At 39.3% G+C, this 72,089-nt stretch overlaps 1 long non-coding RNA gene across 1 annotated transcript; it reads right to left on the bottom strand.

The window, feature by feature from the left end:
* Positions 1–22,173: 22,173 nt before the first annotated feature.
* Positions 22,174–63,744, bottom strand: LOC128626070 (uncharacterized). The gene is made up of 3 exons (XR_008389957.1): positions 63,632–63,744; positions 41,518–41,669; positions 22,174–22,287 (listed from the first exon to the last, which is right to left on the bottom strand). It is a non-coding gene; the product is annotated as an uncharacterized LOC128626070 (long non-coding RNA).
* Positions 63,745–72,089: the final 8,345 nt, after the last annotated feature.

Raw genomic sequence — 72,089 nt, 5'->3', positions numbered from 1 at the left:
TTCTTCTTTTTTAAAAAAGATTTTATTTATTTATTTTTAGAGAGAGAAGAGAGGGAGAGAAACATCAACAGTGTTGTTGCCTCTCACACGCCCCCTACTGGAGATGTGGCCTGTGCCAGGCATGTGCCCTGACTGGGAATAGAACCTGCGACCCTTTGGTTTGCAGGATGGCACTCAATCTACTGAGCCACACCAACCAGGGCCCCCTCATTTCTTTTCTGAATTTCACTTTTAATTTTCTTCCTCAAATTAATTGAGATTGGACAGAAACACTCTAAATAAACTGCACTGAAAGTTTTATATTTAGCCTGCCCCAACCATGGCTAATTTGTTAACAACAATAACAACAACAACACGCGCGCACACACACACACACACACACACACACACACACACACACACACAGCATTTATTTTAAACTAGAAAAGAGGTTTATTCAGTTTCTTCCTTTTGTTTTTCCATGCATTGTTTTCCAGGGAGAGCTCAATGGCCCACCGCACAGCCACGGGCCGCATTTCCCTGTTCCCCGTTTCTGCTCAGCCCTTCTAAGAATTACTCCGCCTGAGAACACTGAGAACACTGGGGCACGTCCCAGTCCCGCGGAGTTAACCCTCCATGCACAGAAGGCTCTCCTGGCTCCGCAGCAGTGGCTTTGCTGGGAGCTGCCGTGCTCCATAGGCCCCTGTGTCTGCTGAGAGGATGTGACTTAGGGGTTAAATGCAGTTTGCAATTTTAAAAAATGCCTGATTTGTTGAAAGAGGCTCCTGAAGAAGGACATGGGAGTCTGAAACGGTCTGCAACATCTGAGAAGGTGGGAGTGCACGCTCAGAGGCCCTCGAAAAATCGGACTGGGGCCCGGAGTCAGGAAAAAGACTCTATTGCGGTTTCTACGACTCTCATCAACTTATATGCCTTCCTGTTGAAATCCCTGACAGTACCTTTGACAGCATGTTATTATCTTACAATAAAATCTGTCCCCAACCCCCTAGTCCTGCTGCTCCCCCAGTTTCTAAGAAGGTGTTGAACAGTTAACGGGGTGGGGGGTTGGATGGAGAGCTCAAAAGCAGATTCTCGAAGTTCCTGGTTACTTGACTCTTTCAGGGAGTAGGTGGGGATCAAACTCTCTAATTTTATTTTTTCATTTTCACTGGAATTGAATTAACAACAGCAAGAGAATGCCTCTAGGTTTACAGTTGTATGCCTTATTGCATATATATCCTATAAAACAGAAAACCATATGGAGAATTCCGCTTTCTTGGCTTTTTGTGTGTGTACCAGGAAGTAGTAAAATGTTTTGAGGTACTATTAAGTCTTTAAGTTACAAAATCAGGATTCCACCTTAAAATTTTTCCATACTGTACGTTGTTGCATAGCCTGGGGTGCTGACTCCCTGCCAAATATCTATCAGAGAGTGATTTATGATATATGATACGCTCCCCAGCCCGAGTGGAGACTGTGTCGTTGAAACATGAGAAAGGGGAGGCCTTGCTCTCTCGAAACCATGAGGACTGGTTTCTGTTTGGCTTTTCCGAGAGAACATACAGTACAAAATGTGCCCAATTTTACAGCACCAAAACTTATGTAAGAAACAAAGCACAGTTAGGTTCAAGAACTTAATTTCTCCTTACTGTTTGGTAGCGCCTGTTCTTTTTATTTCCATTCTTTCCCTCCCGCCCCTCCCCAACCTCCTCATTGTTGCTGTTCTACGGAGCTTGGAAATAAAATCAAACGGCTCTGTACTGGCAATGAAAACATTTTAAAATGAAGTCTCAACTCCGTGTTTTAAATATTTCATGTGCTTTTCATTCTGCTATGACTAAGACTATATTGTGATTTCTGGTGTTTTCTGTTCTGCAAATGTTTCCCTAGCAGCTGTGAGATGTACATCTCCCTTAAGGCTTTGAGGGCACTTTGCTTAGATAAAGCAGCTTGGATTTCCCCCGCCCCCCGAAAACAAAAAGGAAAAGCAAAAGAAAGCAGCCATTTTTCCTTTATATCAAAATCTTGTGACTTGTAAGTGGATATTCTAATTAACTACAGGTTAAAGGACAGTTGATTGTTTGACTTTCAAAAATACTGTTAGTAGCGATATTGCTACAGGTTGTTTTACTAGTCTGTCTGTAACTGCTGAGGATTTTTGTCAGCATTGCTGTGAACTGCCTGTTTTCTAAACACAGAGGAAAGCTGTGGTCACAGCAGAAAATTTGGTAAATACAGAAAGGTATAGTCAAGACAATGCACTGTAACCCACTTCATTTTGCAAATCATTGTTATTTTTCAGTATCATTATACGTATTTGAAAACGTGATTTCTAATGGATCCATGACTTATGATAATAGCATGCTATACTTAACTGTTTCCTTCATATAGGACATTTATGGTAGTTCCATTTTTAATGACAACGTTCTTGTAAATAACAATGTGATGTGATGGACAACTGACTGTGGAACTCTGGTCACATTTCTGTTTACTTCCTTAGGACACTTGTCCTGTAATTGGCACTAATAAGTCAAAATTTATAAATGTATTTAATCAACTTGCTGCATATTTTCATATTGGTTTAGGAAGTCTGCGCCACATATTACTCTTTCTACTGTGCACTGGGCTTGTGCCAATTTCATCCTTACATTTTGCAGTACTCTGGCAGTTGGTGGGTTTTTTTTTAAACCTTTGTCAATTTAGTATGTATAAAATGATAAAATTAATTGCAATCAGCATTATTTTAATTACTAAGGCAACACAGCATATTTTTATTGTCTATAGTCTGCTAATCTTGAGCATATAGTGACTTGGTTTAGTAAGCTTTGTCCCAAAACCCTGCATGTCTATGTATCAAAGATTTCTTTTGAAAACTCTCACATTATTTATTTCCTCATAATAACCTGGAAATTAATTTTCTATTAGAGCAGCTGAATAATGTATGCCAGAACTTGAATACTTGGTTTCAAAACATTTGATATCTTAAACTCCCAAGGCTTTGTAACTCACGACCTCTCCTAGGTATACCCGGTACCAGCTTCTCTTCTGTAGGGATATGAAAGTCCTGCTTTCTAGTAACATTCTTTGGCAGGTAATGCCAATCTGTTAATGTTCTAGAAAGCAACTGGGGCATATAGCTTTTTGTTCTCGATTCTGCTCATGAATTTGTAATCCATTTGACAAAAGATTCTTGAATTCAGGATGCTTTAGATAATGCATTTTTGGACCGTCTTAATCTGCCTCATCTCAAGACTGTCCCCTCCCACTGAGGGCCTCTGTGACTTTTTTTCATATACCAGGATTCCTGCTGAGTTATTCCCAGTACTTCCGTGAGGGTAGAAGTGGCTGGCAGTTGGAGCCACGTTAAAGCCCGTCCTGGGAATGCCTCTAGAATTCCCCCTACTTTTCTGTCTTGTAAGTTTCTATTTATTGAGCACCAACTGCATGCCAGGAACCTTTTATACTTGATCTCACTGAACCTTTACTACCATCTAATGGAGTTTTTATAATGGTCTGTTTTCATAGGCAAACACTACCTCTGAGAAGTGATGTCACTTCCCCAGAGAGACAAAGATTTTAAGTGGCAGCTGGTAAATACAGAGAGGTTCAAAAGTTCTGTTCAGCAAATTATATAGAAGCTGTAGGAATAAACATGCTACAGTCTCTCAGGTAAATCATTGAGCATCTCAGGGAGACGAATAGGGGATCTTTTAATTCATAAAATGCAAGAGATCTCTCTTACCTGCTCCCCCTGAAAAATATATATCATAGTGTTTTAATTGCTCCATATGTAATCGTTTAGACTTTCAAACATTTTGGAGAACATATACAAATTCTGGAAGGATTGGAGAAATTCATCCCGTGACCTCAGGCTATGGGATTTATCCCATAACTTTGGATGAGTGCCTTGTATTTCTATGCATATGTGTCTTAGAAATTCTTTTGCTTGGCTTAGTGGCGTGGCATTTACCCTCTGAGCAGTGCACTCTGCCCATGAAAACAGGGGTTGATCATTTATGGAAGTTGACAGGAAATACACTAAAGGTGCTGTAAGGACAGGCTTTTGGTGTCCATTCTCGGAAAACTGTATTGCAACTTCCAGAGCCTCAGGATTTTAAAGATCAGGCTTCCTAACCTCTTCAGCTTCTGCACCCTGAGATAACCTGTTGCTATTTTTGAATATAAATAGACCTTCTTAGGCATAAAAAGAACAGCCCAAGGGTTTTTCCCCCCTTTCTCATTTCGGTGTTTGGATTGTTAGCGGAAGTCTTGAGCTTTGAAACTTGGGAGGCAGTGCCTGCAAACAAACATCCTGTGGACAAAATTGTTGGCCTAGCACTCGGTGTTCCAGGATGATTGACAGGAAGCAGGGTGTGTGGTGAGAAGGGAAGATGGGCGCTCTAAGCCTGGTGGCTTCCAGTTCCCCCAAACAATGGCCAGTCTCCCAGGGAGTCTCACACATTCTTTTTCCCACTTGCTGGCTGGAAGTTTGAATGGTTGTTTGTGGTGGGAGTCATGGGCTGGACAAGGAGGTGAAAAGGACCCTGGTACTCAACCCAGCAATTACAAGCAGAAAATCCAAACTTTTGATAGTGCTTTTGTGTGAGGGATAGGGACGTATAGGTACCTAGAGATCTGAGACGATGACTTGAATCAGACAGTGGGAAAAAAGGAGCCACCCAAAGACGCGAAGACCAGTCAAAGCCAACAAACAGTGGAGCTGGGCTGCAGTCAGGTGGTGGCCAGCAGAGATCAGGGACCGTTAAAGGAAGGGGAATGGGACTCACGAGGAAAAGAAAACATTTTTCCAAGCCAAGCTATGTGCTGGATTTGTACATGTTTTTGCATTTGATTCTATTTGCATGCTTTTGAAGCATGTATTACATTAACTTTTTCAGATGATGAAACTGAGGCTTACAGATCGAAGTTATCTAATGTGACAAAATTAGACCCTGGAACTGACATTTAAGCTTCTGGGCATTGTCCTCTACCACATTTCCTCGCTAAACTTGTCCAGGTCCTGCCTTCTTCTTTCTCTGCTTCAGTCCTGATGGGAAATATGTAGACAGTGGTCTCTAGTTCAATCTCCTACACTTTCCAATGTGTAACTTCTTTCCAGGCTTCTTAAGCCTTTCCCCATTTTCTGAATCATCGGGCCCTTTCATATCTCTAGGTTTTTACTGTATCGTTACCTCTGCTACAATGATTTTCCTTTCCTTCTCCCAACACAATCTATGGCTCGCCCTCAAAGTCCAGTTCAAATACCAGCTTCCTCCAAGAGCTCCTGCATCAGGTTTTCCCTCACTCCCCCTGTGGGATCAGTACCAGCTTCCCATCCACAGGATCTATCCCTACCTCTGTTATCACATTGTTTCAGATTTAAAGATCCCTAGTTCTTACTAATCCATGAGTAACACACACATAAAAAACACCTTAAGATTTAGCCCTGTCTTTTGATAGCTTAATGATGTACCATTTAGTAAATATTAAGCTTTGCTTCTCCTTTCCAGATCTGTTCATCCCTCTATCTCTGAGATTCCCCAATAGATCCTAGTTTATTTATAGTCAGTAGTTGTCCTTGTGGATTTCATGAGTTTATCTAAGATAGAAAAGTGGGCAGAAATGTTAAAGGATGAGTTGGGAAAGGAGTTTCTAACTTGGTTTCCCTTCTTCCCTCCCTTCCTTCCTTCCTTCCTTCCTTCCTTCCTTCCTTCCTTCCTTCCTTCCTTCCTTCCTTCCTTCCTTCCTCCCTCCCTCCCTCCCTTCCTTCCTTCCTTCCTTCCTTCCTTCCTTCCCTAATGTACAGTTTTGAAGAAATTCAGAGACCAAATTGGAGAAGCTATATTATATTTTATTTGGGTTTGAAATGGTTGATACATCTAGATTTGTAAAGGGTTATAATCTCGATATTTCTGTTCAGAGAGCAAGGTCAAAATTTCATTCCTTGGCATTCAAAACTTCATATACCTTATTCTTCAAACTATCCTGTTAGCCTTACCTAATCGATTCCCCTGCTCCAGGCAAACTGGTCAGTTACTGTTTTTGGAATAATCCTGTTCCCTTTGTTCTTACATCTTTCTTACCAGAGCTGATTAACCGCCCCTCCCCCAGGCTCCAAATTCTTTGCCCAGCACTAATTTGCCCATCCTAAAGGACCCTCCCCAAGTCCCACCACCTCCAGCCTAATGATTCCCCTCTTCCCTGAACTCACAGCACTTTTCACTTATTTGTCAATTAATCCTGTGTGGGTTTGTGAAAGAGCTTGTTTCGTTTGTCTTGTTGTGGAACTTATATAATTATTTTATTTTTCTACTTTGTGTTTTCCAGTGTTTTTATCTGCAAAAGAGCCTGGGACATTGTCTTTTATATTTTTGTCACTCTAGCTTCTCGAAACTTTGTATTATCTGAGCAAATCATATGCCTTTAGTACATCACTTCTTTATTTATTGAAGAGATAATTTTTATTATTTAAACCACCAAATGAGGGATCAAGGAGAAGAAAACTGATATCTATTGATAAAAGTATTTTTCAGGCACAAGGCTAAAAGTTTTATGATACAACCTTATTTAATCCTTCTCCAGACCTGGTAAATCAATTATTTTTAATATCCATTTTACAGATAAGGACAATTCACTTAGAAGTTCTGAGCTGTTTGCTTAGGATCATGCAGAGTGTGTGTCAATGTTTGGCTATTGTTTCTCCCACAGAAATGTATTCATTGAAACACTCAAGAAACAAATGTTCCTTGACTACCTTCCTGATTCAGTCAGAAGAGAAACAAAGATGAACAGACATCTACCAAGACCTTACTTTTATGATACTTGGATGAGTTGAAAAATACATGCAAATAATAATCTAAATAAATGTAAAACTGAAATTGTGTTAAATTCCAGGATAGAGAGATCCATAGTACTGAGAGAGAATATCATAGAATGTTTGGCCTGCTCTGGGAAGGAGGGAAAGGTCTTCTTACTGAATCAGTACCTGGGCTGCATATGTAAAATGAGTAAGAGTTAGCCGAGCGAAGAGGGAAGGCAAGACATAGCCACAGAGGAACCAGCAAGCGGGAAGGCCTTTGGCACAGAGGAGTGTGGCAAGCAAGAAAGATGGGAAGATTCCAGTGTGGCTGTAGTGTGTGTGTGAGTGTGATGAGGTGTGAAATTAGAGAGATAAGCCTTTTCATTTGTTTCCATCTTCATCCAACGAACAGTAGATCCATTCAAGACTTCAGCATGTGTGCGATATGATAATTACTCTGGTTGCAATGTGGACTGCGGACAGGAGAAAGAAGGGTGACAGCAGAAGATAACCCAGGCAGGAGACTATTGGATTAGCCTAGTGACAGACTGAATCGTCAGCCTACTGCAGATAATGATGGTGAGAAAAGGGGGTGGGTTAGAAAGCTATTTAGGTGGTTCAATGGAAAGGTCTTGTTGATGGATTGGATATGGGGGTGAGGAAGAGGAAGATGACACAAACAGTTCTAGAAATTTTGCCACCAAGGCTTGCTGGGTGGTAGAGCTGTGAAAGGTGATTGATCAGATTTGAGGTGGACATTGATGACATTGGCATTGGATGTATTGTAAGATATCTGTTAGACATCTACAAATGAGAGGCTAATTGGCACACATGTGCCTGGAGTGTAAATGAGAGTTCTGTCCTGGAGATACAAAGTTGTGAGAATCCGTGTAGAGCTGGAGAGGAGAGCCTGGCGACGGTTTCTCAGGGCTGCTGGCAGGTACTGTTGGAGGCACTGAGGACAGGGAAAAGTGCTACTCAGGCCCTGGATTTAAAGGATTGTCAGTTTAGTGGTCCGCACTGATTTGTGAGATTCCAAATTTACAGTTTTAGTGACATCATCTCTGAGGAAGCAAAGGCTAAAGTGAGAGGGAGTCAATGCTGTAATTCTTGACCTTTAAGTTTTTGTTTTGTTTTTTTAGCTTTGTTTTCTAAGACATGTGGTTTCCTGCCACTGTTTTGGCACATTTGTTGTTGATATTGAGAAATAGTGTGTATCATATTTGGCAATTATGCTCATTACTTTACAGTGTTTGTGCGAGCTTAGGAGGTGCAAACTTTTTACTTGCAAACAGGAAACCAGAGGCCTGGGCTGGGTCAGGAGAGTTTTGACTGCGATCACCAGCGTTTCTGAAATGAAGACTAGAATCCACGACATCTCCACTGCCAATGCCATTTCCATGTTTGTGAGGTATGCTGTGTGATGGGCTTGTGTTTTGATTTTTCCCCTCATAAGACGAGGCAGAGGGACTAGAAAAGAAGGGCATTGCTGCCCCAGAGGGACTCCTGTCCTGTCCTGTGTGCTCTTGGCTCGGTCCTGACCATCAAGGTTATTATTAGTAGCAGAAACATCAGGGTCAACATTACATTTGCAAACTAAACATAGTGAAGGTGAAAAGAATACATCACTTCCATTCCAATAACACGTAGTTCATGGTAATAGAAATAAGCTGCAACAGGACTAGTTTTATAAAAATTGAGAGGATCAATTTGCAAAAGTAAATATTGACCTAAAGAACTTCACAGGAATTAGTGACTCTCCAAAATAATTTGTATTCACAGGAGATGTGAGTTTTTAGTTATTAATTCAAAGAAGTAGTATTTCCTTTTGGTAAAATATTCAAACAGTGCGGGAGGGTACATGGTGCAAGGTCTCTGTTATAATACTCCTCCCCAGACAGCAAATTCTCTCCCCCGAGGTTGTCACCAGTATTTTTATTTATTTCTCCAGAGCTATTCCATTTATAGCTATTTTTTAAATTTTATTTATTTATTTAATTTAATTTTTTTTATTGATTATGCCATTGCAGTTGTTCTATTCCCCCCTTCATTCCCCTCCACCCTGCCCCCCCGTCCCCACCATTAGCCCCCTTTAGTTTATGACCATGTGTCTCAAGTTCTTTAGATTCTATTTTTCCCATACTATTCTTGCCCCCCCCCCCCATCTATTTTCTATCTTTTTTATATACCAAGGTGGCTTGTGACTCAGAGTGCTTTGTTTCTTCACCAGGGTAGTATTAATCCATATCCATTCCTATAGCTCTGCCTTGTTCTCTTCAATGACTGCAAGTATCTTATGACTTCTCTTCCCTTTTCCCTCCTTCCTCTGACCTGCCATTGTGTCTTTCCATGGCACATGGGAAACATTTTGCTCGACTAACTACTTTGACATGATGATCAACGTGTGGAGGCATTCCAGTGCCCTTCCAGATTGTTTGTAGTTTCCCTTCCCGGTCCCATCCCTGCCGGGGGCCAGAGGCAGCCGAGTTCTTCAGCAGTCTAGGCTGCATTTGGGGGAGGGCCAGCATCTGTGTAGGCTCTCAAGCCCTCAGACCTATCAGAGGGCTTCGTGCTTATCTCCTCTTCCAAGATTCAGCCTAGAGTTTGGTAGGGGCAGCCTAGCCACCTACACCAGCATGGAATGCACGACCTCACCTCTGCTGTTCCTCCCTTTTCTCTAATCTGGGTTTCCTTCTTCATACCAGCATACCTTGGGCAGTTTAGTAGTTTCTCTCATGGTATACTCGTCTGTATGAGCAGGTATGCAGAAGAATTTAGAGCAATTTGAGTATATGTGCAAAAATAGAAGGAGAAATGCTATTTCAAAGTCTAGACAAAAAAAAAAAAGGTAACTTTGGCATAACACAATTATGACATGAGTTCTTGGTCTCTGGAAGGTTAGAATTTGCTGAGTAATTTACAAATGGAACTCGAGTCTCACTCCTAAATACCTGCGTCTCCTCCAGTGTTTCCGGCAGCATTGTTACCACCTTTCTCCCAATTGCTGAGGCCAAAAATCTAGGTTTTATTCCTATATTTTCTCTGCCCCTCATTAAAAAAATAGACTTCATTTCTTTTTGCAGTTTTAGGTTCACAGAAAAATTGAGCAGATAGTACAGACATTTCTTGTATATTCAATTTCTCCCCCATTATCAACCCACTCACCAGAATGGTACATGCATTTTTATTGATGAACCTACATTGATAATATTATTATCAACCAGAGCCCATTGTTTCTATTAGAGTTCATAGAATTTCGTACATTCAGTGGGTTTTGATAACTTTACGATGATATGTATCCATCGTTATAGAGTCATAGAGAGTAGATTAAAGTCCTTAAACTCTGCTGCTACCTGACTATTCATCCCTCTATCCTCACTAACCCCAGGAAAATGCTGATCTTTTTTTTGTCTTCATAGTTTTACTTTTTGTAGAATGTCATACAGTTGGAATCATTATAGTATGTATGTTTTTTTCAGATTGGTCTCTCTTACTTGGTAATATGTATTTTAGGTTTCTTCATGTGTATTCATGGCATGATAGCTCATTCCTTTTCAGTGCTAAATAATATTCCATTGTCTGGATGTACCACAGTTTAGTTATCTGTTTACCTACTGAAGGGCATCTTGGTTGCTTCCAAGTTTTGACAATTATGAATAAAGGTACTACAAACATTTCTGTGCAAGTTTTCGTGTGGATGTAAGTTTGAACTCCTTTGGGTGAACACTGATGAGCACAATTGCTAGAATGTATGATAAGTGTATTGTTAGTTTAATAAGAAACTTCCAAACTGTTTCCAAGGTGGCTGCACCATTTGCCTTTCCCCCAGCGATGACTGAGAGAGAGTTCTTGTGGCTCCACATTCTTGCCATCATTTGGAATTGTTAGTGTTCTGGATTTGGGTCATTCTAATAGATGTATAATAATATCTGATTATTGATTTAACTTGCATTTCCCTGAGGACATATGATATGCAGTATGTTTTCATATGCTAATTTGCCATATGTATCTATTCTTTGGTGACATGTGTATTAAGGTGTTTGGCCCATTTAAAAAATCTGGTTGTTCATTTTTTTATTGTTGGGTATTAAGAGTTCTTTGTATGTTGCAGATAATAATCTTTTTATTCAGATGTGTCTTTTGCAAAGATTTTTCTCCCTGTCTCTGGCTTGTTTCACAGTCTCTTACCTGGAGAATAAAATTTTAATTTTAAGTGAAGTCTCTTAACAGTTATTTGTTTTGTGGATTTTGCCATTTGTGTTTTATGTTTAGGTCTGTGAGTCATTTTTTTGTATATTTCATTGTTATGCTATTATTGTTATCCCATTTTTTTCTCCCCTTTATCCACCTCTGCTCTATAGCATTCACCATCACTGAGTTCATGTCCAAGGGTTGTACATGTAAGTTTTTTGACTTCTCCATTTCCTGTACTATTCTTAACTACCTCCTGTCTATTTTGTACCTGACTTTTACGCTTCTTATTCCCTGTACCTTTTCCCCCTTCCCCCTCCTCACTGATAACCCTTCATGTGATCTCCATTTCTGTGATTTTGTTTCTGTTCCAGGTGTTTGCTTAGTTTCTGTTTTTTTAGATTCAGTTGTGGATAGTTGTGAGTTTGTTGTCATTTTACTGTTCATATTTTTTATCTTTTTCTTGTATAAGTCCCTTTAACATTTCATATAATAAGGGCTTGGTGATGATGAACTCCTTTAAAGTGACCTTATTTGGGAAGCACTTTATCTGCCCTTCCATTCTAACTGATAGCTTTGCTGGATAGAGCAATCTTGGATGTAGGTCTTAGATTTCACGACTTGGAATACTTCTTTCCAGCCCCTTCTTGCCTGTAAGGTGTCTTTTGAGAAATCCACTGACAGTCTGATGGGAACTCCTTTGTAGGTGACTGTCCCCTTCTCTCTTGCTGCTTCTAGGATTCTCTCCTTCATTTTAATCTTGGCTAATGTAATGATGATGTGCCTTGGTGTGTTCCTTCTTGGGTCCAACTTCTTTGGGACTCTCTGAGCTTCCTGGATTTCCTGGAAGTCTATTTCCTTTGCCAGATTGGGGAAGTTCTCCTTTATTATTTGTTCAAATAAGTTTTCCACTGGTGGCTGTTCCTCTCCCCCTTCTGGTAGCCCTATAATTCGGATGTTGGAACGTTTAAAGATGTCCTGGAGGTTCCTAAGCCTCTCTTCATTTTTTTGAATTCTTGTTTCTTCATCCTTTTCTGTTTGGTCATTTTTTTCCTCTTTCTGGTCCACTCCTTTGATTTGAGTCCCAGTTTTCTTTCCATTAGTATTGGTTTCCTGTGCATTACCATTCATTTCAATTAGTTTAGCCTTCATATATTCCTCTAATTTGTGACTAAAATCAACCAGTTCTGTGAGCATCCTGATCACCAGTGTTTTGAACTGTGCATCTGAAAGTTTGGCTATTTCTTCATTGCTTAGATTTATGGGCTCTGGGGCTCTGAGTTGTTCTTGAGCCATGTTTTGATCTGTTCTTTCTTGTTACGTATGAGGAGGTGTTCACCAGGGCGGGGCCACCCAGGTCGCTGGTTTGTGACGCCTTATGTGGGCGCGGGGTCAGAGAGAGACGATGGTGGTTCCCTCTGCCACTTTCTGCCACTGGGGTCTGCACGGTTTGTCTCACCACTCGCTCCTTCACCAGTTTATCTGCGCGCAAATGTGTGACCGTGGTCAGCCCTCAGTGAGTCCACCACCTTGGGCCCTCAATGGGTCCTCCTGCTACTCCACACCTGGGATCTGCCCACAGCTGCCTGCGTGACTGGGTTGCGTACCTGGGTTGCGTGCCTGGGTCATGCGCCTGGGTCGGCCCAGTGGATTTTTCCTGCCCGACCCCGCTCTGCTGCTGGCTCTCCCCTTCTTACCGGTTTGGCTGAAGGGTTCGTTGTTGTCAGACTTCCATATAGTTCAATTTTCTGTGGTTTGGCTGCGTTTTTGTTGCTAAAACTTTGTTGTTTTTAAACTTGGTTGTGTGAGAAGGTGCAGTGCTTCCACCTACGCCTCCATCTTGGCGGAAGTCCCATTATTTTTCAAATAAGTTTTCAATTTCTTGCTCTTCCTCTTTTCCTTCTGGCACCCCTATGATTCAGATGTTGGAATATTTAAAGTTATCCCAGAGGTTCCTCACTCTCTTCTTATTTTTTCGAATTCTTGTTTCTTCATTCTGGTCTGGTTCAATTTTTTAAAAAAGATTTTATTTATTTATCTTTAGAGAGGAAGGGAAGGAGAGAAATATCAATGTATGGTTGCCTCTCGTGAGTCCCCTGCTGGGAACTGGCCTGCAACCCAGGCATGTGCCCTGACTGGGAATCAAACTGGGATCATGTGTTTTGTAGGCCCGCACTCAATCCACTGAGCTACACCAGCCAGGGCTTGGTTCAGTGTTTATTTCTTCCTTCTGGTCCAAGTTGTTGATTTGAGTACCAGTTTCCTTCCCTTCACTATTGGTTCCCTATATATTTTCCTTTATCTCACTTTGTATCTCACTTTATCTCACTCATTTCTTTTATTTTTTGACCATGCTCAATAATTTCTGTGAGCATCTTGATTACTTGCATCTAGATTCTGCATCTGATAGGTTTGCTATCTCCTTGTTGCTTAGTTCTTTTTCTGGAGTTTTGATCTGTTCTTTCATTTGGGCCATATTTCTTTGTCTCAGCACACCCATTACATAGTAAGGGGCAGAGCCCCAGGGCAGGGCAACCCACTTAGATGCATTTAGCGCTACATGGAAAGGAGGGGTCAGAGAGAGAAAATGCTGCTTGCTTGCTCAGCTCTCTCCCAACTTTCTATCACCTTCCTTGGTTCCCTTAAGTGGATTGTGCCCTTTCAGGTGCTGATTCCTGGATCAGTGGGTTTGTGTGCATTCTAGGACCCTGTGGGTCTCTCTAACAGACTCCCAGTCTAACAAACTCCATGAGACTGGGAGTTTCTCCCACCACCACAGCTCCCACAGGTTTTTACAACCAGAGGTTTTGAGGTTTTAGTTCCCCACACTGGAACCCTGGGTTGATCAGTCTGTCTCACCCCCCAATTGCTCCTCCATGCCTAATCAAATGTGGGACTGCCTTGTCTGGTCCACCAGCAGCCACCTTGCTGTGTATTCTCTCCACCCAAGCTTCCCATGTCTGCCCTTCCATCTAGACTGCCATTCCAGTCTAGATGAATTTTTCTTCTTTAACTTCTTGGTTGTTGGATTTCTATACAGTTTGCTTTTCTGGCAGTTCTGGTTGTCTTTTATTTTTAAATTGTTGTTATCCTTCTTTTGGTTGTGTATCTATCTCTGCCTCTCTCTGGCTGGAAATTCTCTGTGATCCATTTTAAGTTAATTTTTGTGAAGAGTATAAGGCCTGTGTCTGGATTCTTTTATATATATATATATATATATATATATATATATATATATATATATATATATGATGTCCAGTTGTTCTACCACTGATTTTTTTTACATTTGGATGTCTAGTTGTTCTACCATCATTTTTGGAAAAGACGATCTTTTCTCTACTGGCCTTTGCTTCTTTATTCAAGATCACTTGACTATATTTGTGTCAATATATTTCTATACCCTCTGATCTGTTCCATTGATCTACTTGTTTGTTTTTTCTCCAATATATACTGTGTTGAATACTGTAGCTTAAAGAAAATCTTGAAGTTGGATAGTGTCAGTCCTCAATCTTTGCTCTTCTTCAATATTGTTTTGGTTATTCTTGGTCTTTTGCCTCTCTTTATAAACTTTGGAATTAATTTGTTGATACTTACAAAATAAGTTGGCGGGGTTTTTATTTGGATTGCACTAAATCTGTTGATCAAGTTGGGAAGAACTGACATGTTGAAAATATTGAGTTTTCCCATTTATGAACATGGAATATTTCTCCATATGTTTAGTTCTTCCTTGATTTAGTTCAGAGTTTTGGTCATATATTTGATCAGAGTTTTGTAGTTTTCCTCCTATAGTTATCATACATATTTTGTCAGACTTATACAGAAGTTTATATTTTTATGCTAATGTAAATGGTATTGTGTTTTTAAATTCAAATTCCACTTGTTAATTGCTGGCATATAGGAAAGCAGACTTTTGTACCTTTTATCCTATAAACTTGCTATAATTACTTATTAGTTCCAGGATTTTTTTCTTGGTTCTGTCAAATTTTCTACAAAGATGTTTGTGCTATCTGTGAAGAAAGGCAATTTTAATTCTTTCTTCCCAATCTATATACTTCTTATCACATTTTTTAGTTTTATTACATTACCTACAGCTTCCAAAAAAATGTTGAAAAGCAATGGTGAGAGGGAACATTTTTCTTTTATTTCTGATTTTACTGGGAAAGCTCTGAGTTTCTCACAATTAAGTATGATGTCAGCTTGTAGGGTTTTTGTTGAATATTTTTTATCAAGTTTGGGAAGTCTTCATCTATTTCTATTTTTCTGAGAATTTTTATTGAAAATAATTGATTTTGTTGTTTGATTTTGTTGTGATTTTTCTGTATTTATTTATATGATTATGTGCTTTTCTTCTTTAACCTATTGATGTGAGGGACTATATTGCTTGATTTCTGAATGTTGGACCAGTCTCGTACACCTGGGATAAATATCCCTAACTCTGCATCAATCAGCCAGTATAATTCCACCTCCAACACATGCCTTGAATCCAAACACTTATGTCTCTCTTCAAATGTATAACTTTTTTTTCTTTTGTCTGCTATGGACTTTCCAGGATATTTTTTTAAAATTACAGTTTACTTTCAAACTTATTTTTTTGTATTGGTTTCAGGTGTAGAGTATAGTGGTTACACAATCATATACTTCATAAAGTATTTTCCCCAATATTTGTAGTACCCATCTTGAACCATATATACAGAGTTATTGCAATATTACTGGCTATATTTTCTATGCTGTACTTTACATCCCCATGACTATTTTGTAACTACCAATTTGTACTTCTTAACCCTTCACCTTTTTCACCCATTTCCCCCAATCCTTCTCCCCTCTGGTAGCCACCAGTTTTTTCTCTCTGTCTATGAGTCCATTTTAGTTTTGTTTGTTTGTTTATACTGGTCTTTTGATTGCTCACATAAGAGAAATCACATGATATTTGTTTTTCTTTGACTAACTTATTTTATTTAGCATAATATACCTTCTGTGTCTATTCATACTATTGCAAATAGTAAGATTTTGTTCTTCTTTATGACTGAATAATATTCCATTATATATATGTACTACAACATTTTTCTCTGCTCATCTATTGATAGATATTTGGTTTGCTTTCACATGTTGGCTATTGTAAATAGTGCTGCAATGAACATGGGGATACACATATTCTTTCCAATAGGTGTTTTGGGTTTCTTCAGATTTATTCCCAAATGTGGGATCACTGGGTCAAAAGGCAGTTTCTCCCATCCAAGTACTAACCAGGCCTGACCCTGCTTAGCTTCGGAGATCAGATGAGATTGGGCGTGTTCAGGGTGGTATGGCTGTAGACTCAAAAGGCAGTTTCTTTTTTTAATTTTAGAATTTGACAATTTCTCAGTAACTTTTTTAGACTATTCTTGCTACATTCCTATATCCATAACCCAGAGAGTGGACACAATCCTTTAAACATGTACATCAAATCATATCACTCCTCTGCTTACATGTTCCAAAGGCTCACCATTGCCAGAAGGATAAAATTCAAATTATCCACATGGCTTACATGATACAGCTCCATGACCTTTTCCATCACTTTTAAACTCAAATGTTGGAACCTTTTGTTCTGGGGAGTATAACGAGCTCTTCACTGTTGCATGAATTTTCCATCCATGATTTTTATCTACACTATAATGTTTTCCTACTGTATTTCTCCTTTCAGTCTTGGCTGCCACACAGAGAAACAGAAAATGTGAGAATGCTCTTTTCTTGTGTGTGTAGTGGAAACATTAACAGGAGGCAGTAACTGCTCCAGGTCTGTCAAATAGACGTAGTTGCATCCATTTTTTTCACCATGATCCACTTTCATAGTCCTTTTTTATTCCATGAACTTGTTAAACACATCCTTAATTAAAGTGTCTGCACATGGACTATTTTGTTACCTGATCTTTGCATAGTTGGCCTTTACTCAGCATTTAGATTCAAGAGCTGCTTCCTCCAGGAGCCTTTTCTGGCCACCCCATTGTCATAGTTGTATGTTAGTGTTTCAGCTGCTATTGTACTGTCTCTACTGTGTCTTCTGTCACACCCTCCTTTTATAAATATTTATCGAATGCCTGTATGTGTCACATACTGTTGTGGGCAGAGAACAAGAAGACAAGACAAATCTACATGTGTTTCTGTCTCCTGTCTCATGGAACTTACATTTTAGTTAAGGAGATATAGAATGGACAGACACATACTAAATACCTAGTCTATTAGGTAGTGCTAAGTATGGTGGAGAAAAACAATGCAGAGAACAGAAAGTGCTGGGATTGTGGTGAGAGAGTATAATTTAAAATTGTGTGGATAGGAAGGCTTTACTGAGCAAAGACCTAAAGCAGGTGAGAGAGAGGCTGCTCTCTGGAGATGAGCCGCAGCCTACCTTGTGTGTTTGAACAAAAGACAGGAACCTTGTGTGCTTGTAGTGGAGTGACAAAAGGCAAGGGTCATAGAAGACGACTTCAGCCAGGCAAAGGGGATGGCAGTGGGTGAGCCCCCGCAGGTTATCCAAGGACCTTTAGCTTTTCTCAAAACAAATTGAGAAAACTTTAGAAGATTTTGAGAGAAATGATCTTAGAGACACAATTTTTTTAAATAAATTTTTAAATTTAATATTTATTATACTTTTCCCCCATTACTATCTTGTCCCCTTATACCTCCCTCCCCCAGCAATCACCTCACTGTTGTCCATGTTCACGGGTCTATGGCCATATTACCCTGAACGTGCCCAGTATCATCTGGTCTTGGAGTCTAAGCAGGTCAAGCCTGGTTAGTATTTGGATGGGAAAAGAGACATGATCTTATTGTTATCTCCTGCTGGTATGACAATAGACTGTAACAGAGAAAGGTCAGATGAAAGGAGACCAATCAGGAAGTTATTACAATACTTACAATACTGTAAGTTAGAGATGCAGGATGAGGCAGTGGGGGCAATGTGGTCATTTCATGGGGGATTTGGATGTGAAGTGTGAGTGAAGAGATGCGTCAAGAATGATGCTACTGGATGATGAAATGTCCCTATTGAGTCATGGAGGACAGTAGGTGGGTCAATTTGGGGAGCATGATGGGAAGGATCAGGATTTTGATTTTGCATACATTATGGTTAAAACTGATGTTAGGTAGGCAGCTGGTTATATAAATGAGTTCAGCATGGATGTGCGTGTTTATGTGTGAAAGCATGAATTTGAATATGCATATGGTTTTAAATTGCCTTGGAATAATTTAGGAAATATATTTAAAAATAAATTTGAATCTTATTTTTGCAGAATCCCTGAAGTATAATTGTAGAACTTGTGTGGAGCTCAGGTTTACAAGTCAGTATACTGTGGATGTAAAAAGTACAACTTGATACAACCATCACAACCTGTTTTTTGGTGTCTGGTGTGTTAAGAAGAAACTATAGAATTTACCATCTATACCTTTATGGGGCTTATCTAAATGATATTTCTGTTGTTTGATGTTGGATCTGTTTCTCATAGAATTACCTGTATTTTTCTTATATTGTTGAATATATGCTGATATGAACCATCAACTGCTGACAGGTGCTCTTGATACACTCCTTTTTTAGGGTCATATTGGCCCTAAAGGGATTTTGTGTGATGTGCAAGTTGTCATGATGTGCTGTTTAAAAATAGTGTCACTGACACATATCTACTAAAATAAATTAACCTTCCTATCTTGACTGACTCTCATTGTAGAAACAGCAGCTTCACACGCCCGTGGTGATATGAGCAGCGGGGTGGGTAGGGGTGAGAAAGCAGGACCCCAGTAAGATGATGGCAGTATGATAGGACTTTACTGGGTTAAGCAGAGCAGTGCAGAGGCAATGAGCATAAACTTAAATTTATACCAGCCTGGGTTGTAATCCAAACTTCATTGCTTTGTAAGTGGGCAGGATTCAACTTCTTCAAACTCAAGTATTAAGAAATAAGATACAAGAGAAAATAATATAACTCCCTGGAACAAATGAGCTAATGTTTACTTAGAATAGCCCTTTTGCATAATGGTTATTATTATCAATGACTCTTTCATTTAAACCTCAGGAGTTTGGTCTTTTGCAATTTCTGAAGAGGGTAATGGGGAGACTTGGTGATCGCTCATCTTTTGTATCCAATTCTTTTATTTTTTAAAATCATTTAAATAGCATGCTATTTTCCTCCAGAGACTAGTTTCAGAGTGTGGTTTTATAAGATGTGGGCTAGACTCAGCAGATCCAAGGAAGAGTCCCTATGAAACTGAGCCCAAGTTTAGGCGCAGGGACATGCTTTTGAACATACATGGCTTTAGATTGTTCTCTCTTAATTGGTGAGTAGGACCCCCACCCCAGCCTCAGATTTAGCTGGGACAAACAGCCCTAGTAAAGTGAGCCCCCAGATCACCAAATCTTGTGGTTGAAACCCTTGCAGTACACACTGGAGCACTTAAACCTTTGACACACACATTTCACATTTCTTGGTTGTTATTTGGACTTATTAAGCATTTCTCTAACACTTTCCCCTCCTAACTTGGCTGCTTTTTAATAGTGCTTCCTCACATCACCCTATGTGAAAGGTGAACACAACAATCCATATTTTATAGGCAAGGAAATCGAGGTCCAAGGAAGCCTAGTGTGGCTGGGTCAAGGACACCAGCAAATCAGACCCAGTAGTAACTGAACCGAGAGTGCCTCACTGTTGAGTCATGGTTTTCTTTTTCAAGAAATGGAGACTGTTCTCCATAGATGACTCAACGCATTCAAATAAAACATAAAATGATGCCCTCATTTCTCCCTATTAACAAAAAATACTTCAGGATTTCATACAGTCATCATATTATAGCCAGAGTAATCATTCTAAAGTCAAGTCTGATCAAGTCCCCTGTCTATGTAAGGCCAGGTTCCTATTCTCTATTGCTCCAGGATAAAGTCCATGTCCTTCATGACACATGTGGTCTTCTCTGTGATCTTCTGCATCCCCACTTCCAGCCTTGTCCTTCATCCTTCCATCTTCATTATAGTCACACCAGAGATTTTCAGTTCTCTTAATGTACCCTATACATAAAACCTCAAAGAGAACCTTCTTCTCATTTCCTCTCCTTTAGTTACATGTCACATTTTCCAAGAAGTTTCTCTACATTTCTTAAGGCTCGACTAGTTTGCCTTCTGTTCACTCCTATAGTACATGATGTTATACCACTTATATTACTACAATTATAGCTTAAATCAGTCTTTCCCATGAAACTGCAATCTTCTTGAAGGCAGTGATTTACCTGCTTTGCAGTAGACACCCCAGTTCCTACCATAGTGCCTGCAAACGAGGGATACAATAAATATGTTCAAATCATGTGAATGATAAGGCAGCTTCTGATTTGACATTATCCATCTCACAAAATAGGAGATTACTACCCTTTGTGCCAGACTCTGTGATAGATGCTAGAGATACAATATATTATGGTTTGAAGCTTTAACAGTGCAGTTCCTGTCAAGTGCCAGGAAGGAGCTGAGGTGTGCTATGAAGATTACCAGTGTAGATGTTTTGGCTTAAGATATGCTCATCTTGGTCCCTTGTTGTTTTATAAGTATAATCAAGGTGACCATATAGTTAGTTATCCAAACTGGTACAACTTTGTGAGTAGAAGTGGACACTGTTGGTAATTATACTTCGATCATCAGGACAGATGATGACTGTCTCAGGCAAATCGAGTGTGTGGTCCCCAGGTATATGGATTATCCTAATATACTATTTGTCCTGAGCTAAGTTCCTGGTTTAACTGATCCGTCTAAAGGGCTCAAAGCTGCTTCTGGGTGAGAAATTGAACATTCACAGTAACTGAAACAGCTAAGGGACATGTAGCAGTCACTTTGTGGCATATGGCTTGACAATCTTTTTCCTCAAGTAGCTCTAAACATAGTAGTAGTTCTATCTCAGTGACAGTAGCAGGTGAAAGAGGCAGTTAAACAGTAGTTCTATCGCTCAGTAAAAGTTTTGGCACCTGGATTTGGACATGAAGAATGCTAACCAGGGAGCTGAAAGATTTCCAGATAGATGGAATCGCTCAAAGCTGCCAAGTTGGCCTGAGAACTTGTCTTTGTGAGTGAGATATGAATGATAGCTGAGACCACTCCTTAGCTGGAAAATGCAACTGAAGCATATGTTTAAAGCAGCAATGATTAAAATATTACGTTTTCAGAGTCCTTCAGTGCTTCTGAATCCACGGCTGTGCCAAATACTTAACTGTGCAAATGGTGATTATCTTTTGAGACAGGAGAGTAGCTTCCCAATTGCTGCAGCTAGGTCCCAGTGCTGGCAAGAGTTTAAGAGGTGAAAGGGGAGGACTTGCACATTAGTAATAAAGGTGAAAATCCCTAACACCTAGAAGGTGTTGAAATTCTGGTTAGCTTGCTTATCTTATTTCGGCAAATGTCCTGTATCAAATGGAAGATGGCACGTTCCCATTACTAAATTTCTCCTTTCTTTCCTGATGGAATTTCTCCAAATTTATATCCATTAACTATGACTGGAAAATATAATAACTTGTAATTATGAATATTAATTTCCACTGAAATGACTTTAGGTCAAAATTAGGGGTCCTTTTGTATAACAAAAGATTAGAAAATGGATCATCACTTAAATATACCACACAAACACATATACATGGAGAGAGTAAAGCAAACAGAAAACCCTAACAAAACCAGACTAAAAAAACTCCATGAAACTGGTGGAAATCAATCAAATCCTGAAATTTCAGCATTGTATTTTCTTATTCTTTTACTGGTTTTGTATCAGTGTCTTTTTTTAAATGAAGTTCTGGGTTAACACCAGGTAACATTTGTAAATGATATTCTTAATTCCCTAATTCAGATTTCTAGGTCAGCAGTATAGTAATGCTTTAGGACTGGGTTCCTCCCAGAGATATAAAAATCAACAACAAAACAAAATAAAGCACATGAAATGAATTACCAGACCAGTCAATTATACCATCTATATGCCATGCACATGTGGTAAAATGTACTGCATGTAAAAAAAAAGTAACTCACTGCTTAGTGTAAAGAACTATAGATACACGTGAGTATAACATAACCAGGAAGCAAATTGTGTCTTGTACTCGTTATGACTCTCCTTGGCCAAGCAATAGCAGGTCTTTCACACATCCAGAAGGACTGAGGGGTTTAGTACAGGATTTGGGTAAAACAAAGTCTCCCTTCCAATGACATGGACAAGGACAGCTCTGGTTATGACTGTGTTTCCAGAATAAAACAGCCTGTGTTCATATCACAGCTTCATCCCTTAGTTGTACGGCCTTGGGTAAGGTATTCACCCTCTTAGCTTCAGTTTTCCCATCTGTAAAACAGGAATAGTAGAAGTATTAAATGAAAATGCATGTATAAGCATAAAAACACTAAAGTATTTGACAAATAGTAAGCTCAATAAATATTAATTTTAATTGTTCAATACCATTTATTTGACATTACGGCTACTATGCCTATTTCAGGTTGTGCTTGAGTATTGAGTATTGTGCTTGAGTTAACAACCATGAATGTTTGCATTTCAGTTTCATGGTTCACTAAGAACATGCAGGCCTCCAACACTGCACTGCTCCTGGGCAAGGGAGCTCCTGAGACGAGGTATATCTAGACAGCCCCACTTTCCCAAAGTGCTTCGGTGACCCCCAGTTCGCCTTTCCAACTCAGGCCTGCCACAGCTTGCTCAGGGGCGCAGATGGAATTGCAGCACCAGGCGGGGGCAAGAGGCCAAAGGTGATTATATTTCTCAGGAATGCCTTGAAATCTTGTATATGCTCTGTTGCTATGTTATTTTGTTTTTGAATTTTTTGTATTTTTATTCTAACACAAAAATCAGTAAAGAGGCTGGGTTAAATGTCACAAGATGTGGGTATTAAGTTTCTTTAAGAAACCATATATTTGGATGGCGATTTGGCACCGAGACATCTCCCCAGACGCTAAGAACATCTCGTCCTCCCTTTCCATCTCAGTCTTCTCTTCTCCGTCCAATAACTGAAACCACAATAATACTCATCACTTTCTACTTCTGTTGCTCCTCTATTTTGCTTCTCCAGCCCTTCCAGCTTGTTTGTAGCCAATTCCTTATATTACGTTTCTTCTCTTTGAAATGCAACAAGTGATATGCCAGAGTAAGAGGTAAGGAAATTTGTACAAAAATCTTGAGTTCCCTTGATTTGCTGTTATCTTGGTCGCTGTAGAAAGAAGCTTACCTTACTTGTTTCACAAGATTGTTATGAGGTCAAAAATAAAATATTAGGTGTACAAATGCTTTTCAGATGCTCTTACTATTTTTGGGGATACTGTTTCTCATTAAATGTATTTATATAATATTTCATCTTGTTGCAAAAATTAAATAAATTTAAGGCAAATTTGAAATTATATTTCCTTGTGAAATATGCTCAAACTGACCCAGTTTTTCTTCTTTTAAGTTTTGAAATGACTGTGTTTTTAGAACAGCTTTAATTCACAGAAAAAAATTAACAGAGGTTCAGAGCCTCATCTTTATTTTTAATATTAAAGTAAAACATGATATGATGAAAGTTTTCTCATGTATCAGTCCTTAAAAAAAGAATGTGTTTACTTTGCTAGCCTAGATTTTTATTGTTTGTTTGTTTATTTTGGTCTATTTGCTTTGTGTAAGTGTAAAAGTAAAAACCTGGCCTAGCAGCCTCAGCAATCCAGGTCCTCTATTAAAGGGTGCTTAAGTGTTATTTTCAAGGCTGCTGCCCTGGCCTGTTTTCAACCTCTACAACATTTTTGATGACCATGACGGAATATTATTTATCATATGTAGTAAAGAGCTGGTATAGACGTTGTTCAAGAAATGTGAATCTGTTCACATGAGAGTAGGGTCATAGTGAAGGCTATTTGTCATTGGAGCGAATAATCACTAAGTGACTGGAGTATTCTTTTCTTTCTCCTCCGTCCTCTTAAACGGGGCTTCTTCAGTAGCATCCTGATATAAAAACCATTGAAATAATTAGAGAGTGCCTTAAAAAGCCAACAATAGGCACAGTAGAACTCTTTATTGTGAGTCAGGAACTGTATTGTTGCTTTACTGTTGCTAACACATTTAAATTTCTTAGAAACACTATGAGGTAGATCTTCTGAGTCCCGCTTTATTGACCAGGAAACAAAGGCAGAGAGGTTAAGCCATTTCTCAACAGAGTGAAGCTTTCTGGTTTGAACAACTAGTATTCTTTTCATATTTGTTAACTAGTCCTGACAAAATCAAGTACACAATCTTTTCTACTCATAGTACAATGAGATATTTTAGTATTATATACATGAATGTCATGCATTCTATCACAAATAGAGAATTCCTAGGCAAATATTCCCCCTCATCAATAATTATAGTAATAATGTTCTTATGCCTGTGCTAAATACTTCCTACATCTTATCACTTTTAAGCCTTGTAATAATTAACTGAATTAGGAACATTAGCCCCACTTTACAGGTGAGAATTCTGAGACTCAGTGAGGTGAATTGCTTCCCCGATTCAAATAAATGTCTCTGTGACTCTACCTAGACTGTGGCCTTTTCTCTATATCATAGTGAGGTTAAACTATGATATAGTTTATAGTCTTATCCTTGAAGGAGTAGTCTCTTCAGGAATGTAAATCGTTGGTGCCTCAAGCAATATGGAGCTACCGCGCAGCATCCTTTTACCTCTGATCTTTCCAAGGTGGGGGTACTGGTGGATGTTGAAAACTCGCTGTTGGGATGACACTCTTGTCTTTCAGCCATGTTGGAGATATTTTTGAAAGACTCAGGACCATATCTTACCTTTCCTTCTAACATGTTGTCCTTTACTTCTGATTCATGCCACAGAAACAGAGAATTTCTAAATAAACAAGCAGAAAGTACCTTGGAATGACTTCATGCCCAGGTTTCTGATTGCTCGCACAGATGACATCCCAGCTGTGCCTTACCGCACGTTCTTTTTTGAATCGTTTTCTCTAACCAAAGTATCTCTGGTAACCAAATTTTAGAAACCTCCCCAAGGCAACCTGAGGTTTGGAAACTAAGTGGGCAGTTCCAAATTCTTAGCAGACCGTTTTAAGGCGTGCAACCCCAGAGCTAAGGTCAGACCTCATTAGAATGGGGGTAGGGAGAGAAGTTTAGTGGAGAGAGGTTCACGTCTTTCCATTGTACTGGAATTTAACTGGAATGAGTGAAGGCAATTTTATTTTAAAATCTTTCCCCCTGTCACCTCATTAACACCTCCAATGAGAGGCAGCTGTGAGACTGTTAACTCTTTGCTTGCACATTCTTGAAAGTGCTATTGGCTGGGATCTCTTGTCCTTGTGAGAAGATACCCTGCTGTCACCAATCTGGGTATCTGTAACATTGAAATGAGGGTTTTTCCAAGACTCATATTTATACCCCAATAGTGTGCCATTCCAGAGAGTGAGACATGCATTTCTGCCAGGTTTTGCATATTTTGAGCTACTACTCCATAAGCTACAGTATGTTAGATTTGGGGAACTTGGCTGCCTCAAATTTTCTCTGGAAAAAAATGAGAGTGTATATGAACATTCATTAAGTTATTAACTCATTCATTTACTCACACTTTTAATAAATCGCACTGGATGAGTGCCTTTTATATGTCAGGCAACATGTCAGCATTAGGAGAATAAGACATAATCCCTGCCCTGGAGGTAGTTCCTATATAATGTGGGTTTAAATCATTCCTATATAATATGACAAAATGATAATAAACATTATAGGATGGGAGCAAAAAAGGGAGAGGCAGTAAAACAGAATATACTAAGGGAGGTCAGGGAAGACAAAAGAGAACTGCTTGAGCTACTTTGAAGGTTAAATTAACTACAAGGAGAAAACCCAAGATGGGAAAGCAACATGAGCAGTCAGGAGAGAATGGTTTGGGCATGGTGTTAGAGACCAGCATGACCACAGTGTAGTGAATATTGTTATGGTGGGTGCTATGCGGTACATTCCAGAGCCCCCTTTAGGATTGAAAAGAACACATTATCCCAGCTGCTGGGAGTGTAGATGGCTATAAGATCTCAGCCAAACCCCTTTTGGGAATTGTCCTCAACCTAAAGGAGCCACCTTGTCCTTTCATGCCTTTTTCCATGGGATAATATGCATCCAGGACACAGAGGTATAAAGGCCAGTTTCCTTTACTTCCAGGTAGACAGTTCTGAATATCCAGCCCATTTCAAGAGCTCCCAGTAAAACCTTCTGAAGTTTCTGCTGAAACGGTACCACAGTTCAACTTCTCCCTCTGTCTATTCTTGCTTACCACAATCTCAAAGCTGGTGTTTGCTGGTAAATTATATAAAAAGGGATCAAAAGCTCAAAGGGGTGGGTATACCCAACTGGGCAACAAGCTAGCTGAATATGTACATGGGGCCTGGTGGATACCCTATTTATATAAGTGATCAGGAATATGCTGGTGAAACAGGCTCTGGCATCAATGAGAAACTCAGTGGTGGCAGATTGTAGGGGATACTCTTAGAAAGATGGATTTACTGATAATAATGAGGATTGTAAAATTCCAAGTAATAGAGGCCAGGTGGTGACACTTGAACAAGCAATTTTCTAGAATGAATGGCAAGATTAGAATGTCAGCTTGGTGGAGAAGTTATGGAGATGGTTAATAGAATACAGTGGCCCTAGGGGCAAAATAGATGGAGGGCCAACAAGAATATTGTTCAATCTACACAGTCAAAAAAATTAAGAATAGCCAATCAGGAGGCTGAACATAGCCAACTAACTCCCTTGCACACTCTCCAAACCTGAGACAGATTTTGGACCTGGAGCCCTGAAATAAATGACGGGTATATAAGGGAAACTGAAAGAGGAAGAAGAGATAAATGGTGGTTCATGTATGGATCATCTCAAAATGTGAGTACAAGTTAAAAATGGACTGTGGCTGCATTATAATCCCATTCAAGGAGGAAGTTAGTGGAGCCATAGTGAGAAGAAACTCTTCCTATGAGCAGAGCTTCTAACGGTGTACCTGCCCATCTATTTTGTTTGGGAACAAAAGTGGTATAAGATAATATGTATACACATATGTACATATTTTATGTACACATATTCACACATATACACAAACTCATGGGTAGTGGTAAATGGATTGGTTGGTTGATCAGGAGCCTGGAAAGGAGATGTAGGTAGTACAAAATCATTTGGTGGAGAGGCATATGTTTCAACATAAGAATGGAGTCAAAGAGAAATTCTCCTCTATCAATTGTTAAAGTAACCACAAGGAAGAAGGAATAAAGAACTAAGTAAACAAAAGGACTTTACCAGTTGACACAAGCCAGCACTCTCATCAATGTAATGCATACCTAAGTGGATCCATGAATACTAGCACAGAAGAGGCTCTTGATGGATTCCCCGTTACCAAGACTGACCTGTCTTCTGGCTGACTGACATCCAATATGTCAGCAGCATAGATCAACACTCAGTTTCTGAAATAGCACATTTTTGAGGAAATTGTTGGCAATATGATTACATTAGAACCCTACTACAATGGAAAAGACATATTTTTAAATTTATATATTTTCTTTTTCAATTATAGTTAAAATACAATGTTATATTCATTTCAAGTACACACCCCAGTGATTAGACATTATATAACTTACTAAGTGATCATTCCACTAAATCTCATACCCATCTGACACAATAATAATAGGTAGTATTAATTAATTCTGATAATATGTAGTTATTAGAATGCTATGAACTGTAGTCCCTATGCTGTATTTTAAGTCCCCATGAGTATTCTGTAACTACCAATTTGTAGTTCTTGATCCATTCACCTTTTTCAGCCATCTCCTGGACCCGCCTCCCATCCGGCAACCATTAAAATCTTCTCTGTATTTATGAGTCTGTTTTCGTACTACTTGTTTGTTTATTTTGTTTTTTAGATTCAATTACTGATAGATATGTATTTACTGCCATTTCATTGTTCATATTTTTAATCTTCTTTTTACTTCTTCTTCAAGACTCTTTAACAGTTTATGTAACACTGGCTTGGTGGTGATGAACTCCTTTAGCTTTTCCTTGTCTGGGAAGCTTTTTATCTTACTTTGATTCTAATTGCTAGCTTTGCTAGGTAGAGTAATCTTGATCATATATCCTTGCGTTTTATCACTTTGAATATTTCTTGCCACTCACTTCTGGCCTGTAAAGTTTCTTTTGAGAAATCTGCTGACAGTCTAATGGGAGCTCCCTGGTAGATAACTAACTGTTTTTCTCTTGCTGCTTTAAAAAATTCCCCTTTTCTTTAACCTTTTTTTTTTAAGATTTTATTTATTTACCTTTAGAGGGGAAGGGAAGGAGAGAGGGAGAGAAATATCAATGTATGGTTGCCCCTTGTGAGTCCCCTGATGGGAACTAGCCTGCAACCCAGGCATGTGCCCTGACTGGGAATCGAACCGTGGTTGCTTGGTTCCCAGGACCGTGCTCAATCCACTGAGCTACACCAGCCAGGGCTAACCTTTTACATTTTAATTAGGATGTGTCTTGGCGTGGGCCTCTTTGGGTTCATCTTGTTTTGGATTGTCTGTGCTTTCTGGACTTGTATGTCGATTTCCTTCACCAGGTTTGGGAAGTTTTCTGTCATTATTTTTTCAAAAGGTTTTCAATTTCTTGCTCTCTCTCTTCCCCTTTCAGCACCCCCGTGAAGTTGTCCCAAAGGTTCCTTACACTATCTTCATTTTCTTTATTCTTTTTATTTGCTGTCCTGATTGGGTGTTTTTGCTCCCTTGTATTCCAAATTGCTTATTTGATTCTTATCTTCATCTTCTCTACTATTGATTTCTCATAAATTGTTCTTCATTTCAGTTGTAGTAGCCTACATTTCTGAGTGTTTTTTAATGATTTCTATGTCCTTTTTCATGTTTTTGAAGTTCTCACTAAGTTCCATGAACATTCTTTTAACCATTGTTTTGAACTCTGTATCTGGTAGTTTGCTTGTCTCCATTTCATTTAGTTCTTTTTTTTTTTTAGATTTCTTCTGTTCTTTCATTTGGGATCTGTTCCTTTTTGTCTCCTCAATTTGGCTGCTTCTGTACATTTGTTTCTATGTATCACATTAGAGCAGCTATGTCTCCTGAACTTGGTAGAGCAGCTATGTCTCCTGAACTTGGTAGAGCAGCTATGTCTCCTGAACTTGGTAGAGCAGCTATGTCTCCTGAACTTTGTGTAGTAGATGTCTTACAGTGCCAGGTGGCCTGCCTCCCCAGTCACCTGAACTGGGTGTTCCAGGCATACCCTTCAGTGGACTGTGTGCATTGTCTTGTTGTAATTGAACCTTGGTTGCTGTTACTGTCACAGGAAAGGATTAACCCTTAGGCCAACTGGCCAGGGGGACCAGCTGTGACTATAGCAGAAGAGCTGCTACACTGGAGTTGACCTTTTGGAGCAGAAATTACTTGCTTCAGTGGGGTTTTGATGCTTACCAAATCTACCCCTCTAATGTGTAGCTCATGGTGATGGTAGAGTTGTAGCTTGGCACGGTCTCAAGCTCTCTACCTGAGAGCACTGGCTCTGGGCCTCCCAGGGGGTGCAAGGTCAGCTATCACCTGCCCTTCCTGGGGCCACCTGGCATGAGCTATCAAGCAATTTGCAGAATGCTGCTACTTGTGCTGAGCTTTGAGGTGCCCAGGAGAAGCCAAACTACAAACCAGGACTGGCTGCTGCTCGTGCCAGGCCTGTGCTTAATTAGCAAGAGGTACAGGTTATACAGAGAACAGCTACTGCTTGTTTGAGAGATTTTTAGGAAAGTCCCTGGGAGATTTTAGGAAAGTCTGAAGCTTGAGCCAAGACAGGCCATTTGTATGGAAAAGCCACTGGGCTCTACCTGTGGGGGCAACCTTGCATTAAAGTTCCCCCATGTGCCACAGATAAAAGTAAACACTACCAAGACATGATCTGCATGGGGAGGAAAGGTGGATGATACCTCAAAGGGGAAGGGCCAAGAGCCCCATGCTCAAGGGGCTTTTATTGGGTTCATTCGCACAAGAATACAGGTAAGGATCAAACAATAGATAGCATTCAAAGAACTATGAGGGCTTATTTTCAGTCAGGGTCAGATAGCTAAGGAGCCATAAAACTTTGAGGAACCAACATCTTGCTTGGACCTTTATTATTTATTTATTTATAAGATTTTATTCATCCATCTTTAGAGGGGAAGGGAAGGAGAGAGGGAGAGAAACAATGTATGGTTGCCTCTTGTGTGTTCCCCGTTGGAAACTGGCCTGCAACCTAGGCATGTGCCCTGACTGGGAATTGAGACCTTTATCATTTAAATGAGAGCATTCTAAACAAAGCAGGTTTCACAGGATTTTTACATATTCTTTCTTAGGCCTGATTTACCCTGATACCTGCCCTTTCCAGCACAGGGATGCACTGCCTTGCCCATCTTAGATTTTTAGGCTTAATGGATTAGAGTCAGGAAGTGCTTCTCCCAGATGGAAATGGGGACTCGGGCTATGTCACAATAGCTGGGGACAAGGGTCCATTGCTCCCTCTTTGTTGCAGCCCCCCAGGTCCTTCGATGATGGCCTCCCAAGTGATTGTGTCTGGCCTAGGTTGCCCCTCTCTCAGGGGTTGTACTCGCCATGGACATCGACCATGCTTTGGGGGCAGGGGAAGAAGCGGAAGCAGCACTTGCTGCCAGAGACAAGCTTTGTCTCCTGTGGCCCACATTCTGGAGGTCACTCACTTAGCCATGGGAGGTAGTTACAATTCCTGAAACCAGGCAGGGTGGTTCCCAACACCTACCCAGGGTGGCTCAGTTGGTTGGAGCTTCATCTTGTAGATGGAAAGGTTGCAGGTTTGATTTCCAGTCAGGACACATACTTAGGTTATGGATTTGATCCCAGGTTGGGAAGTATATGAGAAGGCAACCAACTGACATTTTCTCAGATTGATGTCTTTCTCACCCTCCCTCCTTCTCCCCTCATTCCTCTTTCTCTAAAAGCTATGAAAAATATCTTTGGGAAAGATAAAAGGTAAAAAAAAAAATGGAAACAGCTTGGGTGAGCCCACAAGTTTGGTGGGAAGGGTCTCAGGTTGATGGAGACTCAAGTATGGCACCCAACTGCTGGCTCTGTTGGGGAAGGCTCATCAAAGAAACAGTGGCCTCTGCCAGCACTTCTATCTGGGAGAAATCTGCCTCTACTCAGCTCTCACTGATGTTAGATGATTTAGTTTCTCCCCATATGTCCCTGGTGCCTTTCAAGCTGCTGTCCCAACACTGGAGCTTAGAGGAAGTGAATCAGAGTTAGTCTGTGTGCCTGGGACTCCAGAAGCCCTCTGCCTCAGTCTCAGTTCCCACTGGTTTTTATAGCCAGAAGGTATGGGGACTTCTCTTCTCAGCACCAGAACTCTGAGCTTGGGGGCCTGGAGGAGGGTTGAGATCCCTTGCTTCTTAGGTGGGACTTCCACAGCCAAAATATCTTTCCCAATTTTCATCCAATACTCATAGGTGTGGGACCAGCCCATTCCATGTCTCCACCCCTCCTCCCAGTTTTGATGTATCTTCTTTAATTCCCTAGTTGCGGGACTGCCATTTAGCCAGATTCCAGGTGGTTCTGAGTGATGACTGTTCTGTGCTTTAGTTACAGTTTTGATTTAGTAGTGGAAGGATGCAAGTACTATAATTATCTATGCTGACATCTTGGCCACAGGTAAGGACACTATTCATCTTGACTAGAAATGTCACATATACAGGTATGAATTTGACTTAGCCATCATCACAGTGTATAGTACACCAACAAAGAATCCTGTAAAATATATCAGACCAAGGAACACTTTTGGTAAAGGAAGTGATGTAGTTGGATGTGACCATGGAAAACATCGGTTCTGTCACTTACCATATCCAGAAGCTGCCAAAATGATAGACATACAGATTGGCCTGGTGCAAATGGAACACATGTTCAGAGATGATAACAAGTAGAATATAGCACTCTCCTCTAGGACGCACTATCTACTCTACATCAAAGATGATTAAATGCTCTTTGTTTACAATAGGAAGACTACATGAGTCCAGGGATATATGAGTAGAAGCAGAAGTAGATTCTCTTATTGTCACTCTCAGTGATCCCCTCGGGAAAATCAGGTGGAGGTAAGGATGCTGGGAATTCAGAGAAATGTATATTTTGTGGCCAAGTGATCTGTGGAGAATCTCTTGGTACTCTCTGGCCCAGGGGACAAGTGGTACAGGAAAAGTCTGAGGAGAGTCTGGAAACCAGGGACTCTGACCTTTTAGCAATGAGGTTCTAAGTCATATTGCTATGTAAGCCATCTAGACAAGGGGAGGTGTAAGCTGAGAATGATGATAATGTAGAAAACTTGATAGAGGGGGGCAAGATGAGAATCAGTTGCTACTTTGAGACCAGCTGCAGAGGTTCGGGCTGAAGTTTCTTAACTTTCTATAAGTTTCCTTAAGGAAAGAGTTGGGGCAGAATCTAGGATTTGCTGTTCTAAGAACTTATTATTTGAAGCAAGGTGGTCCAAGAGATGCCAGCTGTGGACTGAACTGGATAATGTTATGGTTCATCACTCACATTCACCTTCAGGGTTGAGGTGTGCATCACCAACTGCTGAGATGGCTCTCGGCTCTCAACTGAAACCTTGGACAGGTGTTTTCCTAGCTGAAGACAAAATCCTTACTCATGTTCCCCTTTCTCCCTCGAGGGAATGAAATGATTGCTCATTTTGGTTGTGCAAATGTTTAGTCTTCTTGCCTCAATAAGAAAGGGAATTCCAGATGCAGAGCTTCCTCTAATCTGTGGCTTCTGTTACCACTATGTGTGGTTCAAATCTTCCTTTGCCAGATCCTGCTGCCCTTATCTGTCATAATATTGAGAGCCGTTTCCAATAAACCTCCTACATGAATTTACCAGGGTCTCAGACTCTTATTCTAGGGAACCCAACCTGTGACTAAAGTGTATGCACCAGTTAGGGTGAAGGCTAGGTTGTCATATCAGAGAGACCTAAACATAAAATGGCTTCAGTAATAGAGAATGTGATTTCTCTCTGATGTAATAATCTGGACGGTCTGACTTGGCAAGCAACTCTGCTCTATGTGATTATTCAAGGACCCAGTTTCCTTCTATCTCATTGATTAACTATTCCTATGACTCATTTAATTTGCTGAAGCTGTTTTCCCACTGTGTTCCAGGCCACAGGAAGGGAGAAAAGAGCATGGGGGAGCACATGTCTATTAATTTACAGCTCAGACTTGGACATGGAACACCTCTTCTGTTTACATCAGGAGGACTTCGTCACATGTCATACCTGGCTACTGAGGATGCAGGGAAATGTAGTTCCAAACTTATGGGCCTAGTCTGAACCTTGTTATAGAACAAGGAAAGAACAGCTTTTGGGGTAAAGTGCATCTAGTTCAGGTGAGGAGGCCAGGGTGGGAGGCAGAGATCATCCCATGTATAAATTCAGTGCTAAATCAAGGTGTTAGAATTTTTTTTTCTGAAAAATTGTGGGGGCCACTAATTAGGGCAGGGATTGGATAGTAAATAATTTGCAACAGAGAGTTTTAATTTTAGCTAAGTTCAACAGCCATCTTACTCTGGAAATGCTATTTTGTCATGGTATCTTTCACAAACAGATGTGATCTCTCGTTTGAACATAGTTGATGTTTCTGTTCTCTCCTTTCTCCTCACTGAGCAAACAGTGGATATTGTCCAGTCCAAACAACTTGGGATGAGTTGTTTTCAATATCTAAAGAAGAATGAACAGAACCATTTCCTCTTTCTTACTCCTCAAAAGCACTGAGGGCAGGCCTAATGGTGAGACTTGGTGCATTAAAAAAATTTAAAAAGCAGAATTTCATCTCCTAAGAGATGCAAATATGGTGATGGGAAGAAAGAGCACTAGACTCTCTGGGTCTAGTCACGAGCTCTGAGCTTGGCGTCACTCGGCTCTGTCTCTAGATTTATGACTTTTCCCAAATCACTCACTTTCTCTGGCATTCACCTCTAAATTAGGTTGCTTGACAAAATAAGCTAGAAATTTCCCTTCAGCTTAAAACTTACATTCATTTGAATTGGCCTTAAAAGTGAAGTTTGGAACCAGGGAAAGGTAGAGCTTAAGACATGTTTGTTGAATTTCATTAGATTTTAATTTTAATAAAGTAAATCAGTGCTTGACCTGCAGCCCACGCGGGCAGCCCACCCTCATTCAGCAGCGGCAACGGCAAACATCAGTCTCATGAGTGTTCTAATACACTGTCTGAGGAGACGAGTTTTATTAATATTTTTATCTGCCTATCCCAAATGTCAGTTCTGCTGAATGATGAGCAAAGGGAACAGTCTTAAGAGAACAGCCTCTGGATGGCCAGTGGCTATCTGGAGTCTATCTCATACAGTACACAGGTTTTTGAGATAAAGAGTGCACAGCGGAACATCTAATGCACTCTTTTCCTCAGTATTATGATGTCTGTGGAAAAAGAATTATGGGAGATTGGTGTTTAAACTGGGAGCAAACCAAAAATTTCTGGGTTGGCCTTCAGTTTGGGCAGCAGAGCACACTCTCAGTTTTATGCAGCTGCCTTGGGAGTGACAGGCACATTTCCACTCTTTCAGGGCTGGTTCAGAGAGGAAGAAAAGTGGTTACCATCTGTGAGGGCGGCAGCTGAAGGAGCTAGCCGGGGCAGGGATGAGGGACTGGGGCTGAGGGCAATAAACCAAGATGAAAATTCCTCAGAACAGCACAACTCACATTTGCAAAAAGAACCTCGTGACATTCTAGGACCACTCATGACCCTGACATCTCAGTCTGTACACCTTAAAAAATAAAGTAGCACCTGCTAGAGGTTTAGCCTTAAATGACTTTAATAAACCGTAGCTGTTGGCTGAAGGGCAAGAATTATACAGTTGTGATTAGAATCAATGGGTAGCAAGAAGTGTGCACATACAGGCAATGCTTTGATTGTAAAACCTTCCTTTTGAGATATTTTTGAAAGGCCGAGTTACTTATAAAGGTGTATTTCCCCCAGATTAGTGGTCACGTCAGCACTTAAAATGCTAGCAGGGGAAAGAGTCAGTATCATGTTTGTCTTTAAAACGGGAGACATAGGACACCTGGCCCTCTGTTAATACTGGGACACTGTACAAGAGTCAACTGGGGCACAATACAGTTCTTATTCTGAATCAGAATCCATCTGTACTCTACAGTAGGAAGACAAAAGAGGATTGTTAGCACTTAAAGGCACCTTGACAGAGTCATACCGCTTGACTCTTTTATTAATTGCCCCATCTGCTAAGTGAGAGCTCTCTGACACAGGTTGGTGCAGAACTCTTAAAGCCCTTAGTCTGCTTCCTATTGGTTCCACATGTGTTTGTATTTGTTCTCAGTAGGCAGAGATTCCAGAGAGAAAATGAGCCGCTGCAGATCGATTGCAGTATCAGTCATGCAGAAGACATGGTGAAGCGTGCCATTTGATTTTGATCTGATTTTAACTCTTGCAAGGCGCTCCTCTGGCTTCTTGGCTTTTCTTTGCCTAAGTTTCTTTCTTTCTTTTTTTTATGTTGAAGTGACAGATGCTAAAGGTAGGAGAAAAGGCAGTACAAATAATGTCCTCATTTTAGGAACTATGGCATTTCCGCTTTAAGTCATTTAGTCCTCCAAACCTTTCAATTTCTGTCTGGAATAGAGCAAAACCCAGAAAGCATTAATGGTGTGTGCATGTGTGTGCTGTGAAAAGATATGCCTTGTTTATGTAGACAATGATAATTTCCAACAAAAGTGCATTGACAGCGCAGGCAGAGTCTGGGCCTAACCTGACAAAACACAGACCAGCGGAGCTCGATGGTTTACTTAGGCGAACATTCTCCCCAGTATGATTTGTCTTTGTCCTTCCCTTTCTTATTTTGTTTTAAAGAGATTCAATGAGATTGAGTTAAGGATGTGGTGTCTATTTCAGCCCCAACTTTGCAATTTCCGCATTTAGCCTGGATTATGTTACAGCCATCATGATTCTGAGATATTTTCTATGTACAGTTTGGAGATAGAAGAGAGAAACAGGAAAGGCGTGGTGTCTCCTCTGAAAGTTTTTATCATGGGGTCTGGAGGTCACATGGGTGTGTGTGTGTGTGTGTGTGTGTGTGTGTGTGGGTGGGTGTGAGAGAGAGAAGAGAAAGTACTGCTCAGTCAAACAAAGCATTTGCTCCTCGATTATGCCCCTTATCTTCTCAGTAAGGACATTTGAGCTCCCTGCTGTTTCCTGAAACTCCAAGAACGAAAGATGGAGAACTTAGAGTGAGAAATGAGCCCTTGTCTCACTATACATCTCAACTGATGTTCAGGAATGACTCAGTACAGCTTTCCTGTTGGCTCCCAAAATTTCATTTTCTCCCCTGTGCCCCTTGTTAAGATTTTGAGTTCTGCTCTGCTGATTTAATCAGGCCTGACCCTCTCCTATTCTGTTTTTTTGGGAGGGAGAACTATATCCCTTGGGACTTTTGCTGTCAGAAGAAAAAGTAAAAAACAGTCCAAATTGCCTTATGCGAAAGTTGTTTTATAAGTTCACATGAAGGTACAGGGCTGGGGTGGGCCTGGCATTAGTCGTGGCTGAATTGGGGGACGCAAAAAAGTCCCCAGGAGTCGGTCCATTAACATCTTTGACTTATCTCTGCTTTTTCTAAGTCTGGCTTCTTTCTCAGACTCCATATGTTGGCATGACGACTGCATTAGTTCCTTCCAATTTCATGTTCGGGTGGAAAGAGAACCTGTCCATCTCCTGGTAGCCCCAGAAAATGTCTCACTGGGTCTGGCTTAGATTAGTTCACATGCACAAGCATGAACCAACTCTCTGGCCAGGGGAAGGCAGTTCTATGGCCAAGACTGAAGTCACAGTGTTCTCGAAGCTGGAGTAGAAGTCAACTTGAAGTTCATTTAAGAGAAAGTTGTTTCTAAGAGAAAGATCTGGATATTGTGGGAGGGAGCAGAGGCTGCCTGTCCAAAAATAGTCAAAAATTATCCATGGCAAGAGTTTTAGATGTTTAAAGAGTAAAATATTAATGTGGTCAATCAACTACATAACGTAAGTATATATGGTATGTATGTATGTATAGCATGTTTGTGTGTGGTATGCATGCTGGTAAGGATGCTGGTCAAACATACTAACTTTGGAATCAGATGTCCTGGGCTCACATCCTAACTTTAGTAGTAACTAGTTCTTTGACTTTTTGATAAGTTACTTAAAATTTTGGATTGCTTTAGATTTATGCTACAACAACTTGGGGTTGGTTTAACAGTGTAATTGCTAAAGAAATAAGTACTTTATTAAACTGCTTCATTGGTCTGTTCCTGTTTACTCCTGCCATAAATAAAAACAATATTTCATGACAACTTAAAAATTGGTTAAAAATATCTGATGCACTGTCAGCTAGGATCTTGAGAATTGTCCAAAATTCCACCTTTCTAAGTTAACCCTTCTGTTTCTGGAGAAAATGCTTTTCCTTCCCAGCTATATCTTCTCCATTGTCAAAGACTCTTCTTGGGAGTATAAGTTTTGCTTAAGTGTACCCAGAATGAATTCATACATATTAAGAATGAGATAATTTGTCTCTTCAGTGAAAACATCTTTTGCTGTACAAAGCTTAGGCCTGCCACAGGAATCTCTTAACCCACAAAACTTTCACCTTCCCACAAATGTTTCAACAGCTGGCATGCAAAGTCGCATTCAGAGACAAATGTGTGCACCACATTTACAGTCTGAAATTCAGTTGTTGAGCATCACTTGGTGAGAATGAACATTACAGTGCATGGTAATACTTTTTATTTTAATGGCAGCTAATAAATTTATACCACAACTCATCCCCCATCTCCCAAAGCATATTCAGAAAAGTTTCAGTTAATGCCATTTAAACCAGCTGACATCTAAATATTTAACAAACGCTTTAGGTGCCCAGGGCATGTAGCATGCCCAGTATTTACAAGGCTGGCACACACACATACCCACAGAAGTCACACGCACACTTTTGTTGCTGTTAGAAACACTTTCTGCTTCTGTTCTTTAAAAAGTGCTTCTGTAGGTGTTTACCACTCTCAGGTACCATCTCTGTAAAGCAGTTAGCACAGAGCCTGTCACATAGTAAGGAGCTTAAAAATGTGAGCTATATTAAAGTGACTATAATTATTATATGATTTTAACAATCAAACAGTATCACTTTTTGGTAAAGTGAATTTTACAGAGTTTTTCTTTTTCTATACTGGGAAATACGAAGCTCTCGTCCATGTTTAGATTGACCACTCAGGCTATCTCAGTGACCCAAAATAGTGAGTGAATTTACTATTATTCCTGCAAATTTAGATACATCTGTTTTGTGAATATTTACCAAGTTTTTCCTGAAAGTTCCATATACTTCAGCTAACGTGCCTTCCAGTGAAGTACGGATCTCACTGAGTAGACAGATGTTGTTCCCGCCTCAGCCCTGCTGAAGCCACGCTTCATCCTAACCACTCTTTGTCCCTCTGTTACAGAGGGTGTATCACTAACATAATATGTCATTTTTATGTTGTTCATCCCACTTATGGTTCTCTTTTGGCCTTTCTCTGTCAGAATGTAAACTCCATGAAGACAGGGGTCTTTGTCTCTTTTGTTGAATGATGTGTCTCAGGAATCTTGAGTATTATTTCTTTCTATCCCAGTACATTAAAAAAAAGTGAAGTGGTGCAGGCTTATAGTGTTTCTAGGATCACAGCAAGTCATTTTCAAGTAAGGGAGGGAACGAAGTGTTGACAATGGCTCGCCTTCCTCTAGCCATCCTGTGCACACTGGGAGCCTTTCCCTACCTTGGTGCACTTGGGAATGGGCAGCTGTTTGGACCTGGGTCTGGTGGGGTTCTGACTGCTGAATGAGGGGACTGACTGCACGAATTCCTATGACATAAAAGCTCCCTGATGCAGTGGTTGTGTCGTGGGAACTGAATAGATAAAAGAGGGAAAATCCATCTTGTCTTCAATCACCTGGACTCAAAGCTTCTTTCATCCGGCGCCATCACCTTCACCTCCTCTTCCTGGGCAGACCCCAGGGCCCTCTGAGGCTTCTGTCTCTGCATCTTCCCTGTGTTAGTTTATCAGTGTAGCAGCTGACTTGCATGGGACCAAACTTCAAAATAAGAGCCGCTTACTCAGGTAATAGTTTCCCTTTTCTGACATAGAAGTAATGGGAAGGTGGAGGGTTGGAATGGTGGCACCATGGGTCATCAGGGATGCAGGGTTCCGTCAACTCTACTGCATCTGTGTGGTCCTTGTCTTCCTGACTGGAGCTCATGGCTGAGTGTGGGACTGCACATCTGTGCTCCCATCAGGGAAGGGAGTGGAAATGTGGCGGGGGTAAAAGAAGCTCCCGCAGAACATTTGGCTGTAATTTAATGCCCAGAAGTCAGTCTTGTGGCCATAACTATCTATCAGGCAGGTCTGGAAATGTAGCTTTTATTCTGGGTGTCCACGAGATTAGAAAATTTTGAGGTTTCTTTTACCAAGAAAGAAGGAAAGACTAGTTATGGAGGTAGGCAATTATTAGCATTCTTGGCCCAAACCATCTTTATAATACTAGCTAGAGCTTGAGTTATTGTAAACACTTAATTATTACCTCAGAAGTTTAGAAACCAATTATTTTAAAGAGTATTCTCTTCATTTCATCCCATGGCTCAAATACTTTAAATAGTTCCCAATTAATAAGTGGACAATGTCCAATGTCACTAGCCCGGAATTTCAGGAAGTGGCCTTGTAGGATAGAAAGAATTAGGCTTAGACCTCCTCCCCCCAACAAACAAGAATGATTATTTCTCATGCTCATGGTGTTGGCTCGGTGGCTCCTCTGCTGGTCTCACGTGGGCTCACTTATGCAGCTGCATTTAGCTAGAAAGTCCCAGATGTCCTCACTCATCTCTGGCAGCGTACACTGGCTGTTGGCTGTGTTGTCTCAGTTCTCCATCACATGGCCTCTCATCCTCCAAGAGGCTAGGCTAGCTGCTTTATACTGTGATTTTAGGGTCATGTTTCAATTGACAAAAACTAAAACTGCAAAGGTCTCTTGGGAGCTAGACTTAGGAGTCATATAAAATTATTTCTGTCACAAGTACCTTACTGATTCAAGGAATGGATAAACAGACTATATGTCTTGGAAAGAGAGGTAAAGCATTGAAAAGAGGAATTCTTTCCAGAACATGTGACATTTTGGGGTGTTTTTTTGCAGATTACCAAAGCAGCTATGTGATTTGAGACAAACCGCTTAACATGGCCAAAACCTTAGTTCCCCATCTGGAAAAATAGAGACAATAATCATATCTAGAGCATTTTGAGAAATAAGTGATGTCAGGTCGATAAAGTACCTAGAGCAAATATATATGGTCAGTATTAATTTTACCATCCACTCAGAGTTCTCTCAAATTCTACCATACATCCCACCGATGTAAGAACTGCTCTCCTGCTCATCTCTTCCTGGCTCTCTGAACCTCCCACTGATATTCCCACTCAGTGCTTCTGCAATTCCCTCTACCTGAAACAGTTTTTCCCTTCACTTCTTAGTCTACAAAACTTTATCCATCCTTCAGGATATCAAGTCACATTTTCTTCATCAAGCCTTGATTCCTCTGGCCATCTTGATTTCTTAGCTAATTCAATTCTAGCAACCCTGGTGACTTATGCCATTATTTAGCCATTTGATCACATGGCTTTCTGTGACTTAAATTGCCTTATGGAGTTACTTTGTGTTAACATTCTTTGCCTTTTGAAACTGCGTGTCACCAACTATACTACAAATACCTCTAGGATGAACACTGTAGTATAGAATGGTGAAATAGAAAAAAGACTAGAAAGATTAGTCACATGGCCCCAGTTTAGGTATTTAATGTATATTAGATGAATAGACATGAGGAAATCACTTAACTTTTCTGAACCCTAGTTTCAGAATCTTTAAAATGATACTATTCTTCATCGAGTTAACCATGTCGTTGTAGGGATCTGATAAGATTATACATAGGAATGTTCTTTAAGCATTATAAAGGATCACAGAAATATTTGGCCTATTGTGATAAGTTTAGTGAACATTTGTTGGATAAATACTAAATACATATGAACTATAGGAAATTAGACATATTGAGTTTATTTGTGCAAGGGCATGAATATTCTTTTAATTTCTGCCCTGAAAGGAAACCAGAATACCATGGTTTTGGCAGCACTGATTTGATGGGTTCCGGTTGACTGACTCTACCATGTACAATTATAATTTTATTTTTCAGTATTGTTCAGCATGAGAAGACATGAACAGAGCTCCAATATTATCATAAAATATTTTCTGTTACAAAGTTTCTTTCAGAGGGAACATGTTGGAGGAGCCTAAATAATGGTCAACTGTTGCATAAGTGAGATGTTAATGTGGTTAACAGTTGAATTAACTCAAACACAGCAGAAGAAAGTTGGTTTTGCAGAACATTAAGTCCTCCCATCCTGCTCTAATGATTAAGTTGACTAGAGTGAGGTTAGGGTTGAACAATTGTAACTTGGCAGGCTCCTCATAGACCCCCCAAAGAATTACCTGTTCATGTTAGTTTTAAGTATTTCCAGGAATATAGAGCTCTGGACTTTCTGTGTCTGTCACACGTGTCTTCAAGGTCATCTTGCTGTTGGACACCAAACTCTCACTGAAATGTGAGACTTTTTCTTCTTCATCATTTTTTCCTTTTTGGCCTAAATAGGAATGGTGAACAGCTGGTCAGTGTCATTTTTATGACAATTTCCCTCCACTTCAGTTCAGTTGATGAGTTGTCCCTCTTATTTTCCTTCATCCCAGTTTTTTTAACCTTCTTAGAGAGGTCCTGTTTTTCTTTTAAAGAAACATTTTTATTACCATGTTCAGGGCTCAGAGAATTAGGCCTCAAACTGTACAGAGAGATCAAGGAACTGCTGGCCAACAGTGGTAATAACATTACTCCTTGTCCTTCCTTTGTGACACTGATCCTGATAAGTCTTGACATCATATAGCTTGTTATTGCTTCAAATTCATGTCATGCACTATAGCATGTTTCTTTCTTTAAAATGTTTCTTCAGTATTTTTCTTCATATATTTACAAGTAATGCATGTTTACTATTTGATATTTGGAATCTATACATAAGCATATGAGAAAAATAAACATTGCATGCAACCCCTCTATTTGGGGATAGCCCCTCATTAAAGATATTGGCTTCAAAGTCTTGAGGGCACGAAAAATTGGTCTTGTCACCCTTTTCTCAGAGGGCTGCCCTCAGTCTGCCGGTGTCCTCTCTCTCTTTCATAGGGGCTTAGCTGTCACCTGAGTTAGACAGCCATGGACCTTGGTAGTGGAAAAGAGGACTGACAAGAAATCGAGTATTATCAAGAGAAAAAGACAGGAGACCAAACGCTGCAAATATTGAAAATGAATACTCTATTTTTCAGACCATAAGATGCACCTAGGTTTTAGAGGAGGAAAATAGAAAAAAAATTGAAGCAAAAGTGTGGTAAAATATTTAATAACATAAATAACATAATATTTCACCAATAGAAATCTAAACAGAACTCAACAGCAGCATTAACAACCATTATTCCTCTCAAATTTGGGTGGGGAGTGCATCTTATAGTCTGAAAAATACAGTATTTTCTCTACTGACAGAGCTCGCAAGTATTAAATGAAAAAAAAATATATATTTCATATAATTCACAGGTGGCAAATACAAGGCTCTCAGGCCGAATCCGAACCTCCACCTTGTTTTACCCAGCCTGGCACCTTGTTTCTACCTGGTGGCAGCGCTGAGCTCTCACTTAACTGTTAAGGAGTAATTACATCTGTGTGGTCCTAAAACTGCATTCGGCCCTTTGAAAGCACATGCAAGACTGATGTGGCCCCAGTGAAAATGAGTTTGACACTTGTGATATATTGTTAGACAAGTGTCTGGAACATAGTAAGAGCTGAATTAATGTTAACTATTATTATTTTATTTGCAGCAACTATTATTCCTCTTATAGCTGTCATCATAGTCTTAGTCATCATCCAAATTAAATGCTTCCTACAAAACTGGGCCTGGCTCTAGACCCTGGGGACGCTGTGCCCAGGTACTAGATCCCTGTGCCCCATGACCTCTTGGTCTGGTATGAGTGACGGACATGCCATTTTGTAAATGTAGTCTCCAGTAGATCTAAAACATAACAAAACAAAACACACATGCACACAAACAAGCCTATATCTCTATTAGCTTCTTAGCTTCCCTAAAATACCTAGTACTGGGCTCAGCTAAGTAGAACATACCAAGTTTTTTTTTAAACTACCCTTTGGTTCTTGCCCTCCCTCACTAATTTATCTACTTCATATTTCAATATTTATCTACTTATACTTTCATATTTATCTACTTCATATTTCAATATCTCATTCATCATTTCAAACATTTACATAATGACCATCAATCAACATTTACATAAAGTAAAGAAGCTATTCAGGGACCTATTTTTTTTAAAAGATTTTATTTATTTATTTTTTAGAGAGAAGGGAAGAGAAGGAGAAAGAGAGGGAGAGAAACATCAATGTCTGGTTTTCCCTCACATCCCCCACTGGAAACCTGGCCTGAAACCCAGGCATGTGCCCTGACTGGGAATCAAACCAGTGACCCTTTGGTTTGTAGGCCCATGCTCAATTCACTGAGCTACAGCAGCCAGGACAAAGACATATGTTTTTAATGTTGTCTGTCATCAACTTCACTCATTCTAGAAGGATGATCTTCCCTTGTTTACTCACTTCTGATGACTATAATTAAGAAATGGGCCATGACTCTCATGGCATTTGCAATCTAGCATTTGGGTTTTTTTTTAATGACATAAAAACAAATAGTGAAACTTGTCAAAGCAGCAAAAAATTTAGCCAAACTGGTTGTCAACTTTAAGACATAGTTTGCATTGTTGCCTTTGATTTGGCATTCCCTAAATTACCCCCATGTGATTTGGTAGATGTCTTTTGAGAATTTTCTTCATTTTAAACCATTTTTATTATTATGGGCATTTGAAAATGTGCACATATTGACAGAAATGCAGCATGCTCTACACTCTATCCTTCCTTCCATCCAATTATGTGAGCTGTCATATAGTACGAATTAGGGAATTCTGTTAATGGAAGAAGGGTCTCCATCTTTATGGAGACAGTTGAAGAATTGAAATGAAATCCATATTCACGTGATGGTAAATTCTCTCTTGTTCTCACTCTCTCTCACTTGCTGTTTCCCTGGGGGTCTATCTGTGTTAGAATGTTTATGAAGACTGGCTAGTGGTGGGATAGGTGACCAGAGAATAGTTTAGTACTTAAATGTTTTTAACTAACTTTATGTTGAGAGTTAGTTCTGTCTATGCATACATATATTGTTCTATTTGATCCCCACCAATGATAGCAGGCAATTTCTAGACTTGACTCCGCAAATGAGGAAACTTAGATGGAAGAGGATGATTAACTTGCCAAGGTCACACAGCTACTGAGGGGAAGAACTAAAGCCAAAACCACATTTGTCTCAAATCCTAAACTTGTGTTCACTTTACCCTAGCAGGCCTCTTCTCCAGGAAGCAAAGCCCAGATCTTACAGAGGGTCCTATCTCTTGCATTTTCTAGTGTGGTGGCTTGTGCATGGAAGGTGCTAAGAAAATGTACTTGAAGTAGCTTTGAGCTAAAAATAGGGGAAAATATTTCAAAAAAATCCATTGAGGAGGCATCCCAGGAATTGAGAAATCTAGTATTGTGGGTGAAAATGTCCAAAGCAATTACATCTGTGAGTGTTAAAAGTGTGTCCTGTGCTTTCTTTCTCTGTCAAAGGAAGAGGTTGTTTACAGTATGGGAGATTATTCAGGTCTGTACCAAAGAGCTTGTTAAGGGTGACAGACAGGTTTGTTGCATGAATGTGTACTACAAATTAGATGAATGGTGAAATTATGAAGCAATCAAATGGCAAAGCTTTTAGCAGACTACAGTGCATTGCCTTTTTCTGCTACCCCTAGGCCTGTTAGCATAAAAGAGGCTATAAAGATAAAGTACACAATATTATTCAAGTCTCCGAGCCCAACAAACACAGGCAGCCAGCAATTTGCAGCAAGCATCTTCATGGCTGCTCAAAGCCACTTGCCCCCTCCCCCATGTGTTGAGGGAGCCCCACCTCTTTTTCTCCTTGCCAGGACAATTTGAGGGACAAATGGGAGTTAGAAAGAGGAGAGAGAAACACCTAGATCATTTTGAACCGACCTCCTTCTCCCTTTCTTCACAGCCCACAGTAGAAAGACAGGTAGGCAGGAAAAACTTCAGCCTGACATGGAGCAGTGAGTGACAGGAAGAGAGTTTCCAAGGTACTGTGGTCAGAGAGGCTTGTTATCCTGAGAGAAGTCAAAGCTTCAAATATGGACAAAGAAGAAGGTGGGTGGTTTGTTTCTACCTCTAATGCATTCACCAGGAAGGGGAATTGCTTCTCTCCGTCTCTGTTGAGTAGGGACAGAAAGCTCTTGTCTTCATTCTGGAAGTGGCAGGAGAGGGGCTGGGCAAATCCCACAAGCATTTTTGCCGGGGATTGAAGGACAATATCTGTATATATTTTTCTTCAAGAGGATGGAGCTCAGAAGCCCAACAGGTAAATGAGAAAGCTGCAAAGCTTCTCCGGCTGAAGGAGAGAGTGTGAGGTAGGAGGTCCTAGGGTCCCACCCGTCCAGTCTCTCCTTCCTGCCCACCCCGGTGTGGTCTTGGAAGACAGGCCTTCGAAATCTCAGAGCTCTGGCGAAACCTTCCGCACCGGATATTTGATGTGTGTGTGGTTTTTTTTTTTTTCCCAACCCAGTAGAAGTCATTACCCATCCTGCCCCAAACCTTCTCATCTCACCCACTTCACATACTTTAATGCTGCCTTTGCAGGAGCTGGTGGTACATATATAGCTGAACAGCCTTGGCTGAACCTGGTTCTGTTATACTGATCTGACAGGTACAGAAACAGAGACGTTGAGAGGTAAAGTGACAGCTAGGATGGACAGAGCTGGAATGTGACGCCAGATCTGTCTGATCCAGAACCCATGCTCTGTTCCCAGAACAGATCGTTGGTCTGCAGTTTTGAAAAATGTCCTCTCTTACCTTCGGACATTTTTTCTTGGGAGGGGAAATGGCAAATTGGTCCAGATGATGTCTAAGGCCTTTTCCATTTTAAGGTTCTAGAGTTAAGGTTCCCTTCTTTAAAAAGAAGGGCGCTTGTTTCCCTAAAATGTTTATGTATGGTTTAGACATTGAGATTCTTTTTTTTTAATTTTATTTTTCAATCACAGTCAATCTTATTTTGCCTTAGTTTCAGCTGTGCAGGATAGTGGTTAGAAAATCATGTATTTTACAAGCTGTTCCCCTCAATATTCCAAATGCCCACCTGTCACCCTACATAGTTATTACAATCTTATTGATGATAGTCCTTATGCTGTTCTTCATATCCCTGGAACTATTTTGTGACCACCGATTTGTAGTTATTAACCTCTTCACCTTTTTACCTGGGCCCCTAACCTCTCTTCCTCCTGGCAACTATTAGTCTGATCTGTGTATTTGTTTCTATCTTGTTTGTTTATTTTGCTTTTTAGATTCCACATACAAGTGAAGTCACTTGTCTTTCTCTGTCTGACTTATTTCACATAGGAGTATACCTTCCACATCCATCCATACTGTTGCAAATGGCAAGATTTCATTCTTTTTTATGCCAAGTAATACTCCATTGTATATAGGTGCCATGGGTTTCTTTTTATCCACTTGCTTATTGAAGCAACCCACTGGGGGTTGCTTCAATATTTCGGCTTCTGTAAATTATGCTGCAGTGAATATAAAGGCGCATATATTATCTTGAATTAGCAGTTTTGGTTTCTTCTGATATAGTCCCATTTGTTTATTTTTTCTTTTATTTTCCTTTACTGAAGTGATATATCAGAAAAAAATATTGCTAAGAGAAATATCTGCCTATGTTTTCTCCTAGAGTTTTATGGTTTTGAGTCTTACATTTAAATCTTTAATCCATTTTTAGTTTATTTTTGTATGTGATGTAAGAAGGTGGTCTATTTTTATTTTTTTGCATGTATCTGTCCAGTTTTCCCAATATCATTTATTGAATAGACTGTCTTTATCTAGTGTATGTTCTTGCTTCTTTTGTCACATATTAATTGATCATATAGACATAGGTTTATTTCTGGATTCTATGTTCTGTTCCATTGATCTATGTGTTCCTTTTTATATCAGTACCATGCTGTTTTGATTACTATGGCCTTGTACTATAGTTTGATATCAAGGCAATGTGGTATCTCCAACTTTTTTTTCTCTCAAGATTGCTGTAGCAACAGGATCTTTTGTGGTTTCATATAAATTTTCGAATAATTTATTCTAATTTAGTGAAAAATGGCGTTTCAAAGTGTTTTGATAGTAACTGCATTGAATCTATTGATTGGTTTATATAGTATGAATATTTTAATTATGTTAATTCTTTCTATCCATGAACATGGTATATGCTTCAATTTATTTGTATTTTCTTCACTTTCTTCACTGTTTTATAATTTTCCAGGTAAAGGTCTTTTATTCCCTTGGTTAATTCCTTGTTTTTTTTTCTTTTTTTTATATAATTGTAAATGTGATTGTTTTCCTACTTTCCTTTATGGTAGTTTATTAGTGGTGTATAAAGATTTGACCACTTTCTTAATATTTATTTTGTATTTTGCTACTTTACTGAATTCATTTATTAGTTCTAGTCATATTTTTGAGTAATCTTTAGGGTTCTTTATATACAGTATTGTACCATCTGCAAATGACAGTTTGCTTCTTCCTTTCCAATTTAGATGTGTTTTATTTCTTCTTGTCTAATTGTTATGGCTAGAACTTCCAGTACTATTTTGAATAAGAGTGGTGAATGTGGACATCCCTCTCTTGTTCCTGATTTTAAGGAAAACAGTTTAATTTTTCACATTGAATATGATATTAGCCATGGGTTTGTCATACATGGCTTTTTTATGTTGAGATATGTTCTCCTATACCCACTTTGCTGAGTGTTTTTATCATAAATGGGGGCTGTATTTTATGAATTGCTTTTCTTGCATTTATTGATATGTCATATGATTTTTATCCTTTATTTAGATTTTATGGTATATCACATTAATTGATTTGTGGATATTGACCAACCTATGCATCCTAGAAATAAATTTTACTTGATCATGGTGATTTTTTGAATGTCTTGGTAGATTAGATTTGCTAATATTTTATTGAATATTTTTGCCTTTGTGCTTATCAGGGATATTGGCCTATAATTTTCTTTATTTGTAATGCCTTTACATGGCCATATCTACTTTTAAAATTAGGATAATGCTGGCCTTGTAAAATGAGCTTGGGAGTCTTTCCACCTCTTGAATTTTTTGAAATAGTTTGAGAAGTGTAGGTATTAGTTCTTCTTTGAATATTTGGTAAAAAACTCACCTGGAAGCCATCTGGTCCATGACTTCTGTTTGTTGTGAGTTTTTTGATTACTACTTCAATTTTGTTGGTTGTAAACACTCTGTTCAGTTCTGACTCTTCCTGATTCAGTTTTGGAAAGTTTCATATTTCTAGGAATTCATTTTTTCCAGATTGTCTAATTTGTTGGCATATGGTTATTCGTAGTATTTTCTTATCATCCTTTGTATTTCTGTACTGTCAGTTGTTACTTCTCTTTCAATTCTGATTATTTATTTGCATCCTCCCTTTTTATTGATGAGTCTGGATAAATGTTTATCAACCTCCTTTATCTTTTCAGAGAAACAGCTCTTGATTTCATTGATCTTTTAAATTGTTTTTTAGACTCAGTTTTGTTTATTTTTACTCTAATCTTTATTATTTCCTTTCTTCTAAGAAAGCCCTTGGGCTTTGTTTGTTACTCATTTTCAAGTTTCTTTAGGTTTAAGGTAAGATTGTTTGTTTGAAATTTTTCTTGTTTCTAAAGGTAGGCCTATATTCCTATGCGTGTCCCTCTCAGGACTGCTTTCTCAGTGTCCCACATATTTTGGTTTATTGTGTATTCATTTTCATTTAAATATCAAGAATCTTCAGACTATGGCCCATGACTAGGAGTTTTTACATGATTCTTCTCTTTACAGATCACTTATAATACAAACCATGTAGAACAGGGGCCCCCGACCTTTTTGGCATCAGGGACCAGTTTTGTGGAAGATGGTGGGGTGGGGGGAACAGGAGGAGGAGCTCAGGTGATCTTCACTCACTGCCCGATTCCTAACAGGCTGTGGACCAGGGCCAGTCCACGGCCCAGGTGTTGGGGATCCCCATTGGGGAGGATGTTTTGTTCTTATCTGTACATATCTCCTCTGTGTGTAGACACTTTATAAATTTTTCTGTGGCTATTTTGGGTCTGTTTTATGTTTGTTTGTTTTTTTTTTTAGAAATAACAGTCAAACACTTCGTTGTGATGCCAAGTCTTGCTTATGCAGGAGGCCTGTCAATTAGCAGTAGCGTGTTGTTAACAATGGGTTGTTCAACTGCGTATCTCACTGCAGTGGTGGGTTGTTCCTGACACAGCACTACCCCAGGACAATGAGAATAATTCGGTTTATCATAGATGTTTGACCTACAGGACAGCAAACTCCAGGAGAGTTGGTAACATCTGTTTTTTTGTAAAGTCCTCTCCTCCCATTCCACTGTCTACATTTCATAAATCCACATTTAGAACACACTTTGGAATTTGATAGGCCCAGTGGAAGTGTAGGAGATGATGGACTTTAGGGCCCAGTCCCCCCATCCCTACCCACTATAGTGGAGGAGAGGAGTGCGTATTACTGTGGAACTTAGCAGTTTGCTCCCAAGAAACAGTGATTCATTTATAAAACTGTGTGATTTCTCCTGCAGAAAAAAAAAAAAAACACAACTAAACTCAACTGCTATTTTTAGGGACTTTTTTTTTTTTTCAAATGAAAGGGCTCTGAAAGTAAACCTACCCAGCCAGGAAGACTATCCTTGAGCTTTCCAAATCTATCCACTAAAGTAGGAATTTGAAAGCCCTACCACAAATTGCTTTTCACTTCAACCAGGATGCTTATTATGATCCCCTGGCTCTGCTCTGCTCTCCTATTACTTACACATGAATTTAGTTATCCTGTATTTTAATTACATGTGTAGAGCAAGTTTTATGTTCTCTTCTCTGAGTACTCATAAACTTCACAGAGATCACCAAAAACCATATTGTTCTTAAAATAGTCTTTGTCTCCTTTCCTTGCAGTGATACCAAATGACACTCTCTCAACCCAACCTTGGCTTGTGTAAGTGCATTAGCATCCTGGCAGGCATGGTCTTCCAGACTACAGTGTAGTCTGATTTAATCTTATCCCTGGTTGTGGAACTCAGTGCCTAGTACACACCATCAGAGACACATGATCAGCAACAGGCCCAAGCTGAATTTTAGTGGAATCCTTTGAACCCAAAGGTTACCAGTGTTTGAGTCAGAAACTTGGGCATGGGGGTGGTGTTTATTTTGCTTTTTAGCTATGATAAAAAAAAACACAAGGATTTCACATGCTTCCATCCCACAGATATCTTATTCCCACTGTTCTATGCCATCATTTTGTAGTTTGAAATCTGTAAGATGTGCCCTTTGTAGTTATGTGCGAATTGGGATTTTGGCTGACTTGAAAGTCGAGTCACATTATTAAACATTGCAGAGCATTTCACGTTGAGAAGCTGTGTAGGAGAACACTATGTTTTACAATGAGGTTGTACTGTTGCAATTACCCTTTCCCCTCCTTCTGCTCAAGCTTATTTGACTGCTATGGGAAGCAATATAATAAAAATATAAATCAGTCTCTGGTCCATAAATAACTGCTTAAGTCTTCCTCCTGCTTTTCTAAAAATACACTAGAAGAGTATGATCCCTTCAGAAGATTGTTGATAAGTCAGACATCCATGATAATGTTTCAGGTGACATGGCCATGAGTCCTGAATGTTTTCCTTCCTGAAATTTCACTAATTATGACATAATTCATAAAAAGAATGTTTAAAAAATATTCGCAAGAGCAGACTAGCTCAGAAGGCTATTTTAATAAAGAAGTAATATCACATTCCTGTATTATTTTAGAAAGCAAGCATTATTGACCCAGCTGAGTGTCATTGGTGGGTAAGGGGCTGGGTTCTGGAGTCCAGGGTTCTGAAGTATTTCCCTAATTTACTGTGGCTCTCTGGGGTGTGAACATAATGATGTATGTCTCAGACAACCCAGGAGTCATATGAAATAATTGTAAACCCCTGGTGAATCTTGGAATTTGTTCTCATGACACTATACAATCAGACAGAAAGAGATGAGTTCAAGGGGTTCTTTTTGCATTGGCCTTCCTAAGGCCAGATCACCAGCAAGCCTGGTCCGCAGCTTCCTTCCTCTCCTTCACCCCCAAACCCCCGACTCTGACAACTTGTTTGGTGTTTGTGTATGTGTTTGTGACTATTTCCAAAATCCTGGGTCTGCAACGGTAATTCTCACTGCTTTGGGAACAGGAATTCAGAATGAAAACAGATGTTTTAAAATTCATGTGTTTGACAATAATTTTTCTTTAGAATAACTATAAAGGCCATAGCTCAATGTCAGAGAAGCTCATAGCAGTGGTTCTGATGGAAAACATTTGGGCATTTCTCTTCTGGTGTATCATGGCAGCAGAACTGTTGATGATACCCTAAGATGAGTTGAGTTATGGCCCTGAGTTAAGTAACTGGTTATCTAGTTTTCTTTTCCCCTGAGATTTGTTGAAAGGTCTCAGTTAAATGAGCATGAAGGTTTCCAGGTATGTATGTGAGGTATGTGGAGATTGCCCACTGTTTGGGGAGGCGTAGACTGGAGACCATATGTGCAGTAGAGCTTAAGCTCCTGCAGTGCCCTTGGCTGAATGTTGGGTCAGAGCCTTTTTCTTTTGTGGTTACTTGGTTTTCTAATTTTGGTTTCTAATTGTACCAGCCAAATTACCACAAGACCACAGCTAGAAGGTGGCATTTGGACAAAAAAAAGTAAGTCTGTCGTAATCTCTCCTTCCTGTTAGATTAAACACTACGTTATATATTCACCATAGATTTTGAACTTGCAAAAGAGCTTGTATGTCATATATTTTATTTCTCCTGGTTTGCCTCCATAGTACTCATCAACCAAAAGACCCAAATTTGTGGAGGAAGAATATATTCAAATAATCAAAATTATCTGCTCAAATTAAAGAAGTCATTTTTGCTTTTATTTAAAAAAAATTAAAAAGGTTAAGCTAGAAAGTGCAGTTCATGCAATTTCTCAGGGCGTTGGTTTTCTCACATGTATTTAGAACCTAGAATATCTGTGGGGGCTCTTCTAGCACTAAGTTACTGTGTTTTTTTAGGTTGGGGCCTAAGAAAACCAAATAAAATTTGGGAAGGGAAGGGAAAAAATGCAAGCAAGAGGGATAACTCTATTGAAGTAAGACATTTTAGGGGAGGAAAATGAAGAGAGACCTGAAAATAAAACCCTGAATTGAGAAAGTAATAAAACTCAGGAGAAGTAGGTTTGGCTGTTTTACCTTAGCAAATCTTGGGGGAAGTTATCAAGATATCTAAGAAAAGAACTACGTACCTAGAATGGGAGATATATAAGGGGACTAAAAGGTAATGTAAAAAAAAAGAACTTTTTGTTAAAAATATAAAATTGGATTATAAACTTCACTGATGGAGACCAAGAAAATATTTTTTAGATCCTAAGTTGATGTATAGATAGAACATTGCTAGGGTGAAATTTTATTTTGTTCAATTCCTTCTGAGGATTTCTATTTAAAAATGCTGAAAGTGCAAGATGAAATATGGCCTAATTCAGATGTAATGAGTGAACAGAAGGGTATTTTTTGGGGGGGTTATCATTTGAATAATTATGAAATGTTTGATTCTGGAGAATAAATTACAAAGTTGTTTATAAAACTTATAAAAAGAGTCGTGTATGCATTATTTTTTATCCTGGCCAGCCTAAGGTCAGGGTACATTAGAAAATAGATGCCTCACATCTGTCCCCTGCCCAGTCTAGTCATGCTTACTTGATTCTGTGTACACAACAGAACCAATAAAGTCAGAGAATAAAGTAAAACAAGGAGGGATATTATTAACACAATGACTAATAGGAAGCTCCAAACACTAGTTAAACTGTGATGAAATCCAAATATATGGCTGTCTTTACTTATGAGACAGATTTTCTTAAATTAATCTATCATTCCATTCCCCCACTCTCTGAATGTCTGACCTAATATTTTAATATGAGCATGGATTGGGAGGACATGCATAAAATTGATAACCTCAATCCGTACACATCTCATCTTGATAGTTTTGTATGAATGAAGAGATTGGTCCTCTGTCATCTGTAGTCTCTATACTCCAAGCTTTACTTATGTTAATTTCTTCACCATTCACAATAATTTGTTACATAAGTATTCTTTTCATTTTGTTGAAGAAGCTGAGGCTCAGAGAGTTAATGTAACTTGTTCAAGGTTACTTAGTCACTAGGGTTTGACTTGAAACAAGCATGACTCAAAAATATTTAGACTTTTCAAGTCACTCATTGGAGCCCAGGAAATTCAGCAAAGACTATGAATCTGTTATCAACCATTTTCAAGGTGTTGAAGACATTTCCAAACAAAACATTAACTTGTCTTGAACCCACTTTTTAGGAAGCTGTTCATATTTGGGCACTCAAAAACATTTTTTTTCTAATAAAATTATTTCTTCAGTGGCCTCATGTCAAGAAAACCATATAAATGAATATGACCTTATTCTGCTAGACTGGTCCTCTGGAATCTTTCAAATCCATCAGTTGTTACATATGTGGCTGTAAAATGTTTAGAAGAACAAACAAAAGGCATAACAGTTATTATCTTAACCTTTGGTAATGATCAGCAACATCACAACACAACCTCTGCAAACTGTAGTTGGTATAATTAGAGGTAGAATCTTCAACCTTTGTGTATATTCTTTTTGTTTTAAGTAAGGAACAAGGCATTGAAAGGACAATACCTGTAAATTGTATTTAACTGCTAAGGTTTTGTACCCAAAAGCTGACAAGGAGGGATCTGAGAAAATGATAGATTGAGAGGTGCTGAAATGTGAGTTATCTTCAAAGGCATTCTGTTGTATGTTAGCAGGCTGTGCATTTGCTGAGATAGCTCCTCCAGTAGCTGATAAACTCAGGAAAGAGGAAGAAACATACGTACTTTCTCTCTGGCTTCACAGCCTGACTTAGGACCATAGCTGGAATTCTCCCAGCCAACTCCCTCATATGAGAGATAATGCTTGCAGAGGGAAAGCAACTTTCCCAAAGCAATACAGTCAGTTAATGGAAGAGCTGAGACTAGCAGCCAGAACTAACAGAGGCTCCTCTCAGTGTTCATTTGGACTAGTGTGGTGGTGGGGGTCCAAGGTTGGGGAAGCTCGGGGAAGGAATGTGAATAGCCTGTGATTTGAGGGCCAATCTGAAACAGATGCAACTTAACTAACAAGTATATAACAAGTTTCAATGTCGCTAAATTAGAAGGGGCTAAATCATTAACCTTGCAAATAGAAATTTATAAGCATTGACTAAACTTGACCTTAAGCCAATCACATCTTTTCATTTGCCAGAGTCCCAAGAACACAACTGCATATGTACGCACACATGCGTACAAAGCGTCACTTCAGACTTCTCTCTGTGAAAACAGGAGTTAGAGACAGACTGCAGGAAGTGTTGATGATTTACTCATAAACTGTACATTTTTTAAATAAAAAATAATTTGGTGTAAACGCTCATTTTGCAGAAAAATAATCTTAAATGATGCATAAATAAGAGGGCTTTCCCTACAAATTAAAACAGTCTACAGGTTAGTTGTCTCCCATAGCTTGGAAATAAACTCTCTATTTACTCAGAAGACAGTGTGGAAGACACTAGTTCTGATGCTCCCATTACTCTCTCCTCTTTCCTGGGCATATTTGAGAATTACCTCTCTACTCTCTGAAGTTAGCCTTGGCCATCATAAGACTTGCCTTGGACAATGAAGTGAAAGATGAAATGATATGTGTCACTTCTGGGCCACTTAAGAGCCAGTATGTGAGTGACTTTCTATGCTTTCCCCTCCATGATGCATGGACCAAAAGTTACTGCATTAGCCCAGAACCCACTGAATTGACATGACATACAGCAGAGTGTCAGTCAACCTGGGAGAGACACGGAGTGTGAGGGAGAAATAATGCTTTGTGGTTTTAAACCTCACAAGTCTGGGGATGGTTTGTTGCTGTAGCACAAAGTAAGCAATCCTGACTAGTGGTGCATTGTTGACAGGCTCATACTTTTCCATAAGATGATGTGTTTTTAGTAAATGTCTAGTGACTAATGGAAGTATCTACATATCTATTGAAAAATTGGAGAGGTCAAGAGTTGGTTCTCTCACTGTCCCCAAGAAAAATTACATAATCAGAATATCTTCTTCCATTTGGATGGTGCTTTAATTTTTAAAGCTCTTTCTCAGAAATAACTCTTTATCCTATACTTGTGATATAGATAGGTTGGGTGATATACCATTTTGCCCCTGAGATGACTAAACTTAGATATAGAGAGTTTAAGTGACACACTTATGACTGGGAAGTTGCAAGAGATCTATATTCCATTCACTAGAATATTCTGCCTCTGTTCTTCAAATAGGCTGAGACAGCTTTTCAGTTCATTCTTTTGTGGGGTGTGGAGGATTGGGGGAAGTAGCCAAAAGCAAATATATTGTACCTATGGGGAGGTGACTGAATTTTGTATAACCCTGTCTGCCGGGTGCTCACTCTAGCAGTTAATACATGGCAGGACACAATACTTATTGCTGTGGTTGACCTTTTAATGGCAGCCATATCCTTTTCCTCCTCATTCCCTGAGTATTTCCTCTCCCTGCACCTAACTTTTACCCCAAATCAAATATGCATGAAATTCCTTGTACAGTGAACAGAGACTGCTATCCCACGATTAAAATGAATACCTCTCTACTATTGTCTGAATGTTTGTGTCCCATGCCTAACTCATAGATTGAAAACTTAATGCCCATTGTGATAGGAGGTCAGGCCTTTCAAGAGGAGATTGATGAATGAGATTGACTCCCTTAGAAGGATGCCCAGGAGAGCTGCCCAGACCTTCTGCCATGTGAGGATACAATGAGAAGTCTGCAAACCAAAGAAAGCCCTCACTCAAACATGCTGGCACCCTGATCCTAGACTTTTAGTTTCCAGAACCATGAGAAGTAAATCTCTGTTGTTTATAAGCTTCCTCATCTGTAGCACTTTGGTATAGTCGCTGAGATAGATTAAGACACCCCAATTAACACTGACATCTAAAGTTCATGTTACTGAGTAAATGACGGCAGTGATAGGCCATCCTGAAGATGGCCCCCATTGTCCCTGCCTTTTGGTATTTATGGCCTGGTGTAATCTCCTCTCTTTGAATTGGAAGTGGATTTGTGACTTGATTCTAATACATAAATGTGGCAGAAGTAGTGGACTGTCATTATAAAGAATAGTTATCCAACAACTGTGCCTTCTGTTTAAGGCAGTCTCTGGTGCTCTCCTCATGGACCACCAGCTGCTATGTCATGAGGATACTCAGGTAGCCTATGGAGAGGTCCATGTAGCGAGAAATTGAGGCCTGGCAAAGCCAGGAGAGTGAGGTTGGAAGTGGCCTCTTCAGATTCATTTGAAGCCAACATGACTGTAGCTCTTGCCAACAGCTAGATCAGAACCTCCTGAGGGACACCGAGCCAGGTGCTCGGCTGTTCTGCCCAGATTCCTGACCCACAGTAACTGTGACACTCCATGTGTTTGTTGCTTTAAACCTCTACATTTTGGGATAATTTGTTATGCAGCAATTGATAACTATTATAAAATCAAAACCTGCTTTGAGGGCAGGTTTTAATGTACATTGACCTCATTCAGGGCAGGGCAAGCTCCAGAAGGAATTTGCCTATAAAAAGGGAGAAGTGTGCACAGGAAAATGTTAGCCTATATCTCACTTTCTTCTTTTTTTAAAATTATATTTCATTGATTATGCTATTACAGTGATTCTAATTTATCCCTTTTGCCCCCCTCCAATCAGTACTCCCTAATCTCTCAGGAAATCCCCCCACCATTGTTCATGTCTATGGGTTGTACATATAAGTTCTTCGGCTACTCCATTTCCTATCCTGTACTTTACATCTCCATGGCTATTCTGTAACTACCTATTTGTACTTCTTAATGCCCTCTTCGCCCATTCTCCCATATTCCCCTACTATCTAGCAACCATCAAAATGCTCTCTGTATCCATGGTTCAGTCTCTGTTCTTCTTGTTTGCTTAGTTTGTTTTTTAAACTCAATTATTGACAGAGTTGTATTATTTGCCATTTCATTGTTCATATTTTGATTTTCTTCTTTTTCTTAAATAAGTCCCTTTAACATTTCTTATAACAAGGGTTTGGTCATGATGAACTGTTTTAGTTTACTCTTGTCTGGGAAGCTCTTTATCTACCCTTTGATTCTAAATGATAGCTTTGCAGAGTAGAGGAATCTTGGCTGCAGGTCCCTGTTTTTCATGACTGAATATTTCTTGCCAACCCTTTCTAACCTGCAACTTTCTTTTCGGAAATTAGCTGACAGTCTTATGGGAGCTCCCTTATAAGTAACTAACTTCTTTTCTCTTACTGATTTTAAGATTCTTTATCTGTAACCTTTACAATTTTAATTATGATGTGTCTTGGAGTGGGCCTCTTTGCATTCATCATAATTGGGATTCTGCACTTTCTGGACTTGTTCATCTATTTCTTTCACTAAATTAAGAAAAATTTCTTTTGTTATTTTTTCAAATAGATTTTCAATTTCTTGCTTTTTCTCTTCTCTTTCTGGTACCCCTATGATGAGAATGTTGGACCTCTTGAAGTTGTCCCGGAGACTGCTTACACTATCCTCCTTTTTGGGGGGATTGTTTCTCCTTTCTGTTGTTCTGATTGGTGTTTTTCTGCTTCCTTATGTTCCATATCACTGATTTGATTCTCAGCTTCCTCCACCATACTGTTGTTTCCTTGTAGATTGTTCTTTATTTCAATTAGTGTATCCTTTGTTTCTGACTGGATTTTTTTTATGCTGTTGAGGTCCCACTAAGTTCCTTGAGAGAGCATCCTTATAAACACTGTTTTGAACTCCGAATCTAATAGATTGCTTATCTTCATTTTGTTTAACCCTTTTTTTTTTTGGAATTTTTATCTGTTCTTTCATGCAGGCCATGTGTTTTTTTCTCCACATTTTGGCAGCCTCCCTGTGTTTATTTCTATGTATTAAGTAGAGTTATTTTGACTCTGTGTCTTGGTAGTGTGACCTAATGTAGTAGGTTTACTGTAGGGTCCAGTGGTATAGCCTCCCCTATCACCCAAGCTGGGTACTTCAAGTGCACCATTTATGTGGGTTGAGTACACCCCCCTCTTATAGTTGAGCCTTGGCAGATCAATAAGAGGAATTTACTTAGGCCAGTCAGGGGCAAGGATTGTCCATAACTACTGACCCCAACCTCTGTGGAAGATCAGCTATGCTGGGGTAGGGTGGTGGTGCTCTGATGTGATCTGTAGCTGTCCAGGTGGCCCTAGGTTTACCTAAGTGGTATAGGTCAAGGTCAGTCCCCACCTGTGTATAGTCCAGGGCAACCCTCCCTGAGCTATACAGAAATCTGAGATATCTGCTACTTGTGCTTGGTTTAGAGAGTCCCAGGTAAAGCCAAACTATGAATCTAGGCTGGCTGCTGCTAGTGTGTGACTAGGGCTAAATGAGGTGAGCTGTTGCTTGTTCAGTAGGATTTAGGAAGTTGTGAAGCAGGAGCCAAGACCAGCCATTCATATGGAAAAGCAGCTTGGCTGGGCCAGTAAGTTGGGTGGGCGGATCTCAGGGGATCTCCCAGGCAAGGTCAAACAGTGTTAACCAGGTTGATGGAGTCTCAGATATGGCACCAGGTTGCTGGCTTTGTGAGGGGCTGGTTTAGGAAAGGGACAATGGCCTCTGCTCACCTTGATGCCAGACAGTTCAGTTTCTCCCTGTATACCACTGGTGCTTATTAAGCTGCTACCCTGGTGCTGCAGCTCAGAGGGAGTGAGTCTCAGCAGGCAAGTCCATATGTGGGTTCTTTAAGAGAAACTGTTTGAGTCCCCAGAAGTTTTTTTCCAATGACTCTATCTCTGCTGGTTTTACAGCTAGAAGTTTGGGGGGACTTATTATCTTCCTGGCACTGAAACCCTGGGCTGGGGGGCCTGGCGTGGGTCTGGAACTCCTCTCTCCCAAGATATCCCTCCCAAACTTTTCTCCATGACACCTTGGTGAGAGACAAGCCCATTCAGCCACTGTGCCCCTCCTAACAGTCTGGATGGAAGTGGTTTCTTTAATTGCATAGCTGTCAGACTTCCATTCAACTCCATTTCTGATGGTTCTGAGTGATGGTTGTTTTATACTTTAGTTGTAATTTTGATTTGGTTGTATGAAGAGGTGAGCCATGTCTGCCTACCCTGCCATCTTGACCAGAAGTCAGCCTATATCTCACTTTCATTAAACATGTATCATCCTAATTTTTCAGGTCATACAAATACAAAAGTTAATTTGAATGCACAGATGTGAGAGCTGAACTAACCTAGTTCACAAGTTCTTGCGCTTTGCAAAAGAAAAAACCAAGACCTAGAGAGGATGTCTTAATGTGTTGCATGTCACCAAATACTCAGTTACAAACTAGACTGAATCCCAGGCTTGTCAGCATATCACCCAGCACCCTTTCGGCTGTGCCATGCTGCCTCTCTCTTCAAAGGTAAGGAAAGAAAGGAAACAAGTTTAGGATTAGCCATTGCAATTCCATAAAGAATTCTTAAAAGGTGACAATGTTTCTCGTTTAAAAAAATATCCTCATTAACTTTTAAAGACCTGGAGAGTATTATGCTAAGTGAAATAAGTCAGTGAGGCAAACACAAGTACCATAGGATTTCACTTATCTGTGGAATCTAATGAACAAAATAAACTAACACACAAAATAGAAATGGATTCATAGATTCAGACGACAAGAGAATAGACTGACAGCTGTCAGAGGGGAGAGGGTATTGAGAGGCCAGGTGAAAAAGGTTAAGGGATCAGACGAAGGGGAAAAAACCCCACAGACACAGATAACAGTAAGGTGATTACCAGAAGGAAAGGGGGGGAGGTAAAGTAAAAGAAGGTAAAGTGGGGGCACTAAATGGTGATGGAAGGAGACTTGATTTGGGGAGGTGAACACAAAATACAATATACAGATGATGTATTATAGCATTATAAACCCGAAACCTATATAATTTTATTAACTAATGTCACCCCAATACATTTAATAAAAATTTGTACAAAATAGGTAGTTACAAAGTGGTCACAGGGATGTAAAATACAGCATGTGAAATATAGTCAGTAATATTATAGTAACTATATGGTGCCAGGTGGGTACTGGAGGTATTGGGGTATCACTTGGTAAAGTATATAATTGTCTGATTGCTATGCTGCACACCTGAAACCAATACAAAATAATATTGAATGCAAGCTGTAATGGAAAAACAAAATTTTAAGAAAGTGTACAGAGTTTTAAAAAAAGACTTTTTGAACTGTTTGTATAGAGTACATTCATTCATTTAACAACTTTTTTCCAGCACTTAGTAGGTGCTAGGCCCTGTGCTAGGTACTGTGGTGGTTATAATGACGAGTGTTTTGTTGGAGATGCCAAGGAAAGCAGCACATGAATCTTGTCTCTTTTATCAGTGATACTTTTTTCTGTCATTCTCAATAAAAACATTAGTTCCCATAGACATAAATCAATTTAAAATTCAATTATTTAATCTCAATATTGATCCAAAGGTTTTAATGCTCCTGGAAAGAGTTGATTGTGGTTCCAGACTCAATGTGCACAAAGGAGGCTTTTGGAAGTGTTTCTTACAGGGTAATATCCAAGGAGTGTCGAGGTTCACCTCCTCCTGGAAGTGGGGGAATATGTTGGGCTTCCAAGCTCCACTTGATTGGGTTTAAATGGTCCCCTCACATAATTGCTATAGCTTCACCTGAATTATTAGGCACCAACTAAATTCTTAAGAATAAGAAAAGTGAGACATTCTGTGATACATTTTGTGAGTCACAATGTTCTCAAAGTGAAATAGCACACATTTCTGGAGTCCAAAATTCTGAAAAGAGAATTTTCAGAATTTGGTTTGATGCTCTTTAGTTAAGTGACATCGAACAAGACATTTAATGTTGAATCTCCTGTTATTTATGTGCAGAATAATGAGGATAATAATTATACCACTTGCCTTTGGGAAGTACTTTGTAAGCTAATAAACAATCTTCAGAGTTCTGGCCAAGATGCAGGCATAGGTAGAAGAAACAGCTTTGCTTTCCTGCACAACCAAAAGGAGGATAGCAACTAATCTAAAGTCAATAAACAATGAAAAACGCCAGAAAACCAAACTGCATGCATGGAACTCCAGCAACCATGGAATTAAGAAAAAATCAACCAGAATAACCAGACCAGTAAGGTGGACCACATAGGCTGACTCAGAAAAACCTCCAGAGGTGGCTGAGGGGTGGGGCCCACTGCCCACCTTGGCAGAGCTGCCCCAGAGGGGTTGACTTAAAGGGAAAACTGAGACTCAGAGCTGACTGTGGGCTAAGGTTGGGGTTGCTGTTGTGAGAGATACTTCCAGTCTGACACTAGAGCCTGTTGGAAAGTGCTCTAGAGAAAGCAGTCAAGCCGTATTGTTCCCTCTCTGGCCCCTCCCCCACAGGCGGTGCAGCAAGGAGGGCTGCCCTGACAGGGTGAATACCTAAGGCCCCACCCCTTACAACCTGTCAGCTGCACCAAGACAAAGAAATATGGCCCAAATGAAAGAACACAGCAAAACCTCAGAACTAATTGATGAAATTGCTAACCTATCTGATGGAGAATTTAAAGCCCTGATAATCAAAATGCTCACAGAACTGATTGAGCTTGGTTGAAAAATGAAAGATACCCCCAAATGAAATAAAGCAAAATATTCAGGGAACCAACAATGACAAGAAGGAAACCAGGATTTAAAGCAACAATTTAGAACAAGAGGAAGAATTAAACATCCAACTGGATCAGAACACAGAAACAAGAATCCAAAAAAATGAAGAGAGACTGAGGATTCTCTGGGACAACCTGAAACATTGTAATATTCCAATGATAGGGGTTCCAGAAGGACAAGAATAAGAGCAAGATATTGAAAACTTATTTCAACAATAATGAAGGAAAACTTCCCCAATCTGTCGAAGGAAATAGACTTCCAGGAAGTCTAGGAAGCCCAGAGAGTCCCAAAGAAGCTGGACCCAAAGAGGAACACACCAAGGCACATCATCATTACATTAGCCAAGATTAAAATGAAGGAGAGAATTCTAAAAGCAGCAAGAGATAAGGGGACAGTCACCTACAAAGGAGTTCCCATCAGACTGTCAGCTGATTTCTCAAAAGAAACCTTACAGGCAAGAAGAAGCTGGAAAGAATTATTCGAAGTCATGAAAGGCAAGGACCTACATCCATGATTACTCTATCCAGCAATGCTTTCATTTAGAATGGAAGGGTAGATAAAGTGCTTCACAGATAAGGTGAAGTTAAAGGAGTTCATCATCACCAAGCCCTTATTATATAAAACATTAAAGGGACTTAGGTAAAAAAAGAAGATAAAAAATATGAACAATAAATAAAATGATGAGAAACTCACAACTATTCACAAATTAACCTAAAAGAAAAGAAAAACAATGAAAAAAAAAGTAAGCAACCCATCAGAACAGGAACAGAATCAGAGAAATGGACATCACACAGAAGGAGTTCAGTGGGGAGGGGGAAGAGAGAAATAGAGGGGAAAAGGTACAGGGAAGAAGAAGCATAATTAATAGGCATAAAATAGATGGGGAAAGATAAAAAATCAGATAGGAAACAGAGGACTCCAAGAACTTAGATGTACAACCCATGGACATGAACTAAGGGGAGGGAATGCTGGAGGGTTGTGGGGGGCAGGGTGGATGGGGGATAAAGGAGGAAAAATTGGGAAAACTAATAGCATAATCAATAAAAATACTTAAAAAAACAATGTTCAACACTTCCCTTATTTTCTGATTCTAAAATGCTTGAAAGCAAACAAGAGATGGTAATCCATTTTTTTAATCTTTTGTAGACTCTACTGTGCCTAATACTTAGTAGGTACTAATTATTTGTTGAAAAGCTACCATTTAATAGGGATAATCTGATTACGTACTATGTGCCTGACAATGTCCTAAATGACTTGCTTCTATTGACTTTAGATTCTTCACAGTGACTCTATAAGTAATAACAGTATCATCCTACTCTACAAGTGAGGAAACTGAGGCACAGAGCAATTGAATAATTTTCACTGTCTCATAGTAAGTGGCAGAGCTGGAATTTAAATGTACACAGACTGGCTAACTGCCAAGATTTACTGCCTCTCTTTAAGAACAGGGCATTGAATTACTGTTTCTCATTGGAGGAAATATAGGAAGAAAGAAAAGAATTAGTTCCCTTATGTCAAATGAATGGGTACTTCTTTTAAATAAGTTTTTATTCAACATCCAGCCCCCTAAAATCCAAAGCAACTAACTCACCTAGAAAAATCCTCAAATCATGTTAATCCAGAGAAAATTATATTGAATCCTCTTCAGTTCAGTCTTCCTTGCAGGTGGATGAAGCCTTGACAACTGACCACTTAGGGTGCTGAGGTGAATATCAGCATTCATCTGGGAGAATATCTGAAAGGCAAGAAGAAGCAGGCTGTGCATTGTTGGCTGTGCTTGACAATTACTTATGCAAACCAATGGGTCTTGATGGAATCCTGAACTGTGGCCTGCTTATTTTCTGTCACGATAAGCATGTAATGGCAGTAAATGAATAAATTAATGGACTAGGAAAGACCTACAAACTAGACGAATGGCAGAACATTTCTAAAAATTTCAAAAGAACAGGAAAAGGGAGGTAAAGGAGAAACTAGCATATCTTGAATGCAGCTTATACTAGGTATATACATACAGCCTTATTTCATCCTCACCTTAGTGAGTTGGGAAACGCTAAACAAATCTTGCAAATAAGAAAGGTAAGGCTCAAAGAGGTTACATAATGGTCACCAGGAAACACTCTTAGCTGAGATTCAAACCGGGCTTTTCCTACTTTCTCCAGTGTTAATGGACTTTCTGTTCTGCTGCTACCTATACTCTGGTAGCCTCGACTGACTGTTTCTGCTAAACCTCTGTTAAGTCGTAAGAAGCTAGGAGACTAGTAGGAAATGGCCAAGGCAAGTTGCTATTATGTTGAAGGGAGGAGGAAGGGACAAAAGTGTTGAAAGAAAGAAGGAAATAGAACAGAAATCACAAAAGACTATGGGTCAGAGAAGAGACTTTAAGAAAACAGTACTTCTCAGGTGGGAATTTTCCAGTGGGGTAGGTTTCTGATTCTAATAATCCTATTAAAAAGCAGAGAAAATCTCCAGGAAACTCTAGATGGCCTTTTATGTCAAAGATGGCTACTTTCTCCTCAGCTTTTTGTCATCCTCCCCCCCCCCCCAACTCTCTTTCTTTTGCTCAGGGTCACTGGTTTGGGACCTTTCTGCTTTCCCTGCACTAAGAATTAGTCTTTGACTTTGTCCCATGCTCAAGGAAGTAGTCTTGACAAGATCAAATTATCCAGGGTGTTGAAGTCAGCAGTCCTGAAGTGCTGATCCCCAGATCAGACATAGACCACGGTGAGGCTATTAGTGGGCTGTGATTGGCTGAGAAACACTGGAGTAGCCTAGTGAGCTTTTCATAACACTGAATGCATTCAGTACCTTCATCTCTCATTCTGAGATTATAGTCTTCCTGCTTGTTTGTTGTTTAAGTGTTTCTAGTTTTATTACTGATGATAAGAGGAGATGATTCTCCTTGAATACTTACAAAAGAAACCCTGAATGGTCTGTGAAATCCTTTCCCAGTCACTTTTAGGCACCAATTTCAGAGACAGGCCTAGTTTATTGGAAAGAATCTGGTAATGGATACTATTCCAGGGCAAGAAAAATATTTTTGAGAAGGGGGAACTATTGATATATTTGGTGGGAGCATTCATAGGTTGTTTTAAAGATTAAATTAGATCATGTGTGTAAAGTTCCTGTTGCTGTATCTAGTGTATTGTTGGTGTTTAAGCAACACTTTCTCCCTAAGCCCTCTTTCTTCCTTGGCACAGGTCTGTGAGGTGCATGACTTTTAAACTGTTTGGCCCTGGTCTACTAAATGCCATAGAAGTCCCTAGTTTTTGTTTTGATGACAAAAAGAACCCACACTTATATCAACCTTTCCATTGGGGTGATATCGTCACCTGAATGAGAATCACTGAAGGCCAGGTGGAGATCCCTTAGAGCATCTTATAATGATCTATTGCTCTTCCCCACTCCTGGCACAGGTATACGAACACATGTAGAGGCAAATGATATTGCTCAGTTTGGGTTATAAAATGTTTACTATAATCTAAACCTGAACCAGGTAGTACTCATGACAGCCTTAAAATAAGAATAAACATGCAAATCAGGCAGTGCCATTTTTTTTCTAAAAAATGGTTAGAAATGAATCCAAGCTATGCCACTTTTTAATGTTGTAAGTGCTCTTTCTTTTAGGAATTGTTCCTGCTTTGAGTCCTATCTTGATAGCCTCAACCATTTTCTCTTTTTTGCCCTACAGAAGTATATATGTTCTGGAATGTTGCTGAAGTATGTGAAACACCTGGTACAGTGTCTGATACACAGTAGCTACCCAATACATATCACTGGAAAACTGGACAAATGGCCACCGCTCAGTATCAAATACACTCCACTGGGGAATGTCCAAAAGATGCCCAAGAGGATACAAGAGAAGAGTTCAGAGTCATTTACGTGCCATTCATTCATAAATCCCCACACCCAACTCTAATAACAAGACAGTAGATTTTTCCCCATCTCCACATTGTTCCCTGGTTGCATGTTATATCTTTGGTTGTTTGTATACCTTATTTTCCCTTGATATGCTCAGATTGATTTTATTTTGAACTAGTTTTGCCTGTGCTTGGGATTTTGTTAGAAGAAGTAAGCATGTATCAATTTCTTGTTCCTTGAACCCCATAGAACTCATCCTTTCCATTCCTGAACCAAAATAATTTTCACAAGTTTCTTTTCTGGATTGAGGGCAAGGGTGTGAGCACTGAGGAGGAATAGTATATGTAGACATGTACTATTGTATATGTAACTATTGTATATTGCAACTGTCTCTTCCTTCCATTCCAGAGCCTACATATACACTCATGAGTTCAAAGGTCTCAGACCATGTAGAAACACAGAATGGACGTGCAATGGCAGGGTTTGGGCACTGTCACACACCTAGCTTCACAGTAGCTCAGCATCTGTGTCAGTAGAAAGGGAATCAATACTTATTGGGCTAGGGCCTGTGGTAGGTACTTTTAAGTAGATTGTCTCATCCCCCAAAGAACTCTGGGATGTTACACTGGGAAAGTAGAAGAGAGGGAAGCTGAAGACTGGCCTTTGTTGAATACAACACAACTAGTCCTTGTTGTCAAGCATCTTTCTAAATGCTTTTATGTAGTTTTACAGGTGTTTCTATGATTTTCATTTTAGTGAGAAGCAGAGAAGGCCAGATATTGTACCCCATTGCTGGCTTGTGCACTTCTGTGTATTTTGCAGGTCTATTTCAAATTGATTTTTAAAGAATTAATGCTGTTTATTTCTCATTAAATGATGTCCTTATATTTATCAGTATATATTTTTTATAATTCATTTTGCAGGTCTATTTCAAGTTGATTTTTAAAGAATTAATGCTGTTTATTTCTCATTAAATGATGTCCTTATATTTATCAGTATATATTTTTTATAATTCATTTGCTGGTCTATTCAGCTGGTAAGTGTTTTTGTGCTTTGCTGTGTATTTGAAACCAATTTACTGAAGTCTCAACTTCTTGGTATAAACCTAAAATTGATTTATTTTTGTTCAAATTCTCCAACAGAGTTGTGTTGAAAATCTCCTTTCCCCATGGGTGGCATCTCTCATAATGCCATCTTAGATAGATCTTATCAATTTTAGCCACTTTTGTCATTAGAGAAATCTTATTCCAACAATTGAGGCTCAGTTCTGTTTGCTTATAAACTTCAATCTCAAATTTGCTTTGAAGCTCTTTCCCTCTTCTTCCCCCAGGATAGGTTTACCTATTTGTAGTCAAGTGGGTGTCACTGTAGTGATAATGATAGGACATGGAGGGAGATCAGAGTTGCTCTTTTTATACCTCCCCCTACCACTACCACCACCCACAAGGTGATTGTACATCTCAACTTTCCAGGGATAGTTCCAGTTTCTACCCATTGTCTTCCTGTAGTTATTAATAACAATTCCTTTCACTCTCAAATTTGTCCTGGCTTATCTAAAACATTATAAAATCACTCTGATTCTTCTCTTCTCTCTTTACCATCTGTTGTCAGAGTAGATAGAGATGAGGAAGGAGGAGGCAGACATCTCCTTGGTGATGCTAGTTAATCATGGCTCCAGTTGATGGTCTCCCTGTGTTGCAGATATCCAGATGTTCCTGCTCTGGGCAGTTGAGTATGTAACTCTCCAGAGGACCCTATGGAAACTTCCCACTCCATGGTTTCCTCACTTGAGAGCTCTGAGTCCAGTTTCTTCTTCTCCACATCATATCAGCTCTTACCCCCTGGAGTGAGTTACATAATAGCTTCCTGCAAGGGGTCCCTCCCAAACCAGGGGAAAAAAAGCACTGTAGGACCCTTTTGCAATGAATAGGGGAGGAATGAACTTCATTGATGTTGTATTCTCGTGGAAGTCCAGCTCCTTTTACTCCTCAGACTTTTCATAAGGACTGGAGTGGAAGGAGAGAGAGGTAGTTGTCCAGAGGTCTCACTCTGCTCTGGTGCCTTTCAGTAAGTCGTATGGAAGTGGCTGGCCCATAATAATTCCTTGAAACTGGAATATGGGGAATTGTACTATTAGGTCATCAGAGTGGGCTTTAGCTAAAATGCCAAGGCAAGAGATAATGGTCTACTTGATATCATGTTCCATAACAAACAGCAGCTTTTACACATACAGCAGTATCAGCATATTGTCACAGTGAAGATCAGTAGGAACATGGGATTTCAGCATGGCTGCAGAGTGGATAGAAGCTACACTCACTTGCTCCTGGAGCCAAACTGGGTTTACAGCTATATTATAAAACAATCAACCTGAATTATATCAGAAAAAATATATTTCGAAACAAAGGCCATAACAAGAGGCAAAGGTCACTATGTAATACTAAAGGGATTGATCCAACAAGAGGATATAACCCTTGTAAACACATAGGCACTCAACACAGAAGCACCTAAATATATAAAGAAAATCTTGATGGACATTAAGGGAGAGATTGACAGTAATACAACCATAGTGGGGGATTTTAACAGCCTGCTGGCATCAATAGATATATATCCAGACAAAAAAATCAACAAGAAAACAGATCTTTTTTAAAAAAATAATTTTATTTAGTTATTTTTCAAGTACAGTTTTTTTGTCTATTTCTCCCATCCCAGCCCCCCCCCCCGCCCGTGCTCCCCACCTCCCTCCCATTCTCTCCCCCCCTTAGTTCTCGTCCCTGTGTCCTTCATATTTGTTCCTCCAAATCCCTCCCCTTTTTCCCCCTTAAATTCCCTTCCCTCTCCCCTCTGGTACTGTCCCCTTGTTCTCTATTTCAGTGTCTTTGTTTTTATTCTGCTTGCTTGTTTGTTTTGTTGTTTAGCTTCCTGTTAAAGGTGAGATCATATGGTATTTGTCTTTCAACCCCTGGCCTATTTCACTCAACATAATGCTTTCCAGTTCCATCCATGTTGTTGCAAAGGGTAGTAGTTCCTTCTTTCTCTCCGCTGCATAGAATTCCATTGTGTATATGTACCACAATTTTCTGATCCATTCATTTACTGATGGGCACCTAGGTTGCTTCCAACTCTTGGCTATTGTAAATTGTGCTGCTATGAACACTGTGGTGCATAGGTTCTTTGAAATTGATGTTTTAGGATTCTTAGGATATAATCCTAGCAGTGGAATTGCTGGGTCGAAAGGCAGGTCAATTTTTATTTTTCTGAGAAAATTCCATACTGTTTTCCATAATGGTTGTACCAGTCTGCCATCCCAGGTGGATAAAAGACTTAAATATAAGCCGTGACACCATTAAAGTCCTAGAGGAGAACATCGGCAAGAAAATCTCAGATATTTCACGCAGCAACATTTTACTCATATGTCCCCTAGAGCAAGGAATATAAAGGAAAGAATTAACAAATGGGATCTCATCAAAACAAAAAGCTTCTGTGTGGCTAAAGAAAACAGTATTAAATTAAAAAGACAACCAACTGTACGGGAAAACATATTTGCCAATGATACCTCAGACAAAGGTTTAATCTCCAAAATATACAAAAAAACAGATCTTAAATGACACACTGGATCACATAAATTTAATTGATATTCACAGAAAATTTTATTCCAAAGCAGCAGAATATATACTCTTCTCAAGTGCATATGGAACATTCTTGAAGATAGATCACACGTTAGGATATAAATAAGTTCTCTTAAATTTAAGAAGATTATATCATATCAAGCATCTGACTAAAACTAGAAATCAAATGCAATAAAAAATTTAAAACAAACATATGAAGGCTAACATGTTATTAAACAATGAATGGGTTAACAATGAGATGAAAAAAGAAATCTAAAGTCACCTGGAGACAAATAAAAATGAGCACAAAACAAAAAAATTTGGGACACATTAAAAGTAGTCCTGAGAGGGAAGTTCATGGTATTACAGGCCTACCTCAAGAAGCAAGAAAAATCTCAAGTAAACAATCTGTACTTAAAAGAACTAGAAAAAGAACTATAAACAAAGCACAGATAAGTAGAAGGAAGGAAAAATAGCAGTTAGAGAAGAAATAAATGATATGGAGATAAAAAAGCAAATGATCAGTGAAACCAAGAGCCAGTTCTTTAAAAGGATAAAAAGATTGAAAAACTTTTAACCAGACTCATCAAGAAAGAAGAGAGAGGACCCAAATAAATAAAATCAGAAATGAAACAGGAGAAGTAGCAACTGACAGCATAGAAATACAAAGGATTGAAGAAAATACTGTGAACAGCTAGCTATATGCCAACAAATTGGACAACCTGGGTGAAATGGATAAATTCCTAGTAACATATTCTTCCAAAACTGAATCAGGAAGAATTAGAAAATTTGAGTAGACCATTTACAACTAATAAATTTGAAGCAGTAACCAAAAAACTCCCAGCAAAACAAATGTCCTGGCCCAGATGGCTTTATAGGTAAATTTTACTAAACAGTCAAAGAATTGACACCTATCCTTCTCAAATTATTCCAAAAAATTCAAGAGGAGGGAAGCCTTCAAACCTCATTTTATGAAGTCATCATTATTCTAATTCTGAAACCAGATGATACTACAAGAAAAAATTATAGGCCTATAATCCTAATAAACACAGATGCTAAAATCCTCAACAAAATATCAGCACATCAAGTTTAGCAATACATTAAAAATATTATACACCATGATCAATTGGGATTTATTCTGGAGATGCAGTGTTGGTACAATGTTTGCAAATGAATAAATGTGACACTTTACATAAACAAAATGAAGGATAAAAATCCCATAATCATATTAATAGATGCAGAAAAACATGTGATAAAATCCAGAACCAATTAAAAAAATAACCCTCAGCAAAGTGGGAAGAGAGGGATCATACACCCACATAATATAAGCCATATATTATAAACCTACAGCCAATATCGTGTTAAGTGGACAAAACAGTAATGTGCACTTTCACCACTCTTACTCAACACAGTACTGGAAGTTTTAGCCACAGCAATCAGACAAGAAAATACAGGCATCTAAATTAGAAATGAGGAAGTAAAACGGTCATTATTTGCAATTGACATGATATTGTATACAGAAAACCCTAAAGACCCCACCTAAAAACTACTGGATCTTATAAGCAGATTCAGCAAAGTAGCAGGATAGAACATTAATATTTAGAAATCTGTGGGATTTTTATACACTAATGAACTATCAGAAAGAGAAATTAAGAAAACAATCCCATTTACTATGGTAACAACAGAAAAAAAGGTATTTAGAAATAAATTTAACAAAGGTGGTAAAAGACCTGTACTCAGAAAGTTATAATATACTAAAGAAAGAATCTCAGGAAGATACAAATAAGTGGAAGCATATACTATGTTCATGCATGGGAAAAATCAACACCTTTAAAATGTCTATACTACCCAAAGGAATCAATAGATTCAAAGCCAATTCTTATTACCAATGACGTATCTAGAACAAATATTTCAAAAAATTTTTATAAAATCACAAAAGACCCCAAATAGCTTTAAAAAAAAAGAACAAAAAGTTGGAGGTATCACACTACCTGATATAAAACTATACTACAAGGCCATAGTAATCAAAACAGCATAGTATTGACACAGAACAGGCATATAGATCAATAGAACAGAACAGAGAGCAGAGATATAAACCCATGCCCTTATGATCAACTAATATTTGACATAGGAAGCAAGAATATACAATGGGGTAAAGATAGTCTCTTCAACAAGTGGTGTTTGGAAAATTGGACTGATACATACAAAAAATATGAAACTAGACTACTAACTTACACTATACACAAGATTAAACTCTTAATGGATTAAAGACTTAAATGTAAATCATGAAACCAAAAAGTCCTAGAAGAAAACATAGGCAGTAAAATTTCACACATTTCTCATAACAATATTTTTGCTGATATATCTCCTTGGGCAAGGGAAAAAAAGGAAAAAATAATCAAATGGGACTATATCAAACTAAAAGTTTTGCACAGCAAAAGAAACCATCAACAAAATGAAAAGGGTACCCACTGGATGGGAGAATGTATTTGTCAATGATATACTTAATAAGGGGTTAATTTCTAAAATATATAATGAACATATGCAACTTAACACCAAGAAGTCACAGTCTAATTAAAAAATGGG

This window comes from Artibeus jamaicensis, unplaced genomic scaffold (genome assembly GCF_021234435.1).
Source record: "Artibeus jamaicensis isolate MK-2021 breed Jamaican fruit bat unplaced genomic scaffold, CSHL_Jam_final scaffold_1964, whole genome shotgun sequence".
Taxonomy (NCBI): Eukaryota; Metazoa; Chordata; class Mammalia; order Chiroptera; family Phyllostomidae; genus Artibeus; species Artibeus jamaicensis.
The sequence above is the reverse complement of the archived record's forward strand: the minus strand, read 5'-3'. Positions and strand labels throughout refer to the sequence as shown.